A 72,089-nucleotide genomic window follows, 5' to 3' on the forward strand; every position below is an offset into this window, starting at 1 on the left:
ACTATGTGTCTAGAGACATGGATCCCCGACTGCAGATTTTACCTACACATCTATGGGCACAAGGCCCTACTGATGTTGGTTGCATGAATATTACACCATATCGAGTCACATTAAAGGCAGGAGTGGTGCTACCACGAATGCGACAATACAAGTTACCACCAGACGCTGTAGTGGCTTTACTACAAATCATTGACGAGCTCATTGCCCAAGGAGTAGTTGTGGAAACAGACTCCAATGTATGTAATTCACCGATAATTCTGATTCTTAAACGAACGGATCCAAAGGCCCCGCCAGTATATCGATTGGTTATTGATCTGCGCGAATTAAACAAGTGCATTGTGCCACAATTTCCTGTGGTCCCAGATATCTCGTCATTACTGACAGCCATTGATTCCGAAGCAACATTCTTTACTGTAATTGATCTCAAGAATGCCTTTTTCAGCGTCCCAATAGATCCGGAAAGCCAATATTTGTTCGGATTTAGTTTAAATGGACGTAGCTTTAAATTCTCACGCGCACCTCAAGGATTTACAGAAAGCCCCAGCATCTATAGCCAAGCACTGAAACGAGAACTTGACAGTATCCACATGCCAGTTAACACTGCACTGCTTCAATACGTCGATGATCTGCTGATCACCGCGAGAAGCGAACCTGAATGTGAGAAAGCATCACTGACAGTTTTACAATTTCTAGCCGAAAAGGGGCACAAGGTGTCCCCTTCTAAGCTGCAATTCTGTGTCCAGCGAGTTGTTTATCTTGGACACTCGCTGTCCAAGGAGGGAAGGCAGCTTACACCCGACCGCATTCAGTTAATAGCTAACATGCCAATACCCAAGACACAAAAGGAGGTACGAGCTTTCATAGGCCTCACTTCATATTGTAGGCAGTGGATCCCTCAGTACGCATTTCTAGCAAAACCACTCATTCAGTTAACCACACAGGAGGCAGCCACATCGACTATTCTCCCTTGGACTCAAGAACATACACAAGCTTTTGAAAGCCTAAAGAAAGCTTTATGCCAAGCACCTGTTTTAGCAACACCATGTTACAGAAAACAGTTTACACTCTTTGTTACAGAACGCGAAGGTACTGCCTTATCAGTACTCACACAGGATCAAGCAGGAGCACACAAACCATGTGCTTATTTTTCTAGTACATTAGATCCCGTAGCTCAGGCTTTGCCTGCATGCCTGAAATCAGTGGCAGCGACAGCTTTAGCAATCAGACAAAGCGATGCCATAGTGTTAGGACATCCATTGACAGTTCAAGTACCACACGCAGTAGAGGTTCTTGTAAATAGAACACAAACACAACACTTGACTATAGCGCGACTTACAGGGTACGAACTTACATTGTTTCAGCCACATATAGAAATCAGACGCTGTAACACATTGAATCCTGCCACACTTTTGCCAGTAACCGGAACAGACCCACTAGCTCATGACTGTATTGAAGTTATTACTATAACGACAAAACCCAGACAAGACCTGACAGATGTTCCATTGTCCGATCCAGACCTGACGTTGTATGTAGATGGTTCATGTATGAGAACAAGTGCAGGAGAATTAGTGGCCGCTTACGCAGTCACAACAGATACTGAAGTCATTGAAACTAATCGTATAAATACTTTGTCAGCTCAAGCCGCAGAGCTCATCGCTCTGACACAAGCCTGTATTCAAGCCACGAATAAAAAGGTCAACATATACACTGATTCACGTTATGCATTCGGAGTTGTACACGACTTCGGCGTACTGTGGCGAGAGAGAGGTTATTTAACTTCCCACGGTGCCCACATTCAGAACGGACCCCTCATTCATGCCTTATTAGATGCAATACATCTACCCACTGCAATATCAATTATGAAATGTAAGGCTCATACGAAGATTACTGATATCATTTCCCAAGGCAATGATCTAGCCGACAGAACAGCTAAACAGACGGCTCAAACTCAAACCCCCGACATGACAAAGACAATAGTTCCGACACCGACACATTGTATGACAGTTAAAGATCCTACTCTTGACGTGATTGACATACAGACACATGCTACACCAGACGAAATAAAGAAATGGACTGAATTAGGAGGGATTCAAACGGACCAAGGATGGATGATGAAGGAAAAGTCTGTATGGTTCCTTCCTGATTCAATGGTCCAAGTTATAATTAACACTATACATAGTCCAGCACATCTAGGAGAGAAAGCTATGCTAGACAGCATTCAACACATTTGGTTCAATAAACATTTACGAGCAGCAGCCAAACAAAAGGTCCGTACCTGTATGATCTGTTGCCAGTTTAACCCAGGAAAAAGCGTTCCCGTAGAACAGGGTGGATTTCATCCTCCTAATAATCCTTTTGAAGTACTCCAGATGGACTATATCCAGATGGAACGATGTCGAGGATTCAAATATGTTCTCGTAGTTGTCTGCGCTCTGTCCCGTTGGACAGAGGCGTACCCGGTTTCAGATTACACTGCCCCGACTACTGCCAAACAGTTGGTTCGAGAATTCTTCCCACGATACGGTTTACCACGTGTTGTTCACTCAGATAACGGCCAGCCGTTCTCATCCGAATTAATGAAACATGTTTCACTTCTGCTAGGATATCAGTGGAAATTCCACTGTGTCCGACACCCCGAGGCAGCAGGTCTCGTAGAAAGACATAATCAGATACTGAAAATCAGACTGTCCAAAATATGCAGAGAGAAGGGTGTCGACTGGATAGTAGCATTACCAGTTGCACTCTTTTACATGAGAATGGTAGCACACTCTCGAACAGGGCTATCCCCGTATGAGGTGATCTTCGGCAGACCACCAAATATGTGGGGGACGCCCATACCACGTAAAATAACTGATATTGACTGTAATATGCTGACAGATTACTTGGCTTCCTTGATGTCTGCACTACAATCTTGTCGTTCACAGGTTGCTGCAGCATTTCCCGACAACACTGAGGTGAAACCCCATGACGTAGTTCCGGGTGATTTCGTGTTTGTGAAAAATTTCGACCGAAAGACCCCGCTGGAGCCCAGGTGGAAGACACCCAAGTTGGTCCTGCTGACCACAAGGACAGCCGTGAAGATCGAGGGCCGCAAGGGCTGGATTCATTCAAGTCATATCAAGAAATTTCATGGACTATCCTCGGATATAGACATTGTGCCCTGCACTCCCTCACAGACTGATTCAAAACTTCCTTTGGTTGAAAAGACTGAAACCGAACTTTACAAACTAAAGCTTAGGCCCAACAAGTCGAGCAATTTGATTGTTTAAGTCCTCTCCAAGGTGAAGCGGTTGAATTGTCTCTGACATGTATCCCTTGGACCTGAGTAGAGAAAATACCCGGAAAATGTTGAAACGACAGGCGTATTGTAAATCACTGCGTAGCCACTGCATAGTGACATTATTAATTCTGTTTTTATCAAGTCTTTTAATAATTTTTACAAGTATGTTGTTGCACATATATTACCCTATTTCTAGACATGTTTATAATGTTGCTGCTGAACATTCTTTTAGTGACTTACCTCCACATGAATTGTCTTATAGACTTGCGCTGCGCAATAACACTTTCATTAGTATGTTACATCATTCCCATCAGACTAGTAATGCCACTAATTGTTGGGTGTGTGGCCGACTCCCTCCCTATCAGAATTATGAAGGAGTCCTGCCTTTTTTTCCACATCCATTTACACACAATGGCTCCTGTGGAGCATGGTTTAGTTTAATCAATTCCATAGACTCAGACACAGCAGTTTACCAAGATCATTGGGTATGGGGAAACCTGAACCTAGTTTTACTCAAGGTCTGCTACCCTGACAAGGAGGGTCGCCCCAAAAGAACAGGAACTGATCTAGAAAATGAAGTATATGGATTAGGTAGTTTTACACCTAATCTCATGATTCTAAATGTCGTATCCGAAATTGAACTAGTCTTACCCACCATGTCAGTATTCCCAGCGAAGGGTGAATTATGTGTAAGAAAAGTTGGTTCCATACATATGGGCCATAGTAAATGCACCACTACAGTAGAATTCAGTGATCAAGGCAAATCTTCATTTAGAGCTTCTCGCCATTCCTACTTTGTATGTGGTCAGACTGCATATATGCGTTTACCTCTAGATTGGGATGGTACCTGCTACATTGCATTCCTTTTGCCACCTGTTTTCCTAGCTCCTCCTGATTATTACAGAAATATTCATTTAGTACACAACAGAGAGCGGAGAGATCTCCCCATTGTCGATTACACTGAGACGGCATGGGACAAGTATGTAGATTTTAATAAAGGCATCTTTCCCTACATAGGTACCGTTACTAATAGTAAGCTGATACGTAGATTAACTAGAACCCTTGAAGCAGTAGTGAATGAGACTATTTCCGCCTTAGGCAATTTAACAGAAGAGCAGTCTGCTATGCGGATTGTTGTGCTTCAAAATCGTCTTGTCCTTGACGTCATCCTGGCTGATAGGGGCGGAGCTTGTAGGGTCATCGGATCAAGCTGCTGCGTATTCATACCAGAAAATTCGCCATCTGTATATAAAGCCATCACTCGCCTTCATAAGATTGTAAGCCAGATACACCAGAACCCAGGCACTTGGACTTGGTCCAGTTGGTTTTGGAATGTGATATCAGCCTGGGGATGGAGAGTTTTATCCTTCCTAGGTATTGGCCTTCTCCTACTATTCAGTTGCTGTCTATGTCTACAATGTGGACCAGCGATCTGTGGTCTGTGTGCCACATCGTGTATTCCACCACCAAGATTTCATTCGTCACGGAAGAAGAAAGAAGAACAAATGATGCTATATGAACAGATCAATGGATTAATGAAGATTGATATCTCTTGAAGGGCAAGTAGGGACAAGGAGGGAATGTGGAAATATGGATTTTTCTGGTCAGTTATGTCCCCTATCTTGGACCCCAACGGTTCTATGTGCATATCACAAGTACATGTATGTTCCCTCCAGTTCCAGTTATGAAGACGCAAATACATGTGCGTCCAACGTCAACATGTCCTCTGTCAGATCCGCCATGAATAGGCCGGATATTCCATTCCTAAATATGAAAGGCCACCGGCTTTATATGGTTCACTTATGCCATTTTACAGTCCAGGCAAGTAGGCCCTGATTCTGTCATCAAAACTCTTCTTGCTTTCTGTCTCTGAAAGCTCCAGTCTGAGCCTGCATCTGTGACCATGAACTTTGTCTCATTCTCTGCGCGGCTCACGAAGCCTGACATCAGCCTATTCTCTGCCAAGAACTGTATTTCACCTTCGAATTATCTGCTTCCCCCTCAGCCGATGCATTCCTGCCTAGTAGTTTAAGTAAACATTCTTCCAGTTACCGAGAAAAAGGCCCGGCTTCTCTGCCCTTATGCAAGTAATTCATAGCCCTGTTACCATGGAATATTCCTACCCCCTCGCATTCAGTGTAGACACTTAGACGCTTGTACACGCACGCACAGTCAGTATAGAATAGATTCTGTCCGAGAGTCCCTCTTTCTTGGATAACATAGTTCTTTAAACATAGGATGTTAGATATGATTTGGGATTAGGTTGACTTGACCCCCCAGACTTTTTGTCTCCACATGTAGAGCTAAATGTCAAGTCCCCTTCACCCCCTAGTTGCACGTCAATCACACGTCATACTGCTGCGCGCGCATCTAGGCCAAGTATTATCTTATAGATCCACCTATATATGACATCATAACCAATTATGTTCCTTTTTACTCCTTATTACACCCATTTTCTGGTTACGCAGACAAATCGTCATTTTCCTTATCAATTGTTACGCCTACTGCATTCGCTTCATTGTAATGTAAGTACTATAAAAGTTACTTCTTGTCAATAAAGTATGTACTTCACTTCCTGAACCCCCGTGGTGATGGAACTTGGAGCAACCGATTATAATCGATCACTGGAATAAAGCCCATTCCGAAACTCTAATATCACGGATTCTGCCTCTCATTTTACTGAGCTATTTTATAATGTTTCTGTATCAAATTCAGTCCCGGTAAAGGAATTTTATTTACCACAGTTAGCTGGACTTTTCACTCGTACAAAACCATAGAAATTCCCCCGTTATAGTTAGTTCAGCTAACTATAACTCGCGCGCCCGCAATGCACTGCTGATGACGTCACATATTACATCACTCATGACATGGTCAGTGACATCACTCATGACATCACTGATGACATCACTGATGACATCATCCTTGTGATAGAGTGGCAGACCTCCTCTCCCCCTAATATAACCTTTGATACACACATTCAAAAATAGAAAATAAAATTTTCAAAACAATCGACATACCAATACCAGTTACAACAACCTATTCAGTAATTGTAAGATCCACATCCACTCATTCACCAACAGTCCTATACAGTCACTCATACATGTACTCACTCATCATATGTACACATGCAACTATACATCCCGTTACACAACGCCACTCATCCATAAAGTTACTCACACACATAGTCACTCATGCTAATAAAGAATCAAACATCTGTTTACCTGCATATTCAGTTATACACACACCACCACACTTACTTCTACAGAAACTTACACATACTTAGTCTTTTAAACAATCAATTATAGAAACACATACTTATTCATTCAGGAACTCTTCCAATCTCTCACTCTCACATATACTCACTTATATACACCAATAGTCACATATACTAGTTTAAAACATATGTAGGTACTCATAGAGACACTATTGAGACAGTCATTCACTCACTAACACACCCATGCACACACTCATCCACCCATACAGTCCTGCACACATGCTGTCTTCAACACATACAAACAGTGAGTCACTCATTCATGCACCTATGCACTACGTTATACCCCCCACCGAACCATACAGACATCAGACACTTATACTGATACTCAAAAAACCAACTAATAACTAGGCCTGGGCTAAAATTTCATTCCGTTCACTGAAATTGCGATAATTTGACAATTTCGCGTTCCGCGGAAAGCGCGAAAATGTCAAAATTTCCGCATTCCGCAGCTTGGCGATAATTTGTTTCTTGCTTGCGCTGTAAAATAATACATTCTCGCGCAAGCGCGATCGCCTTACCTGAATCCCTGCATTCGCCGACAAGTTTTCTTGATCTGGTCGCGTTCTCCATGAGATGTTGTATTGTTTTTAGCCATTTGCCAGTTCGCGCCCGCAGTGACGTCATGCGTCGCGCGATCACGTCTTTCTTCTCGCGATCATGCACCGCGAGACAACTGAAAACAAGATGGCCGCGCCCGCGAGCAACCACATGGGTAAGTTGGCGAGCCGCAATATTTCCGCGTGTTTGGGATAACTTTTAACATTTTTGCGATAATTTGCAAAAGTGGATTTCGCAAATTCCACCCACCCCTACTAATAACCTATATAGACACTCATGTAGCTACTCACCAACCCATGCAGCCACTTATACACAAAGTGAGAGACTGATACAGATATTTACATATTTAAACATTACTCACTAAGCCATGTATTCACTAAGATAGACTTAATCAGTCAGTTATACAATCAATTTTTCAAAAACAAATCATCCATTTAGACACTTATATAACTATTTATTCTTCCATCGACCTTGAGATATACATTTATAAAACATATGTAATTTTCAGAAAAACACACATTCACTGGATGATATCATCAGTGATGTCATCAGTGATGTCATTTGAGATGTCATCAGTGATGTCATGAGTGATGTCACTGACCATGTCATGAGTGATGTAATATGTGACGTCATCAGCAGTGCATTGCGGGCGCGCGAGTTATAGTTAGCTGAACTAACTATAACAGGGGAATTTCTATGGTTTTGTACGAGTGAAAAGTCCAGCTAACTATAACGCCCCTGAAACCTATGGTTTTTTCAGTGATATATATATATATATATATATATATATATATATATATATATATATTGACAGAGAGGCAATTTTAAAGCAAATTGACGATATAAATCTGGATATTGGGAGCACACGAACAACAGGATATTATTACCAAGGGTCGAGGTGAGATTGATGCAAGACTTCAAAAATATAAAGAATCAATAAAGGCAAGGAAAATATTCAAATTCGCCAGGGACAAAGCAGATTATGAGTCGGGAAGGATATTCACTTTTGCACGCAAGTTTGACAATGTCAAAAGACAAGCTCTAACATCTAAAGTAACTGCACCCTCCACCATTACTGTGCGTCCCCCTGGTGATATAGAATTAGACTCTGACCCCAGTTCAATGGCAAGCAGTGTATGTTCATCAGATAGCGGGTCCACTACAGGATTGATGCCCATTCCTACTGATATTACCCCATCTGAAGAACTTGGTTTTTTAGTAGAAGATCGCCGCCACACGCTGCAGCAAACTACTCAATCCAGGAAAGAACCAAACGAAGAAATGAGAGTAGAAAACAAAGACGGAAAGCCAAAAGGAGGAAACAACAGGGGAAAATGGAGAAACACAAAGAAGAGGAACTGAATAATGACGCATCTAGGGATAATACTGTCATCAACCTGACAAACATGGAACTTACCAAATCCGAGATTGCTATATTATCCAAAGGACTGTCATTTTGCCCGAGAAGTCGTTTTAGATATGTTCAAACTAGAATCGACGTTTTCAAATTTATAAGAAAACTAAAACTACTGAAACACTTCAAGCTAAGTAAAGCTCCCAGTACTGCTGCCAAAATTATGACTTCTGACAAGGCTGGATCTCGATTGACTGCCGGTGATGTAATGCATTTGAAAACCATCCATGCTCTTGCAGAAAACTCATAGGATTCGGCATATTCGACTCAACAACAACTTGTAGATTTAGGCACCACAGGCAATCACCAGCTGTCAGCCCATTTCGTCCTAAATCTACATTTATCCCACTTATGCCTAAGGATGCACTGGATGTATTCAGTGACTGTGTCACCCAAGACCTCAAAACACTTAACAAAAAGCTTCAAAAGACAGTAAAACATCAGAACTACCAAGAGCGACAATATTCCTCCCTAATCAAGAAATTACGAAATAACAATGAAATCATTGTAACAAGAGCAGATAAGGGGGGTAATGTTGTCCTGTGGTCTAGAAAAGACTATCTACAAGAGGCCTATCGCCATTTGAATAATGAATCATGTTATAGAAAGGCAACATTCATGGACATCAAAAATTTAAAAGAATCCATCCATATTGAACTCGGTCAATGGAAGAGGGACGGATTATTGAACAAAAATGAATACAGTTTCTTAAAAATAGAATTTCCAACTACTGCAGTTCTTTATTTCATTCCTAAGGTGCATAAACAACAAGATCCCATCCCTGGGAGACCCATCATCTCAGCTCAAAAAAGTTTATGTGAGAACATATCTAAATATGTTGATTTTTTCTTGAGGGGTTTTGTGGAAGAACTTCCATCCTACATCAAGGACACGGGTCATTTTCTGGCTAACATATCTGAGACTGTGTGGCAAGAAGGTTATTGTTTTATTGTCATGGATATTTGTTCTCTCTACACAAGCATACGGCACAATGATGGTTTACAAGCAGTCACATTTTATTTAGAGAAAAGAGAGATCATTTTTTATCAACATAATAGTATGCTACTACGTATGATAGAATTATGCCTATGTAACAACTATTTTATGTTCAACCAAGAAGTGTTTCAGCAACTACAAGGTGTGGCTATGGGGGCATGCTTTTCCCCCAGTTACGCATGTTTACACGTGGGCTGGTGGGAGGAGCATGTCCTCAGAGGCACACATGACGAATTATATCAGACTCATGTCGTACGCTGGTGGAGATTCATCGACGACATTTGTATAATTTGGAAAGGGTCAATTGAATCGGCAGATGAATTTGTGAAACTGATTAATATAAATGATATGAATTTGCAATTCACGGCCCATATTAGTACTAAACACGTTGAATTTCTTGATGTTGAACTATATATCCATGAAAACAACATACAGACTAAGATACACCGCAAAACCACAGCGGGCAATTCAGTGCTCCATGCGCAGAGCTCCCATCCACATCATTTACTTAAAAGTATACCATATGGTGAGTTCCTACGCATTAAGCGCATTTGTAGTACTGATTATGATTGTCAAAATTGTCAAAATGACTCATTTAAAAGATTTTTAGCTCGCGGTTATACTAGAGTTGATTTGGAAACAGCACTAGTGAAAGCTAACAATACTAACCGCGCTGATTGTCTAAAATCAGTAACCAGAACTACCACCAAGAAATCCACCCCAACTAATGAGAGTGAGAGCAGCGAACCTGGTTGCATCAGATTCATTACAACCTTTAGTAATCAAGACAAGGAATTGAGAAAACTGATCTACAAAAACTGGCCCATAGTGAAAACTGACCTGACTATGTCCCAATTAGTACCTGAGCTACCGCAAATCACATTCAGGAGAGCACCCTCAATGAGGGATGCCATAGTTAGGACTAGCCCAGAGGCTACTAATAAGAGCACATGGTTATCTAATCGTAAGGGGTTCTTTAAATGCAGTTCTTGCCGAGCGTGCAAGTTTGGCATAAACACTTATGAAGTCATGAGTGCGTTTGATCTAACCCCTACTGCTCTTAAAGGTTTTTTCACGTGTAAAACTGACCATGCAGTTTATGTGCTTGAATGCTCATGCAACTTAAAATATGTTGGAAGCACGAAACTACAGGCATCAGTCAGAATTTTACAGCATTTAAGGGCCATTGTTAATTCGGATTCAAGCTACCCGGTTGCCCGACATTTTAAATTAGTCCACAAGAACAACTTGAATGACTTAAAGTATTTTGTTATCGATGCAGTGCCTAAAATGATCAGAGGAGGGAATAGAGAGAAGCGCCTTAGGCAATTGGAAACTCAATATATTCTTTTATTAGATACAAAGATGCCTAATGGCCTAAATACAGGGGAGGATATGCATACTTTCCTTTGAAAAGAACTTCAGATTGTACAACGAATACTTTATCCTTTGTATGCTAGGAAAACTTTGCTAACAACCCCAAACTCTGTTTATTTCTGCACTGCACATTGTTTTACACAATACATATTCTTTTATAATACTTTTCCACAATACTATTTACCTTTGGGGTACAGTTTGAATCCTCATCCTTGATCCTGACATTGTGTTGAGATGATATGTTCTGAATTGCTATTAGAGAAACTATTTAATGGACAGCCCTAACATGTGAGGAGATTTTAATTATAGTGTAATTTGTCCAGTTTAGTCGAGTATCCTTCCTTGATCTCTCCTATTTTTTTTTGCTGCTATACTATCAAGCTACTTGCAATTTGCACATGTGTTGCTTATTTCTGCGCTAATGCACTTGCACTTTATCTTTAATACTGCTATCTCTACGAGACATCATTAGTAGTAAGGCTATTGAGGCCAGAGATATACATAATGCTTAGATCATGCAATTGTCTAGTAAATGATATATGCCACACTTGTTTATATATGCCCTGATGCACTTGCACTTTATCTATGATATGTCTATATAATATTTGGATTAACGCATTTGCACTTTAGATATTTGAACTGGTTTTATTGGTTGTGTGCATAAAATTCATATATTTATATATTTATATATCTATTTATATTCTCATGTGCACATTAATGCCAGTATGCAATCTGCAGCTTTAATTCAATCAAAGGGAAAAAGAGAGGACAAATAACATACTTCTAGACTATTAGTACTATAGGATGATCCACACTAAAAGAAATTTATTTATGTATAATATAAGGGTATATAAGAGTAGGTTGAAGAGGGTGATCCGCATGAAAAGACTTTATCCATTTAGGATTTTAACAATGTGATATGTTGATCCTTTTTGATTGACCCATATAAATGATAATTAAAATGAGATATATGAGCTTAACATTTCACGTCAGGGTGAATTTTAGTTGAACAACCACTATGGTTGAATGAGATATGTTTCTGACATTCAATATTTCTTCTATGTCTATACTCACCCAAAATGTGAATCTGAAAATTTATTGTCAAGTAAGCCACTAATTCATTGGTTTATATATGAGGGAGGAGTCAACATTTTACTATATATAGACTGTATGGATGATTTGGTGTCATGTGATCAAGGCCGTGGTAACGCGGCCGAAACGCGTCATACTGACTGACTAAGTAAATAAACCTGCTTTAAAATCTACCTCAGCGTGTGGTGGTCTGTACCTGCTCCAATTATCTGCTGGAATCTGGGAATTCTTCACGATATTCATTGCGGCAAAGTACGGCTGTCTTTGCTCACGGACCCTCCTGGCGAAACTGTGGCGGATTCCTGAAACGGCCGACATCGCGGACGCGATATCTTGTTTGACCCGGAAGGGATACGAAAGGATCCGGCCCCCCGCAACGAAGGAACGAGCAAGCAAGTGGAGATTGGTTTTCGGCGGTCTCTCCTGAACAGCGGATGCCCATAGGAGTCGGAGGATTCTGAAGGACTTTGCAGCGTTCAGTGAGGGTAAGCCGTGACAGACTTCACGGTGCTTTAGCTTTATATTTGGACATTTGCGGGTGCGAGGACAGCGCTGATTACAACATTGCAATACTCCTACGTATACTAGGTGGGACAGATTTGCAAACACAAGCAGGTTGAAAATTTAAAATGTCGTCAGTGGCGGACGCCATGAGAAACCGAGAGGTTGCCGCGGACACCCTCTTTGACAACCTCCCTAGCGATACCACCACATTAGGGGCTGCCAACATTATCAATCCAACTAGTACTACGGATGCTAAATCACTCCTCAAAAAATTAGAAAAACTTTTACGCACAGAACTTAACAAATGGTGGGAAAAACGCTCCTTGGAAAAATATAGAGAAGTGGGCAGAGTACCACGCGGACTAAGAATACTTATAGCTCCCTCCTTTGAGAACCCTAACCCCCAGATGCTCGAGGAATGGGCAACCAACAATCTTGAATCGTCTATGAATATGGTGAAAATACTAATAAAATATGCTGCTATTGACAGAGAGGCAATTTTAAAGCAAATTGACGATATAAATCTGATATTGGGAGCACACGAACAACAGGATATTATTACCAAGGGTCGAGGTGAAATTGATGCAAGACTTCAAAAATATGAAGAATCAATAAAGGCAAGGAAAATATTCAAATTCGCCAGGGACAAAGCAGATTATGAGTCGGGAAGGATATTCACTTTTGGACGCAAGTTTGACAATGTCAAAAGACAAGCTCTAACATCTAAAGTAACTGCACCCTCCACCATTACTGTGCGTCCCCCTGGTGATATAGAATTAGACTCTGACCCCAGTTCAATGGCAAGCAGTGTCTGTTCATCAGATAGCGGGTCCACTACAGGATTGATGCCCATTCCTACTGATATTACCCCATCTGAAGAACTTGTTTTTTTAGTAGAAGATCGCCGCCACACGCTGCGGCAAACTACTCAATCCAGGAAAGAACCAAACGAAGAAATGAGAGTAGAAAACAAAGACGGAAAGCCAAAAGGAGGAAACAACAGGGGAAAATGGAGAAACACAAAGAAGAGGAACTGAATAATGACGCATCTAGGGATAATACTGTCATCAACCTGACAAACATGGAACTTACCAAATCCGAGATTGCTATATTATCCAAAGGACTGTCATTTTGCCCGAGAAGTCGTTTTAGATATGTTCAAACTAGAATCGACGTTTTCAAATTTATAAGAAAACTAAAACTACTGAAACACTTCAAGCTAAGTAAAGCTCCCAGTACTGCTGCCAAAATTATGACTTCTGACAAGGCTGGATCTCGATTGACTGCCGGTGATGTAATGCATTTGAAAACCATCCATGCTCTTGCAGAAAACTCAGAGGATTCGGCATATTCGACTCAACAACAACTTGTAGATTTAGGCACCACAGGCAATTCACCAGCTGTCAGCCCATTTCGTCCTAAATCTACATTTATCCCACTTATGCCTAAGGATGCACTGGATGTATTCAGTGACTGTGTCACCCAAGACCTCAAAACACTTAACAAAAAGATTCAAAAGACAGTAAAACATCAGAACTACCAAGAGCGACAATATTCCTCCCTAATCAAGAAATTACGAAATAACAATGAAATCATTGTAACAAGAGCAGATAAGGGGGGTAATGTTGTCCTGTGGTCTAGAAAAGACTATCTACAAGAGGCCTATCGCCATTTGAATAATGAATCATGTTATAGAAAGGCAACATTCATGGACATCAAAAAGTTAAAAGAATCCATCCATATTGAACTCGGTCAATGGAAGAGGGACGGATTATTGAACAAAAATGAATACAGTTTCTTAAAAATAGAATTTCCAACTACTGCAGTTCTTTATTTCATTCCTAAGGTGCATAAACAACAAGAGCCCATTCCTGGGAGACCCATCATCTCAGCTCAAAAAAGTTTATGTGAGAACATATCTAAATATGTTGATTTTTTCTTGAGGGGTTTTGTGGAAGAACTTCCGTCCTACATCAAGGACACGGGTCATTTTCTGGCTAACATATCTGAGACTGTGTGGCAAGAAGGTTATTGTTTTATTGTCATGGATATTTGTTCTCTCTACACAAGCATACGGCACAATGATGGTTTACAAGCAGTCAAATTTTATTTAGAGAAAAGAGAGATCATTTTTTATCAACATAATTGTATGCTACTACGTATGATAGAATTATGCCTATGTAACAACTATTTTATGTTCAACCAAGAAGTGTTTCAGCAACTACAAGGTGTGGCTATGGGGGCATGCTTCTCCCCCAGTTACGCATGTTTACACGTGGGCTGGTGGGAGGAGCATGTCCTCAGAGGCACACATGACGAATTATATCAGACTCATGTCGTACGCTGGTGGAGATTCATCGACGACATTTGTATAATTTGGAAAGGGTCAATTGAATCGGCAGATGAATTTGTGAAACTGATTAATATAAATGATATGAATTTGCAATTCTCGGCCCATATTAGTACTAAACACGTTGAATTTCTTGATGTTGAACTATATATCCATGAAAACAACATACAGACTAAGATACACCACAAAACCACAGCGGGCAATTCAGTGCTCCATGCGCAGAGCTCCCATCCACATCATTTACTTAAAAGTATACCATATGGTGAGTTCCTACGCATTAAGCGCATTTGTAGTACTGATTATGATTGTCAAAATGACTCATTGAAAAGATTTTTAGCTCGCGGTTATACTAGAGTTGATTTGGAAACAGCACTAGTGAAAGCTAACAATACTAACCGCGCTGATTGTCTAAAATCAGTAACCAGAACTACCACCAAGAAATCCACCCCAACTAATGAGAGTGAGAGCAGCGAACCTGGTTGCATCAGATTCATTACAACCTTTAGTAATCAAGACAAGGAATTGAGAAAACTGATCTACAAAAACTGGCCCATAGTGAAAACTGACCTGACTATGTCCCAATTAGTACCTGAGCTACCGCAAATCACATTCAGGAGAGCACCCTCAATGAGGGATGCCATAGTTAGGACTAGCCCAGAGGCTACTAATAAGAGCACATGGTTATCTAATCGTAAGGGGTTCTTTAGAAACAGTTCTTGCCGAGCGTGCAAGTTTGGCATAAACACTTATGAAGTCATGGGTGCGTTTGATCTAACCCCTACTGCTCTTAAAGGTTTTTTCACGTGTAAAACTGACCATGCAGTTTATGTGCTTGAATGCTCGTGCAACTTAAAATATGTTGGAAGCACGAAACTACAGGCATCAGTCAGAATTTTACAGCATTTAAGGGCCATTGTTAATTCGGATTCAAGCTACCCGGTTGCCCGACATTTTAAATTAGTCCACAAGAACAACTTGAATGACTTAAAGTATTTTGTTATCGATGCAGTGCCTAAAATGATCAGAGGAGGGAATAGAGAGAAGCGCCTTAGGCAATTGGAAACTCAATATATTCTTTTATTAGATACAAAGATGCCTAATGGCCTAAATACAGGGGAGGATATGCATACTTTCCTTTGAAAAGAACTTCAGATTGTACAACGAATACTTTATCCTTTGTATGCTAGGAAAACTTTGCTAACAACCCCATTATTCAACTCTGTTTATTTCTGCACTGCACATTGTTTTACACAATACATATTCTTTTATAATACTTTTCCACAATACTATTTACCTTTGGGGTACAGTTTGAATCCTCATCCTTGATCCTGACATTGTGTTGAGATGATATGTTCTGAATTGCTATTATAGAAACTATTTAATGGACAGCCCTAACATGTGAGGAGATTTTAATTATAGTGTAATTTGTCCGGTTTAGTCTAGTATCCTTCCTTGATCTCTCCTATTTTTTTTTGCTGCTATACTATCAAGCTACTTGCAATTTGCACATGTGTTGCTTATTTTGCGCTAATGCACTTGCACTTTATCTTTAATACTGCTATCTCTACGAGACATCATTAGTAGTAAGGCTATTGAGGCCAGAGATATACATAATGCTTAGATCATGCAATTGTCTAGTAAATGATATATGCCACACTTGTTTATATATGCCCTGATGCACTTGCACTTTATCTATGATATGTCTATATAATATTTGGATTAACGCATTTGCACTTTAGATATTTAAACTGGTTTTATTGGTTGTGTGCATAAAATTCATATATTTATATATTTATATATCTATTTTTATATGTATTTATATTCTCATGTGCACATTAATGCCAGTATGCAATCTGCAGCTTTAATTCAATCAAAGGGAAAAAGAGAGGACAAATAACATACTTCTAGACTATTAGTACTATAGGATGATCCACACTAAAAGAAAGTTATTTATGTATAATATAAGGTTATATAAGAGTAGGTTGAAGAGGGTGATCCGCATGAAAAGACTTTATCCATTTAGGATTTTAACAATGTGATATGTTGATCCTTTTTGATTGACCCATATAAATGATAATTAAAATGAGATATATGAGCTTAACATTTCACGTCAGGGTGAATTTTAGTTGAACAACCACTATGGTTGAGTGAGATATGTTTCTGACATTCAATATTTCTTCTATGTCTATACTCACCCAAAATGTGAATCTGAAAATTTATTGTCAAGTAAGCCACTAATTCATTGGTTTATATATGAGGGAGGAGTCAACATTTTACAATATATACACTGTATGGATGATTTGGTGTCATGTGATCAAGGCCGTGGCAATGCGGCCGAAACGCGTCATACTGACTGACTAAGTAAATAAACCTGCTTTAAAATCTACCTCAGCGTGTGGTGGTCTGTACCTGCTCCAATTATCTGCTGGAATCTGGGACTTCTTCACGATAGATATATATATATATATATATATATATATATATATATATATATATATATATATATTATCTACTGGCGGTCGGCAGTAGATAGTTATAGTTACAACCTAGTTTCCATAGGAAATCTCAAAATTCTATTTTGAATAACTTTGGCGCCGGTTGACGAATCCTCACGAAATTTTCAAAACTAATGGGGCGCTCTGTTTAGCTCCTACCCTGAAAGTCTCGGGGTGATTCGTCAAGCGGGCGCCGAGAAAAAGGGGGGTCCCAAAACGCGTTTTCCCCATGCCTTTTTCCATAGGACCTTTAGACGCAGCTACAGCCCGAACGGCTGAACAGAATTACGTGAAATTTGGCAGAGAGGTAGCCATAAGGTCAAGGAAGTGCCTTTTGCAGGTCTGGTGTAAATCCGTTTAGTATTTCCTGAGAAAATAGCATTTAAAAGCATATCAATAGCTATACGCGCGCACCGTGCGCGCACAGTGCGCGCACCCTGCCGTGCGCGCACAGTGCGCGCACCCTGCCGTGCGCGAGCGCAATTCTGATTGGTTGTTAGTTGTCGGTAAACATTCAAATCGGTCGAAACCAGGAAGTGTCGGCCGCCATTTTGTCTCTCGCAGTCTGAGGGGGTGAAAAAAAAAGGTGGAGAACTTGAAAAGGGGGCAGAGTGGACAGTTCCTGACCCCCTAGCCTTGGTCAGGGGGTCACAGAAGGACCCCCAAGGGAAAAAAAACATTTTTTTTTAAAATTAAAAATCGCGAGGTGCGCGCACCCTGCGCGCACTGCGTCCCGTAGGCGCTCGGCGCGCGAAGCGCACCGAGTGCCCACAGAGCGCGCACGGTGTAAAACCTGAAAAAAAACCAAACATAAAAACATAACTTAGCATTTAAAAAAACGTACAAATTCACTGAAAAAACCATGGGTTTCACACACGTTATAGTTACGAATTAGCATTTAAAAAACCTGCAAATTCACTTAAAAAACCATAGGTTTCACACATGTTATAGTTAGCTGGACATTTCACTCGTAAAAAAACAATTAAATTCCCCCGTTATAGTTACTGCAGGCAACTATAACTCACGCGACCGCAATCCTCTGCTGATGACGTCAGATATTACATCACTGATGACATATGTGTCTTTCTGAAAAATAAATATTTGTAATATATGTATAGCTAAAGATTAATGGAAGAAGACATGGGTAAATAAGTGTCTAAATACAGTGATGTAATATCTGACGTCATCAGCAGAGGATTGCGGTCGCGTGAGTTATAGTTGCCTGCAGTAACTATAACGGGGGAATTTCATTGGTTTTTTACGAGTGAAATGTCCAGCTAACTACAACATGTGTGAAACCTATGGTTTTTTAAGTGAATATATATATATATATGTAGCAGTGAATCAGAATGTCAAAAGAAACAACAAGAGAGTAAAACAAGATTTCTGGAAAGAGGATACAAGATGAAGGTAGTGGATAGAGCCATAACAAAAACTAATGAAAAACCCAGAGGAGAGCTTTTAATTTACAGAAACAAATCCAAGAAATCAGTGGGATCACTGAATGAACCCATATGACTCATTATGTCATTCTCAAGCCAGGAAATACAGATCAGAGAAATAATGAGACATAGCTGGCCCATAATCACGGATGATCCAGTCATAGGGCATAGTTTAACTAAAAAAACAGCTATTTCGTATAGGAAAACTGCCTCTATGGGTAATGCTCTGGTCTGCAATAATCCGGAGGACCAGAACACTGGCTCTTGGTTGTCCGCTAGAAAAGGGTTTTTTAAATGCAGTAGTTGCAAGGCATGTAAGTTTGGTACTAACAAGACAGAATATTGTACAGCTTTTAATAATGTTCCCCGACTTATTACTCAGCATTTGACATGCAAGACTGAATACGTGGTCTATGTTTTAGAATGTAGCTGTAGTTTAAAATATATCGCGAGCACCAAACTTACGGTGCACAAGAGAATCCTACAGCATACAAGAGCGATTACCAATAACGACCCAAGCTACCCTATTGCTAGACATTTCAAAGAATGCAACCTCTCACATTTGCGGTATTATGTGGTAGACGCAATCCCATTGGACAAAAGAGGGGGCAACAGTGAACCTAAACTGAGGAGACTGGAAACACAATTTATATTAGAGCTAGACACCAAGCAGCCGGGGGGTCTAAATACAAGCGAGGATCTCTACACTTTTTTATGAAAATCACATATTTTATGAGAGTATGTTTTAATAATATTTCTTTAATAAAATATATATGATAAACAGAGCCAGTGAAAGAAAACCCTTTTCAAGTACAAAATCTTTTCTTGTTTCCAATCGTAAGCCAGCTATATTATAAACATTATAATCTTATAACTTTACTTTTCGCATGAAAATTAGATCTGTAGATGTATCCAAATTATGCGAATACCATTAAGGTATAAATAAGATTGTAAATACTGCAAAATTATTCATAGAATTTCTGCTGCATCGGTATTATACCAAAAATGCATGGAATGTTTACATAGCAATTTTATGGAATATTTCACCATTGATGGATTAATTTTTTTGATTGAGTTGTATTTTAAGATATATGTATTTATTTATATATTTATATATTTATATATTTATATGATTATTTAATTACATATTTACGTCTATGTTTACAACCATGGGAATCAATTGCATAATGAATCTATCAATCCCGTCATCTAAAATTACTTATTTGCACATGTTAATATTTGCACCCAACGGCCATACCTATATGGATATGTTTCCAATGTATAGATAAGACATCATGTCAGTATAAACGGAAAATATGGGTATGGACCATGGAAACTACAGGTTACACTTGCACTTTATATATTGGAAGGAATTTTCGGTTGTCCGTCTTTTGCATAAAAACGTGGATGTTGTTAGTTTCTATTTTATGGAACGAATCCACGCCGACTGGCACAGCGAGCCTAATTGCAAAGGGTCTTGCCTAGTGACTCCCGGGACCTACTACAGGACATTATCTGAGCATAAAAAGTACATCTGTCGCAAGAAATCAGTCAGGAAATTATTGAATTTGCCTCTAGGACTACATATCCCATCGCACTTAGCGGATTTCATTTGAACCAATAAAAATATGGCATGCATTTGAAAATATCAGAAGCATTGTCCTCGCCATTTCTTTGCCAACTGCCTTTGAGAAAGCGGCGAGATGCCGTGAAACACGTCAGGCATTATGAAAATTACTGGGACACACATGCAAGCTGAAATTTTAGCACCGGATGGTGAGGCGAACTGTCGAGTGATTCCCTGAGCTCCCTGGGCATTTGTTTAATCACATTCTACACGGCGCCCTGGCCGTGGGGGAACGCACCATCTCTGATACATGGAGAGGCCAAGGTCTGGAGCGAATCCACGCCGACTGGCACAGCGAGCCTAATTGAAAAGGGTCTTGCCTAGTGACTCCCGGGACCTACTAAAGGACATTATCTGAGCATAAAAAGTACATCTGGCGCAAGTAATCAGTCGGGAAATTATTGAATTCGCCTCTAGGACTACATGTCCCATCGCACTTAGCGGATTTCATTTGAACCAATAAAAATATGGCATGCATTTGAAAATATCAGAAGCATTGTCCTTGCCATTTCTTTGCCAACTGCCTTTGAGAAAGCGGCGAGATGCCGTGAAATGCGTCAGGCATTATGAAAATTACTGGGACACACATGCAAGCTGAAATTTTAGCACCGGATGGTGAGGCGAACTGTCGAGTGATTCCCTGATCTCCCTGGGCATTTGTTTAATCACATTCTACACGGCGCCCTGGCCGTGGGGGAATGCACCATCTCTGACACATGGAGAGGCCAAGGTCTGGAACGAATCCACGCTGACTGGCACAGCGAGCCTAATTGAAAAGGGTCTTGCCTAGTGACTCCCGGGACCTACTAAAGGATATTATCTGAGCATAAAAAGTACATCTGGCGCAAGAAATCAGTCAGGAAAATATTGAATTTGCCTCTAGGACTACATGTCCCATCGCACTTAGCGGATTTCATTTGAACCAATAAAAATATGGCATGCATTTGAAAATATCAGAAGCATTGTCCGCGCCATTTCTTTGCCAACTGCCTTTGAGAAAGCGGCGAGATGCCGTGAAACGCGTCAGGCATTATGAAAATTACTGGGACACACATGCAAGCTGAAATTTTAGCACCGGATGGTGAGGCGAACTGTCGAGTGATTCCCTGATCTCCCTGGGCATTTGTTTAATCACATTCTACACGGCGCCCTGGCCGTGGGGGAATGCACCATCTCTGACACATGGAGAGGCCAAGATCTGGAACTAATCCACGCCGACTGGCACAGCGAGCCTAATTGAAAAGGGTCTTGCCTAGTGACTCCCGGGACCTACTAAAGGATATTATCTGAGCATAAAAAGTACATCTGGCGCAAGAAATCAGTCAGGAAATTATTGAATTTGCCTCTAGGACTACATGTCCCATCGCACTTAGCGGATTTCATTTGAACCAATAAAAATATGGCATGCATTTGAAAATATCAGAAGCATTGTCCGCGCCATTTCTTTGCCAACTGCCTTTGAGAAAGCGGCGAGATGCCGTGAAACGCGTCAGGCATTATGAAAATTACTGGGACACACATGCAAGCTGAAATTTTAGCACCGGATGGTGAGGCGAACTGTCGAGTGATTCCCTGAGCTCCCTGGGCATTTGTTTAATCACATTCTACACGGCGCCCTGGCCGTGGGGGAACGCACCATCTCTGATACATGGAGAGGCCAAGGTCTGGAACGAATCCACGCCGACTGGCACAGCGAGCCTAATTGAAAAGGGTCTTGCCTAGTGACTCTCGGGACCTACTAAAGGACATTATCTGAGCATAAAAAGTACATCCGGCGCAAGAAATCAGTCAGGAAATTATTGAATTTGCCTCTAGGACTACATGTCCCATCGCACTTAGCGGATTTCATTTGAACCAATAAAAATATGGCATGCATTTGAAAATATCAGAAGCATTGTCCGCGCCATTTCTTTGCCAACTGCCTTTGAGAAAGCGGCGAGATGCCGTGAAACGCGTCAGTCATTATGAAAATTACTGGGACACACATGCAAGCTGAAATTTTAGCACCGGATGGTGAGGCGAACTGTCGAGTGATTCCCTGAGCTCCCTGGGCATTTGTTTAATCACATTCTACACGGCGCCCTGGCCGTGGGGGAACGCACCATCTCTGATACATGGAGAGGCCAAGGTCTGGAACGAATCCACGCCGACTGGCACAGCGAGCCTAATTGAAAAGGGTCTTGCCTAGTGACTCCCGGGACCTACTAAAGGACATTATCTGAGCATAAAAAGTACATCTGGCGCAAGAAATCAGTCAGGAAATTATTGAATTTGCCTCTAGGACTACATGTCCCATCGCACTTAGCGGATTTCATTTGAACCAATAAAAATATGGCATGCATTTGAAAATATCAGAAGCATTGTCCGCGCCATTTCTTTGCCAACTGCCTTTGAGAAAGCGGCGAGATGCCGTGAAACGCGTCAGGCATTATGAAAATAACTGGGACACACATGCAAGCTGAAATTTTAGCACCGGATGGTGTGGCGAACTGTCAAGTGATTCCCTGAGCTTCCTGGGCATTTGTTTAATCACATTCTACACGGCGCCCTGGCCGTGGGGGAACGCACCATCTCTGATACATGGAGAGGCCAAGGTCTGGAACGAATCCACGCCGACTGGCACAGCGAGCCTAATTGAAAAGGGTCTTGCCTAGTGACTCCCAGGACCTACTAAAGGATATTATCTGAGCATAAAAAGTACATCTGGCGCAAGAAATCAGTCAGGAAATTATTGAATTTGCTTCTAGGACTACATGTCCCATTGCACTTAGCGGATTTCATTTGAACCAATAAAAATATGGCATGCATTTGAAAATATCAGAAGCATTGTCCGCGCCATTTCTTTGCCAACTGCCTTTGAGAAAGCGGCGAAATACCGTGAAACGCGTCAGGCATTATGAAAATAACTGGGACACACATGCAAGCTGAAATTTTAGCATCGGATGGTGAGGCGAACTGTCGAGAGATTCCCTGAGCTCCCTGGGCATTTGTTTAATCATATATATATATATATATATATTCACTGAAAAAACCATAGGTTTCAGGGGTGTTATAGTTAGCTGGACTTTTCACTTGTACAAAACCATTGAAATTCCCCCGTTATAGTTAGTTCAGCTAACTATAACTCGGGCGCCCGCAATGCACTGCTGATGACGTCACATATTACATCACTCATGACATGGTCAGTGACATCACTCATGACATCACTGATGACATCTCAAATGGCATCACTGATGACATCACTGATTACATCATCCAGTGAATGTCTGTTTTTCTGAAAATTAAAAAATGTTTTATATATGTATATCTCAAGGTCGATGGAAGAATAAATGGGTATATAAGTGTCTAAATGGATGATTTGTTTTTGAAAAATTGATTGTGTAACTGACTGATTAAGTGTATCATAGTGAATACATGGCTTAGTGAGTAATGTTTAAATATGTAAATATCTGTATCAGTCTCTCACTTTGTGTATAAGTGGCTGCATGGGTTGGTGAGTAGCTACATGGGTGTCTATATAGGTTATTAGTTGGTTTTTTGAGTATCAGTCTGAGTGTCTGCATGGTTCGGTGGGGGGTATTACGTAGTGCATAGGTGCATGAATGAGTGACTCACTGTTTGTATGTGTTGAAGACAGCATGTGTGCAGGACTGTATGGGTGGATGAGTGTGTGTATGGGTGTGTTAGTGAGTGAATGACTGTCTCAATAGTGTCTTCATGAGTAACTACATATGTTTTAAACTAGTATATGTGACTATTGGTGTATATAAGTGAGTATATGTGAGAGTGAGAGATTGAAAGAGTTCCTGTATGAATAAGTATGTTTCTATAAGTGATTGTTTAAAAGACTAAGTATGTGTAAGTTTCCGTAGAAGTAAGTGTGGTGGTGTGTGTATAACTGTATATGCAAGTAAATGTATGTTTGATTCTTTATTAGCATGAGTGACTATGTGTGTGAGTAACTCTATGGATGAGTGGCATTGTGTAACAGGATGTATAGGTGTATGAGTACATATGATGAGTGAGTACATGTATGAGTGACTGTATAGGACTGTTGGTGAATGAGTGGATGTGTATGTGGATCTTAGAATTACTGAAGAGGTTGTTGTAACTGGTATTGGTATGTCCATTGTTTTGAAAATTTTAGTCTCTATTTTTGAATGTGTGTTTCAAAGGTTATATTAGGGCGAGAGGAGGTCTGCCACTCTATCATAAGGATGATGTCATCAGTGATGTCATCAGTGATGTCATTTGAGATGTCATCAGTGATGTCATGAGTGATGTCACTGACCATGTCATGAGTGATGTAATATGTGACGTCATCAGCAGTGCATTGCGGGCGCGCGAGTTATAGTTAGCTGAACTAACAATAACGGGGAATTTCAATGGTATTGTACAAGTGAAAAGTCCAGCTAACTATAACACCCCTGAAACCTATGGTTTTTTCAGTGAATTTCTGAGGTTTTTTAAATGCTAATTCCTAACTATAACGTGCCTGAAACCTATGGTTTTTTCTGTGGATTTCAAAGGTTTTTTAAATGCTAATTTCTAACTATGCCTACAGAGATAGGACATGTGAAGAAAGAAGAAAAAATGCACAGAAAGAAAAAAAAGAAGTGCAGAAAGAAGCAACAGAAGTCCTCAAAGACGAAGAAAAGTGCAGGAAGAAGGATAACGTGCAGAAAGAACAAAAAGAAGAGCAGAAAGAATCCTTGTTGCAAAATCATCCTGTACCCTCAACTTTTTCAGACGGATACTGGTGGTAACTGAGTCGGACTAACCAGTCCTAGAGCCAGTGCTATGTTAAAAGACACTTAGAATACAGTGAAAACACCTACATACACTAGGGAACATTATGCATTGGGGTCCCCCTGTGATTAGCATGACCTCCTCTGTAAGCCCCTAGTATATAATAGGGCAGGGGGATTAAAACTACCTCTTAAAACAGGCCACAGGGCGTTTTTGCACACGTTAACTCAGGCCCCGTCCCCTCCCTTCACCACTGTGTAAACACGCCCTGTGTCCGTTTTTAGTTGGGAGATTAAGTTCATTTCAATCCTGAGGGTCCCTAGGGTCCAACTAGCCCACTAGGTACCTCCAGTAAGTGCCACAGAGCTGCGTTGCAGAGAGGTGTAAAAAGTGGCACAGCCTGGACCACCTCTCTGCAATGCAGCTCAGTGGCGCTTACTGGAAGCACTTGGTGGGCTAGTTAGCCCCCAGGGGCCCTCAGTATTGAAGGGAAATTATATCCCCAATTTAAAACGTGCCATAGTGCGTGTTTGCACACGTCACCTCAGGCCCCGTCCCCTCCCTTCACCACTGTGTAAACGCGCCCTGTGGCTGTTCTAAGTTGAGAGATTAAGTCCCCTTGAATCCTAAGGGTCCCTAGGGTCAAACTAGACCACTAGGTACCTCCATTAAGCGCCACAGAGCTGCGTTGCAGAGAGGTGTAAAAAGGGGCTTGGCCTCAGAACACCTGTCTGCAGCGCAGCTCCCTGGCGCATACTGGAGATGCCTGTTGGGCTAGTTGGCCCTCAGGGACCCTCAGTATTGAAGAGGAATTAATTCCCCAACTTACAACTCGCCAGGGGGCGCGTTTGCAGAGTGCTGCAAGGAGGGGGCGTGGCCTCCGGCACGATGCCAGTCTTTTATTTATTTTAATTTTTTAAGAAGGGGGGCTGTGTGGTTCCCCTTCTTATTCTAATTTATTGGCCCTGATGACCCCATCCCCCAGGGTCTGTCTCCTAATTATATTTTTTTACCCCAATCCCCAGGGCCGGCCACTGTTTTTTATTATTTTAAAAAAATATATATTTATAGACACACCTAGGACATGCTGGACAAACCGTACGTACCTATCACCATGACGATTTGAGTGATATTCATTAAAAGGCGACTATGCATGCAATGAATGTATTTACACCACTAGTGAAGCTCTGACATGTCTGATGCCCTACCGTGCCTAATCCCGGTAGACACCCTTGTCGTTTATTTATACAAACATGGGTAGCTATTGACGGGCACATTTAATACACATGCACACCAAGCCATTCAAAGGGGATTCGACAAAAATTCGACCAAAACTATGTAAGAAACCCCCCTCACGGTTAATAAAACACACATCCACTGCCAGATGTGTAATACTTTTTATTTTACTCTCTGGAAAGGGGACGAACATCACTTGAGAGTCACAGCGCGCTCCTGGCAGAGCCCAATGCTGTGTTACACCCACCATTGCCTGCCGAGTGCCACACACCTCTGTGTTGTATTCCACCAGCTAGTGCATATGGTATGACACTCTCTAGCCCATGTGCACTGTAACACCACCCCGTGAATATGTCATGCCACACTTGTCTTCGCACGGGTTATATTGCCCCATTTAACGTGCCTTCCTCGATGCCTATGTTATAACGCACAGTGCTATGCCATACATATTACAATCTGGGATCCATATCTTTGTTTCAGTGCATATGCAACGTTACACTCCCCAGCACATATTTTATATTACAACTTTAGAGACTAGTTAGGTTACACAACACTGCCGTGTGCATATTACACTCCAAGCCGCACATCGCATAGCACGCGCTAGTGCCTGTGCTATCTCGCGCTCTCCAATGAATCTGTCATTGCGCACAGTGTATTGCATATTATATTTCATGCACGGTTCATCTTATATCACACTTTTTGGTGCATAGTTTATACCATATACTATATCTAGTTTTCATTTTCAATCGTGCTCTCAGGACCGTGTTCTATATAACACTGTGTTCACCTACCCTTTTCACTGGCATTACATTTTGTGATAGGGGGTGGAGGGTCAGGGGGTGTTTCTGCCAAGTGAGCCCGGAGTCACAGTCACAAACGTCCTCTTCTTCCTGAATAAAAGTGAGATTATGCTGCATACTTGTTCATATTTTAAGTAGTTCGCACAGACACACGTTTTAAAAACAATAACGTTCCTAATACCCGCCTTCTCTGAACAGTTAGCTTGCTGCCCCATCCCCCTCCTCCCTATCCTCTGTTGTGTGAATCCATGGACTAGCCTCCTCCCTCCTGCCATGCATGGTCTGATGTGCTGCCACTGCCCTCAATTTAGTATGATGTACCAGTCCCCTCCTCCTGCCCTCCATTGCCCAATTCTATGCCCCATCATTGACCTCCTGCTTAAACTCTGTGCTTTGCTTGCTGCCCCTATTCTCCTTCCCCCTGCCCTCCGATGTCTTTGTGCATGCCCCTGCTCCATCCTTTTTGCCCACCATGTTCCATGGACCTGCCACTCCTATCTACTCTGAGTGTTCTGTTGAGCTGCCACTCCCCTCCCACCTGCCTAGCATTGTCAGATGACTGTAACCTGTCCCTGCCACCTCCACCCTGCCTGTCCACATGCCATGCCCCTATCCTCTTCCTCCTGTCCTACATGGTCCATTGTACTGCCACACCCTTCTGCCCTCCCTGGTCTGTTGTGCTGCAACTGCTCCTCCTGCCTGCCCCATGCGGTCTGTTGTGAGGCCCCTTCCCCTGAACTTTCAGGTCTGTGCACAGGTCCTGACCCTCCCTTCTATCCTCCATCGTCCTTTGTGCATGCCCCTGCACCCTCCTTCTTGCCCATCATAGCCATTGTGCTGCCACTAACCCTCCCACTTGCCATGCATGGTCTTCTGTGCTGCCATGGCCCCTCCCACCTTCCCTGTGTGGTCAGTTAGCTTCCCCTGACCCCCTCCCACCTTCCCTCCATGGTCTGTGTGTATGCCATCACAGTCTCACTGTTGCTCTTCATGGTGTGTCTTGCTTCTAGTGCCCATCCTGCCTGACCTCCATGGCTATCTTGCTGCTCCTGCCCTGCCCCCTTGCCCCCAGCCCTCTGTTTACATGTGCAGACCCCTACTCCCTCCCTCCTGGCTTGTCTGTTCCATTGTAATGCCCCTGATCCGTCCCTCCTGCCCTTTATGGTCTGTTATGCTGCAGCTTTCTCTCCTGTCTGTCCATTATGGTCAGCTAGCTACCATTGCCTCTTGCCCCTCTGTTATCTGTTGTCCATGTGCATGGTCCTGTCTCCTCCCTCTTGCTTTCTATGGATTGTTGTGCTGCACTCCCGTCCCGCATGCCCTGTGTGGTGTATTGTGCTGCTGCAAACCCTGATGCCTGCCCTGCAGGGTCAGTTTGGTGCACCTCTCCATGTCCCTCCTGTCCTCTTTTATCGAAGTCCATGTCCCTACCCCATTTCCTTCCTTGATCCAATGTACCATACTTGAGAACATTTTGAACTTGGTAAGAGGGAGATTTTGAAAAGAAACTGGGGTATTGATTTTCCCCTTTGAGTTACATTGAAAAAGAGGAGATGGTAGACAGGAGACAGATCAAATAAAGCCCATTTGAGCTTAAAAACATTGGACGTTTCCTGGCTGAATCGGGTCTGTTGGCATGTATGGTTGTACTACCATTGCCTCTTCCTTCTGCCCACAATGGTCTATTACATTGCCACAGCCTCTCTTGCAAGTCCTGTATTGTTGGTTTGTTGCCCCTGCCCCCCTTTCCACTGCCCTCCATAGTCTGTTGTGCTGCCACGGCCCTTCCTGCCTGCTCAGTGTGGTTAAATTGTTGCCTTTGCACCTTCCTACCTGCCTTCAATTTTCAGAGTCCGTGCCCCTGGCCTCTGCCTCTCAACAGTATCCTAATGAACAACTAGATTGCTAACATTCTATATTTATTACAAAAGTGTGGAACGCCTGACGTCATCTTGATGTAATCAAAACTGTAATACCTAGAGCATTTCCTTTAGAAATTACATATATGAGAGGGTCTTAGTGGCATCAATATTATGGTTAGTGCTCTAAAAGACTAAAATAAGGACATATTTTCTGAGTTTTCAAATAGCGACAAAGCACTTTTAAATTATTTGTTATCTTTATGTTTTTTTATCCAGTTGACCACTTGATTAAATGTTGCACTTAAGGGAGAGGATATGGTGTTACTTCCAGAACTGCAGACTTTGCAACTGGGGAACCAGGTTGGAGTTTCTGCTTCAGCTCGACATTCTGTGATTCTGGTCAAATCACTTAGTCTCCCCATGTCTACAACCAAAATGAATTTGTTCTTGTGTGATGTAACCAATGCTCATGTAAAGCACTCCAATACCTGACAAGTCTGCACTATATAACACTGCAAAAACACAAAATAATAAGTGTTTTGCACACTTCTGTCATTGGGCTATATTTGGGCTACATCTGGGTGATTTTGGGCTACATTTGGGCTCTTTTGTTTCCGGTGGCCATCTTGGGAGATGTATTTGTTATGAAGTTTCCTAATTTCCTCATGTACTGCAGTCTCCTCAGTAGGAAATGCTTTCAGTTTTTTACTTTGATTCCATCATGAAGGTATTCAGATATGTCACACATTTGCCATAAATTCTGAAAGTTAGCACTCTAGTTGCTCATTAGATCACTGTAGTAAAACTACTGTTCACCATGGAAGTCTGCTCCTGGTATTAAAAGTGCATGTTTCAGTCTGAATGTCAGAATTTTTTAATGAAATAGAAGAGGATTTAAGAAGTCACTCAAAATGTGCCCTCATTTTCTTTCTTCAGCATTAATCATAATTTCTATGGCAAAATGAACCCCCTCATTGTGTTCCTTTTTAAATTAAATGTTTTAAGTGTTACCAGTTTATTCCAATCAAGATGGCTTCAGGTGTACCATACTTTTGTCATAATGAAGACAGTAAGCGCTCTAGTTGTTTTTAAGAACACTCTGGGACATTCTGTCATTGGGCTATACTTGGGCTACATCTGGGTGATATTTGGGCTACATTTGGGCTCTTTTGTCTCTGGTGGCCATCTTGGGAGACTTATTTGTTATGAAGTTTCCTAATTTCCTCATTTACTGCAGCCTCCTCAGTAGGAAATACTTTCAGCTTTTTACTTTGATTCCATCAAGAAGGCATTCAGATGTGTCAAACATTTGCCATAAATTCAGAATGTTAGCACTCTTTTTGCTCATTAGATCACTGTAGTAAAGCTACTGCTCACCAGGGAAAACTGCTGCTGGTATTGAAAGTGCATGTTTCAGTCTGCTTGTCAGAACTTTTTTAATGAAATAAAAGTGGATTTAAGAAGTCAAAATGTGCCCTAGTTTCTCTTTCTGCAGCACTAATCATACTTGTTATGGAAAAATGAACCCCCTCATTTTGTTCCTTTTTAAATTAAATGGTTTAAGAGTTACCACTTTAATCCAAGCAAGATGGCTTCAGGTGTGCCATACGTTTATCATAAATAGGACTGTTAGCGCTCTAGTTGTTCTTTGGAAAACTCTGGGAAGCTGCAGTAGAACACAAAGGAATCAACTGACAGTCTCTGCCCTTGTTGGATGTACATGTTTTACTGAGAATGTCAGACTTCATTCTCACATGACTGAGAAAGATAATGTGAATTTACAGAAAATATGCTCTCAGTTTAGCTTATAGATCACCTTCCAAACCTCTGTGGGAAAAGCATGAGAAAATAGTTTTCTCTCAATCATGATATCCCAGCAGAAAGCTTTTTTACATGGTGAAATCACCTTAGAACATACCAGAATTCCTAAAATGAGTATGGTACCATCAACAAATGATTTATAATGTAACTAAAGTCTTAAAACCTTCTATTAACTGCAATGCTTTTTAATGAGGTGCTATCATGCATATTGGTCCCAAGATGGCTGCCAACACGTCTTGGATGAAGTGCTGACAGCCAATCAGATCTCAGGATGAGATGTGTGGTTAGGCTCCGCCCACATATATATATTTGATTTTCTCAGGAACTACTGAACAGATTGACACCAGACCTGCAAAAGGCACTTCCCTGAGCTGAGGACTACCTCTCTGCCAAATTTCAAGTAATTCTGTTCAGCCGTTCGGGCTGTACCTTGGACTAAAGGTCCCTATGGAAAATTGCATGTGGAAAACGTGTTTTGGGACCCCCCTTTTTTCTCAGCCCCCGCTTGACGAATCTCCCCGAGACTTTTAGGGTAGGAGCGGAGCGGAGCGCCCCACCTATTTTGAAAATTTCGCGAGGATTCGTCAACCGGCGCCAAAGTTATTCCAAATAGAATGTTGCGGATTTCCTATGGAAACACGGTCCTAACTATAACTATCTACTGGCGACCGCCAGTAGATAATATATATTATCTACTGGCGGTCGCCAGTAGATAGTTATAGTTACAACCTAGTTTCCATCGGAAATCTCCAAATTCTATTTTGAATAACTTTGGCGCCGGTTGACGAATCCTCGCGAAATTTTCAAAACAAATGGGGCGCTCCGTTCAGCTCCTACCCTGAAAGTCTCGGGGTGATTCGTCAAACGGGGCCTGAGAAAAAGGGGGGTCCCAAAACGCGTTTTCCCCATGCATTTTTCCATAGGACCTTTAGTCGCAGCTACAGCCCGAACGGCTGAACAGAAGTACGTGAAATTTGGCAGAGAGGTAGCCATAAGGTCAAGGAAGTGCCTTTTGCAGGTCTGGTGTAAATCTGTTCAGTATTTCCTGAGAAAATATCATTTAAAAGCATATCAATATCTATACGCGCGCACCGTGCGCGCACCGTGTGCGCCCCCTGCCGTGCGCGAGCGCAATTCTGATTGGTTGTTAGATGTCAGTAAACATTCGAATCGGTCGAAACCAGGAAGTGTCGGCCGCCATTTTGTCTCTCGCAGTCTGAGGGGGTGAAAAAAAAGGTGGAGAACGTGAAAAGGGGGCAGAGTGGACAGTTCCTGACCCCCTAGCCTTGGTCAGGGGGTCACAGAAGGACCCCCAAGGGAGAAAAAATAAAAAAAATTTAAATGAAAATCGCGAGGTGCGCGCACAGCACGCACTGCGAACCGAGGGTGCTCGGTGCGCGAAGCGCACCGTGCACCCACAGTGCACGCATGGTGCACGCACGGTGAAAAACCTGAAAAAAAAAATGTAATAACTACATAACTTAGCATTTAAAAAAACGTACAAATTCACTGAAAAAACCATAGGTTTCACACACGTTATAGTTACAAATTAGCATTTAAAAAACCTTGCAAATTCACTTAAAAAACCATAGGTTTCACACATGTTATTGTTAGCTGGACATTTCACTCGTAAAAAACCAATGAAATTCCCCCGTTATAATTAGTGCAGGCAACTATAACTCACGCGACCGCAATCCTCTGCTGATGACGTCAGATATTACATCACTGATGACATATGTGTCTTTATGAAAAATAAATATTTGTAATATATGTATAGCTAAAGATTAATGGAAGAAGACATGGGTAAATAAGTGTCTAAATACAGTGATGTAATATCTGACGTCATCATTTTCTCCCTACCCTGCTTAGACAGGGTAGGGAGAAAAGGGGAGGTATTGCCATACTTTAACGCTCATAATTGAATTTTCGAATTGAGCCTATTCAACAACTTCCAGCTGAGGCTATGCTTTTTAATATTAAAGAAAAAAACACCCTACTTCTCTATTGGCCACCTGGGCCTAGGCCCTCTTTTACTCACTCACTCCAGACATTTCTAGAATCCTGTCTTGACCCCCTTGCGTTCACAAATCTGGGTGATTTTAACTTTCACCTGGAATCTAATAATAATGGTGACACAGCCATACTGCTGGATACTCTTGCAGCATATGGTCTAACTCAAAGTATCTCTCAATCAATGCACGTGGCCGGTCACATTTTGGATGGCATCTTCACAAGTAATCCTAAAATCACACTGGATAAAATTCTCCCATTACCTTGAACAGATCATAAAGCCAACAACTTTCAAGTACCAATTACACTGAGTAACAGGTCCCATCCAAACAGGCCAGCATTCGTTAAATCGCGCCCCTGGCACAGAATTCAGAAAATAGAGCTAGAAGAGGCCCTTGACAGACACCCACCCATGCAGGCCTTAGATAGAAATCTGGCTGCAAACAAATTCGATGAATGGATTAGATCAGCAGTAAATCAGTTGGCCCCGGAGAACACCACAAAACTGAGAAGAAGCCAGAGTTCAGCTCCCTGGTATGGCGCAGACCTGAAAAACATTAAGTCCAAATGTAGACAAGCTGAGCGATTACGGAGGGTCGACTACAGCAGGGAATGCAAAATGGCCTATAACCTAGTGCTAGGGGAATACAAGAAAGCAATCAAAAAAGCAAAACCTGACTACTTCACAGCTAAAATCGGTGCAGCAATAAATTCCTCTAAAGAGCTTTTCAAGACTGTCAAGGTTCTATCTATCTATCTAAATGGCAGCAGGACAATCTCTTTACACCAGATTAAATTTCTGCTACAAGATTGCAAACTTCTTTCAAACCAAAGTTCCATCGATTTAGGATGATCTCCTCAAAACAGCACCCAACCCGACTGTAACTAGCTATCTAACTATCGATTAGAACCTCCCACCCCAGCAAACTGACTAGGTTCTCGACATTAACTGCAGAGAGCGTGAATAACCTGCTACTTCTGACCAAGTCCGGCTCGCCAAATGATCCATGTCCTCCTGCCACTTTACATCTGGTCTCTGACAAGATCAGTGCACAGCTAGCCCCACTTTTAAATGAGGTAATCATTTCAGGGACCTTCCCTCTGCCCTGGAAAAAGGCATGCATCAGGCCTATCTTGAAAAAACCCGCCTTGGACCCCACTGAGTTAGAGAATTACAGTCCAATATCATGTTTACGAATAATGGACAAAATCTTAGAAAAATCGGTAAATATTGAGCTTGTCCACTACCTCAACTCCAATAACCTCTTAGACTCCACCCAACATGGCTTTAGACCATGCCACTCCACAGAGTCTGCCCTGATTTTGGCCACTGAGGAGATTCGTAAGTAACTGGATGGGGGGAGAGCCAGAGAGCAGAGGGTATATTGGGACAATCTCACATCAGAGAAATTCTACCTCCCATGTGGGGTGCCACAAGGTTCGGCTTTATCGTCGACCTTGTTTAACATCTATGTCACCCCTTTGGCCAAGCTAATCAGACAGCATGGTTTCACGTTAGTCTCAAACGCTGACGATACCCAGATAGTCATATCTATAGCACAGAGGGTTGAAATCACAGCTGTTAGCTTCCACAACTGCCTGAAGAATATCATGAGCTGGATGAACCAAAACTTCCTCAAGTTCAATACGGATAAAATGGTGGTCATGGAGTTTGGGAAGGGTCCACCCTTATGGAATCCTGCATGGTAGCCAATTGACGCAGGTAACTGCCCTCCTCTGTCTACCAAGGCGAGGAACTTGGGAGTGATTTTTGATAACCAGTTAAACTTTGCAGAACAGATTAATCGCATGACATCCTCCTGCTTTTTTCTACTAAAGACTCTAGGCAAGATCTTGCCTTTTATCCCTCTGGAGCTTAGGAAAACAGTCATTTGTGTGCTAATCCTCTCAAAAATGAACTACGGCAATGCTTTACCCTACCCTCGGGCACTGACAAGTATCAATTGGCCAAACTGCAGTGTGACTATTACTCAACATCCCTAAGTATCATTCTATTTCTGCTGGCATCAGGCTACTCCACTGGCTCCCGACACAGCAATGCGTAGAATTTAAGGCTCTTTGCCTGGTACACAAGGCATTGTATGGTGGGGGAGCCTTAGCCATGCAGAATCTATTTTTATGGTACTCTCCGAAATGGAATCTCAGATCAGCCAACACTGGTTTGATCCATGTTCCTAAAATTCGGAAAGCAAGATGGGGAGGCAGGAACCCATCCCATCTAGCCGCTTGACTATGGAATAGGCTGCCGACCACCATCAGGTTGCAACCAAATAGGCTCCAGTTTAGGTAAATGATAAAGACTTGGCTATTTCCCCCAAATAAGCCCAGGGTTTGCCTAACAGCACTTGTCACACTCCTCAGTGCCAAGACGCCTCGCCACTCGCGTGCTTTATAAATGTTCTACTTACTTACTTACTTACACACTCACACAACTACTCACAAACCCACTCACTGATACATACAACCACTAACACACAGTCATACACTCATACAACCACTCACACATCCACTCACTCACACATACAGCTTATAACAGAGCTACTCAGTCACCCATACAGCCATGTGCACACCCATTTACTCACCCACATTATCATTTACATACATATTCACACATCTATACAAGTACTCACACATCAACTCACTTACCTATACAGCCACTCACATAGACACCTAGGGTGCAATACAACTACTTACACAACCACTCACTAACCTACACACCCACTCTAAGAAGCACTAACTCACCTATACACCCAATTACACACCCAGTCGCTCACTCATGGAACCACTCACACAGCCACTCAGTCACCTATACAGCCACTCATACACCCACTCACTCACCCATAGAACCACTCACATAGCCATTCAGTCACCGATACAGCCACTCGCACACACACATACACTCACCCACCTATACAGCTACTCACACAGCCACTCCCCCACCTGTACAGCAATTCACACACCCACTCACCCGGCCATACAACCACTTACACAGTCAGTCACCCTCCCATACAACCGCTCACATGCCCACTCACTTACCAATACAGCCACTCGCTCACCCATACAGCTATTCACACCCCCACATATTCACCTATATAGCTATTCACACACCCATAGAGCCACTCAGACAGCCACTCACAGACAGATTCAGACAGTCTCACAGCCACTCAGATGACTAAGTATTACCCTTACACTTATTGGATGATGTCATCAGTATGACCTCACATACTACATCACTCATGACATGATCAGTGACATCACTCCTGGCATCACTGATGACATCATCCAGTAAGTAAAAGTTCTTCATATACCTTTCTGAGACTTAAAGATATATACTAAGATACAGCATAAGTTAAATTACTATTTGTTCTATACTACTAATGAGTGATACTGTTTTTAATATGTCATCTGAGTGGCTTTGTGAATGTATTAGTTTGTGAGTGGGTGTCTGAGTGGCTGTATGGTTGCATGAGTGGGTGTGAAAACGGCTGTATGTATTGATTTGTTGTTGGGTGTGTGAATGGCTGTATAGGTCTGTCAGTGGATATGTGAGTGACTGGATGGGTCTGTGAATGGGTTTGAGAGTGCTTTTCTGGGTGTGTGAGTCATTGTATGGGTATATGAATGGTTGTATGGATATGTGAGAGGTTGTATAGGTGTATGAGTAGGTGTCTGAGTAGCTGTGTGGGTATGTGAGTGATTGTATGGGTGTGTGCATGATTGTATAGTCAAATGAGTAGGTGTGAGTGGTTGTATGGGTATGTGAGAGGATGTGTGAGTGGTTGTAACTTGTTTTGAACATGTGAGTGGGTGTCTGAGTGCTTGTATGGGTTTGTGAGAGGTTTTATGGTGTGTATGTGGGTGGGCAAGTGCTTGTGTGAGTGGTTGCATGGGTGTGAGTGGGTGTGTGAGTCATTGCATGAATCTATGAGTGGGTGTGTGAGTGGTTATGTGGGTGTATATGTGGGTGTATGAGTGGTTGTGTGGGTATGTGAATGGGTAGATTAGTGGTTGTGTGGGTGTATGAGTGGTTCTATTGATGAAGTCATCATTTGAGATGTCATGAGTGATGTCACTGACCATGTCATGAGTGATGTACAATGTGAGATCATAAGCAGTGCATTGTGGGGGCATAAGTTATAGAATGCTGAGGTAAATGTAACTGCTGAAATTCACTGGTTTTGTATGAGTGAAATCTGAGCCTAAGTATAATGACCCTGCTTATGGCTTTAAATAATACATCACTTATGACATGGTCAGGGACATCACTGATGACATCTCAAAAAATGTATCCATTCAGAGACTCAGACACCCACTCACAGACCCACTCAGAGAGTGAGGCACCCATTCACAGACCTACTCATGCACTTACTCACAGACCCATTGATATTCTGACACACATATTCACAGTCCCACTCAGACACTCACACACCCATTCAGATACATTCAGATACTCACACACTCACTCACAGACTTACTCATATTCTCATGCACTCACTCACAGATCCATACAGATACTCAGGCACTCACTCATAGGCCAATTGATATTCTGATGCACTCACTCACAGACCCACTCAGGTACCCAGTCACATACACACTCACACACTAATTAACTTATTCAGACTGACTCAGACACTCACACATCCACTGAGAGACTCATAGGGAGACTTATGCACCCACCCCTAGACCCGCACATAGATGCACTTAGACACTCATGCACCTACTCACAGACCCACTCAGACAATCATGTGTCCAGTCAGAGATCCACTCAGATGCACTCACTCACAGACCCACTCAGACACTCACACACCCAGTCAAAGACCTATTCAGAGACTCATGCATCTTGTCCAAGTCCCAATCAGAGACACAGAAACACACTCACAGATTCCCTCAGACACTGACACACCCAGTCAGACCTACTCACACACTCACTCACAGACCTACTCAGGTTGTCATGCAGTCATTCATAGAGACACATACACTCACTCACAGAGCCACTGATATTCTAATGTACTCAATCAGAGACCCACTCATGTTGTAATGCACTCAAGCACAGAACCATACAGACATTCACACACTCAATCACAGACCCATTGATAGTCTGGTGCACTCACTCTCAGACCCACTCAGGCACCCAATCACAAGACAACTCAGATGCTGATGCACCCACTCACAGAGCCACACAGACACTCATGCACTCATTCACAGACCCACCCATGTTCTCATACACTGACTAACAGACCTATTGATATTCAGATGCACTCACTCACAGACCCACTCAGATGCTGATACATCTAATCACAGACCCACTCAGACACTCATGCACTCACTCACATACTTTCTAATGTTCTCATGCAATCACTCACAGACCCATTTATATTCTAATCCACTCACTCACAGATCCACTCAGATGTTGATGCACCTACTCACAGTCTCATGTGCTCACTCACAGACCCATACAGACACTCACATACTCACTTATAGATCCATTGAAATTGTGATGCACTCACTCGCAGACCCACTCAGACACTCATGCAGTCAAGTACACATTCACTTAGAGTCATGCCTACTCACAGACTCATGGACCCACTCACAGCCCCACTCAGACACTCATGCATCCACTCACAGGCCTACTCTGAGACTCATACACTCATTTGCAGATCTCACTCTGAGATTCATGCAACCACTCACAGACCCATTCAGACAGTTATGCACCCTCTCACAGGCCCAATCAGACAATCGTGCACCCACTGACAGGCCCACTCAGACTCTCATGCTCCCACTTACAGACTCACTTGGAAACTCATATACCCACTCACAAACCCACTCAGAGACTCATGCACCCACTTACAGACCCACTAAGACAGTCATGCACCCACTCACAGACCCACTCAGAGACTCATGTACCCACTTACAGACCCACTCCTACACTCAGACACACATTGACAGACCCACTCAGTCCATGACCCACCCACTCATAGACCCACTCAGAGACTCATTCAGCCACTCACAGACCCACATAGAGAGTCATGCACTCATTCACTAATATACTCAGACACATTCTCATAGACATAGTCAAACTCACGCACACCCTCTTTAGATCTTCCAAGACAGTTATGCACCTACTGACAGACCCATTCAAACTCTGATACACACACACTCACAGACATATTCAGAGAGTTATGCATGTTTTTATAGAGCTATCTAGCTAGTGATGTACCTAGTGTGATGCACAGAATTTGTTATTTATAGTAATGAAGTTTGAATGTGCTGGTGTCTATTGAATATCTGCTTTTGTTTGGCGTATTTGTGACTAGGTCACGAATATCACCATGTCTTTGTGAATATTTTAAGAAAGAGTGGAAAAATATATATTTTTAAAGAAAATGAACAATATTTTGGGCAATAGGGCCGCTCTGAGAAGAGCCTCTGTGTTCATTGTAGATATGTGACAGCTACACATAAGAACAGGTGCAGAGTTACAGGTTGCAGAGAAACACCCTGTTGCCTTCGTCTGTGAAGTGAACTCCATCACTTCTATAGAGTCCATGCTTTTAAAACGCAGGTTGTTGTTGTAGATAGAGCTTATGTTATGGTCTATGAGGAATGCATAAACCGTTTTATTAACATGTTTCCTGGCTTTGTCAATCTGTGGGCACGAATGCTTTGAACACTTCCATTTCTGTATTTGGTGTATGTTGAAGAACTCCAGGACAACGTAAAGGAAATGTGTCATCAATTGTGCAAAGGCATCCTTCATTAGAATTTCCAGTCCTTCCCCAGTGAGTGTGCCTAGGTCAACGCCACAACAGTGCACAATCATGAGGTCAGGGAATTAGAAATCCACAATGCTTTTAACTGAAGGCAGCAATTGATGCCACTTCAACCCTCTCTGGCCAATTCAAGTAATGACCACATTAGGCAAACCCAAGTCTCTGTCAATACCACTGTTTCTAGCAGCCTTTATGGCCCAATAGACATAGCTGTGGCCAACAATCCACACTCCAACCATTTTGAAGAGAAGCAGCAGCAGCAGACTAGAGAATGCTGGAGCTGGATGAGGCAGTTTTCAAACTGAAAGGCAGTTCAAATGGAGGTGTGCCCCTGGTTTAAAAAAACATATTTGATTTGATTCTGTGAATATGGAGGTGAATACAATTAGGTAGTATCTTGAAAGCTTAAGTAATTAGAATAATGATTGGCTGTGATAAAAATAAAAAAGCGTAATGCAGACTTGGATATGCTTTTTATTTTGTACAGTAAACCACACCTGCTGCAGCTCATTTTGAAACTGGTATGATCCTTCTAGAATGTGCTGCAAACTTGTGACCTACTTGTTCTAGTGGGTTCCAGTGGAGTCTGTGCTAGGAGTGTATTGGGGTATGGTGTTAAAGAGAGAGTTATCTGCTTAAAGAAATTGCAGGTCTTTGCAGTCATTATTGTGTAACAAGGATTATTTTTCCTACTGGGGGCTTGATGATAAAGAGTGCAGTACTCTTAAAGTCATAAAATGACAACTCTCAATATGTCCCTTTTTTCCACAAACTTTTTGCAATGATCACAAATATGTACAGATGCCCTTCCATATTGGGCTTCTTTATAAAAGTACATGAAAGGGTTGACAGATACTAATTATTCAGAAGTGGACTTACAAAACGAAAAATATGAAAGGGATGTTTTTATTTGCTGCCTTCTGCACAATCAGAGAGTGCAAAGTTGAAAAGGTTGCCATTAATGGTTGCTTTGTATGAGAGTGGTATACCATTCTTATGCTTAGTTTTCACAATGCCTGAAAGTATGGATCTATGTGATAAAAGCATAACAGAACACTTGATCAATTAACTCAATTTTCTGGTATGTAAATTAAATTTAATTTGGAGAAAAAAATGATTGAAATCGTGTATATGTATGTGAGAATGTTAAAAGACCGTAGGAAATGTTTTTGAAAAAACATTCAAACTATGTGTGATGATCTATGAGTGCTAGTGGGAATGGTTTTATATATTTATTAGAAGGTGAGTAAGATGCTTTATGAGTGTATGAGCATGTAACCATTTGTGTGATGTGCAGACTAGGTGTGTGAGCCATTTATTCACAATGTTTTGCCCTGGAAATGTATATTGTACATGTGCTGTTTTATTGCTCGCAACGACTTATTGGGAGGGCAAGTGTGGCTGCCTTTTAGCAGGCGGCCGCACCAAGTGAGACCCCCTGGCTACCTGCAGAGTCGGCCTGTTAGATCAGGTCTGACCAGAGTCTGCAGTAGCCTCGCGTGCCCTGCTTGCCAAAATAAATAATTAAATAAATAAAAATAAAAATCTTTTGGCAAAAACTCCATTCAGCCTAGCCTAGCTCAGGAGCACCAATTTTATCGGATGACAAGGGGCCAACAAGGGGCCAAATAAGGGACATTTGGTGCACTTAGCCTCCAACAATCCCAGCTACTTCAGTATCTGAGTTGCGTCAACTAACCTGCACGAAATAAGGCCTCAGACAACATTCTCTGTACCTCTACCACACTACAGAAGCAATTAATTTCCTGTTGTGCTGTATCTAGGCAGGCCCCGTGGGCTCATTAGTGAGAACCAGTGAGAGCTCCCGGAACATCTGGTGCAGAGTATTATCTAATCAATTAAATAAAAAATAAAAAACTTCCCTAAGGAATTGGCTATCGGCGCGACTCCCTCCCCCTACAGTAAGAGTTTCTCAAGCTTTTCAAACATGAAAACGGGGCGGGAGAGGAAAACACCATCAAATTCCTTAAAAAGCTCGCAAAGGCAAAACTCATCCCCAATAGTTCAGAAGCATCAATCGACCGGGGCTCAACAGCTCCCATAAATTTACCGATAAATCACCCTCAATAAGGGATTACTTTAGGAACCTAGTGCCACTGGCTGCCCTGAAGAAAAACCCTAGTCCAAGGGCACTGATCCAGGCTTTTCCATTAACAAAAGCAGTAGCAACTCCGAACAAAATTTTAATCCAGGCTTCGATCCATGCGGCAGTCAATGAAGGCGAAACCTGCTCGCAGCCATTTTGCACAGCAACCATGGAACCAAACAACTCGGACACTTCAGTAATCCCAGAAAATAGTCGACCATCTCAAGTCCCAGGACAGTCTCCTCTGAATCAACAGTTAGTTCAAACTGAGCATGCTCCAACCCAAGATTCAACCCCCAAAGATGCTAGTTTCTCAACAGTCCAGCCTGCACAGTTCCCAAGCCAGTCATTTTCATCACCACCAAGACTCTCCGGAGTACCCTACAGGCAAACAATAAATTCCAGTGTAATGACTCCCCAAGCTGTGTCTCATTCCTACTCTCAACTTAAAAATCCAGAACCAAAAAGCCAATCAGAAATGGCCAATTCAGGCGTCAACATGGGTAATCAAGAGGGGCCAGGAGAAAATTTTACACTTACTCCCCTAGATCTCTCATTTTTTTCCAATGATCAATCAAAACGAGAAGCTCACGAAACCTCACCAGCTGTAGATCAAAATGATCTCTGGATTCAGTTACTACAGACCCTTCAAACCTCGGCAGCCGCTTTAACCTACCACTCTGACAAAATGGACATGCAGGTGCACCTCTTGAACACGCTAGCGGTGTATACCGCTGGTACAGATCAGAAATTAGAGGCACTAAATCTGCTCATTACAAAAGCTCAATCCCAAGCTAAACTGGTTCAATCGGTATGCTGCTGCTCCCTCATCATTGATTCCTTATCAACCCTTCCACAATTTCTTTCCTCCGTGATAACAGAAATCAAGAATTTACCATTGGCAGGGTCATCAGTCTCACTAACTCCGTCTTGTAATACAGTCAAGGGCCCAACTACCATGGAAGACCAGTCTCTACCAATCCCCCCGCATTTTACGGCATTAGAAGACAACAAAGTAACCCCCATTACTTCAGCTGAAGAACATAACAAACACCGGTTGTCCAAAAGGGCAAAAAAAGATTACGGAAGAGTCGAAACAAACATACAAATGAAATTAAAACACAAAACTCCAGAGGTCTGGTCGATATCACCTTAGACCAAGCACGAGAGCAGCAGCTCACTTCAGGCGCAAACCTGCAACAGAATTCTGTATCACAAGCCCAGACCCCCCATAAAGATCCTAGGCAACAAAATATCTATCAAGAGAGAGGGTCTCAAGGACGTGTGACGCTTTCACAGCATCCAATGCAAGCAGAACTCGATCCTGGGACATCACCAACACCTCCCCCTGCACCAGTTATATCGCTATTGGGAATTGAAAATCAGCCAACGCAGTTGTTAGACCTCATCGCCAATAGCCCATTATTAGAGGAGTATAACCCTCACACCCTGCAACGCATAGTTACCCAGCTCGTCTATCAAAACCTTTAAAAAAGTTCTAGTAGCCATCCGCAAGCAACTTCGAGCAGAAGATTTCCTGCTCAGTCACCAACCATCAACCAACGCAAGCTGTTTTTACCATGCGCTGTCACACGCACAACCACACAGGTCCCCATCGAAAATTCAACGAAAACAAAGCCCTCAATGGATGACAAAGCTCTTAAGCAGCCAAATACAAAAGCAGACACCACACTTCTGCTAACTCCGGAGTACGTCTCAAGAGGCCCCCACAATATCTTAAACCACGGAAACATATTAAGACTCTTTAAATCCATCCCGGACTTGAGCATCGTGCAGTCCAACGACATAATTGCCATCCAATTCATTTCATCATCAGGCACCTATGCGCATAGTTACCCAGCTCGTCTATCAAAACCTTTAAAAAAGTTCTAGTAGCCATCCGCAAGCAACTTCGAGCAGAAGATTTCCTGCTCAGTCACCAACCATCAACCAACGCAAGCTGTTTTTACCATGCGCTGTCACACGCACAACCACACAGGTCCCCATCGAAAATTCAACGAAAACAAAGCCCTCAATGGATGACAAAGCTCTTAAGCAGCCAAATACAAATGCAGACACCACACTTCTGCTAACTCCGGAGTACGTCTCAAGAGGCCCCCACAATATCTTAAACCACGGAAACATATTAAGACTCTTTAAATCCATCCCGGACTTGAGCATCGTGCAGTCCAACGACATAATTGCCATCCAATTCATTTCATCATCAGGCACCTATGCGGGCGAAACAACCCAACTATTATTGGCTACTCCAGCAATTCGAGAATTGGTTCAGTCAAAAACAGACCAATTTAAAAATTGGGGCAATATAATATCGTCATTTAGTGCCCGTTGCTATCCATCAATTTTGGAGACCAATCAGGACCAGATACCCAGCGCAAGTCCGGCTCCCTTTTCAGTATTAAAAACAGCTAGAAGTCATTCACCGTAAGCAATACAGAAGTACAAATCCTGTCAGCAAAACTCGGCAACAGTAGATTGGTCCTGGCTCCCAGGGGCCCTAGTTAGAAGCAAGAATGATTGAAATATTTCTGATCTAAGCGTATCAATATGCTCGTGGAACATCAACGGCCTAGAACAAAAAATTCATTCAGCCGCTACTAATGGCTTCCTTAAGGAGCACGATATCATTCTACTGCAGGAAATCTGGGCAGTTGACAATACACCCATAGAAGGCTATCTCGAATTTGCATCGTTTGCAACAAGACCGTCTAAGTTTGGTAGGCCAAGCGGCGGCCTAGCTATTTACGTGTCAACCAAATTATCTCAGCAAACTAAACAGTTAAAATTTAAGGAAGACTGGCTCACTGGAATACTAATGGGAAGTGGACAGACCGAAAGCCAGTTACTTCTTCTCAACGTTTATATATCCCCGCGGACCTCAGAGAAAAAGTTAAAATTGGATAGTCTGACTAATAACGTATGTAATTTGCTTAGCGAGTACGGCAGTATACCAAGTATAATCACAGGCGATTTCAACATAAACCTTTACAGTAATCCCATCGAGGATCCTGAGCCTACTCTGCAAATGGTTCCATCAAACCTAGTCTCACAGTCAATTCCCACTGACAATAGACCATCCAAATTGGGGGAGTACGCAGTTACCCAGCTCAGCAGCATTGGTTACACCATCCTGAATGGTCGTTTCCCTATGGATAAACCTCCAGCCTGGACACGATCTGATGGCCGAACTTTCTCTTTCCTGGATTTTTCTCTAGGGAGAATAGAAATTCTCCCACTGATTGAGAACTACTACATTACACCACAAGACGATAGCGACCATCGGCCTCAAATAACAACAATACTCGCGAAAACACCACGCCACCAGGATCTAGCTTATACCAATGGAGGCACATACACAGAGAATTTAAAACGATTGAAATGGTCAGTCGATGGCCCCATCTTTGATGGAAAAAGCAGAGCACTGCTAAATCAACAACTAGACATTGACTCCACAGCTATTAGTAGCTGGGCAAATTTTACCAACCAATTGTTATATGCAGTGCCCGCAAACTGGGAAACTTGGCAGCAGGTATCTCAATCATACATTTCATCAGCAACAAAGAAGCTAAAGCTTCACAGAAATCGAGCCCTTCGGCAATCAAGGAAGAGCCCAGACAACAAAACAACATTTTTCAATTATAAGCAAGCTCAAGCTGCCTTTAAGTCCACCGTATGCAGGGAAAAACGAGAAGCCTCTGACCAATTTTGGCTGAAGCTCTTCCATGAAAGCAGGAAATCAAATTCAAAGCAATTCTGGTACATGGTGAACAGGAGTCAGTGAAGCGGAAATGGCCAAGGAAATGCACACATCAGTGCTGACGAATGGATCTACTTCTTATCCTCTCACTTTAAGATCATTTATTACAAAAATAACTGCCTCACTTCGCTAAGCATAAACAACTCAATGATATTTTCACCGGAGGCCGCGAATCAAACACGACCGTGGCTAAGACTTTTACCCATTAGCATACCCGAAGAGCCCGTTCACAGAAGTAGGAACAACATTAACTTACTCACTGAAAAGCCAACAGTGACACCTGAAGGAATAAAGTACAGGATCCTATGCTCTATAAAGAAAGCCAGGTCTGATGGCGTGCCAGGTTCAAATGGTCTCCCTCAGGCAATGTTCAAAACGGAACCCGAATTTTGGTCAGAGCACCTGACCCCACTGTTTTTGGAATGTCGATCAAACTACGAAGTCCCTGACTCCTGGAGAGGTGCAATTATCCACCCCATTTACAAAAGTGGGAAGAGAAACAACCCTAGTAATTATCGAATGATAGCCCTCCTTGACGTGGAGTCTAAATACTAAGCTAGTATGCTATTGGAAGATCTCCTGACCTGGACAAATGAAACAAAGCGCCTCCCATTCAATCAAACAGGTTTCGTGGCCAAATCTGGAACAACAACCAACCTACTGACATTATCTGTTCTAATAGAGAAAGCTACCATCCAACAAACTCAACTGCATTGTTGCTTTGTGGACTTCAAAGCAGCCTTCGATCATGTACATCAGGACCTATTGTGGCAAAAATTAAAAGGCTGGGGAGTTCCCCAATCCTTGCTACTAGCAATAGTTCAACTCCACTCTAAAACGTGGATAAGAATCAAGCTGGGCGAAGGCTCCCATGTTTCCAGGAAGATTGAGACCAGCAGTGGAGTAAAACAAGGTTGCGTGCTGGCCCCACTCCTTTTTAACCTGTTCATATCGGACCTTTCGCCAATCCTTGACAGCATCAATTGTCATCCCCCTCAATTAGATGGAGTACGAATCAGCAACCTCCTATACGCCGACGACTTGGTGCTGCTCAGCCACACGAAGGTGGGCTTACAGAGGCTACTAGATGAATTGCTCCCCTACACTGAAAACAACCTCTTAGAGCTAAACTTATCAAAAACAAAAACAATCACCTTTGGGAAACCCAAGAAGTCGCACGGAGGGTGGCACTTTAACAATGTAAACACTGACCCACCACCTCACTATAAGTATCTAGGAATATTTTTAGACTCCAGAAGCTCATTTTCTAAGCAAAAAGAAGCACTGAGGACCAAAGCTCTGGCTTTAGAGGCAGCAGCAACAAAACTGTCAAAAAAACTATTAGGTCCCAGCTTTATCCCACTGTTAAAAGTGATGAAGGCAAAAATATCTAATTCCCTGACATATGGTCAAGAGATCATGAAGGGAATCACAAACACTCTTCTAAATAAACTGATAACTAAACATTTTAAACGTGCATTCCATCTTCCGAATTCAGCATCACCGGCACAAGTTCGCCTGGAATTTGGCTTACTCGACCATCACGGCGTAGAGGCGGGGGCATTTATAAAGTTTTGTAACAGACTGCGTCAAGCCCGGGAAGTCTCACTGGAGACCAGACTCTGGCAAGAAATTCAGAAAAGTCATGCCACCTACAAATTTCGGCTCCAGCTGGAGCACAGCTTACAATTACTTGGTATTAAGGAGTTTTGGGGAACAAACCCCCCCCAGACCGCATTAAAGCTAGTTATCAAGAAGAGCGTCAGGTTGTGGTCCTTTCACACAGACAGGGCAATACTGTCAAAAAGGAAACACGCCTGGGCAGTAATCACTAACTTTAACCCAGGAGTAGAATCCCGTCATCTATCAAGCACCACAGCACTTTAAGTAAAATGAAAGTTCATGGCACTGAGGTTGGGTGAATGGCCTTTCTTGAAAAATCTTCCAGAATGGCGCCGGAAAGACAGCCACACCCAATGCAGGCTGTGTGGTTACCATACCGAGGGGTTGGAACACATAGTCTGCTTATGCCCAACAATGCTCGCTTTTAGACACTTGCGGGAAGAATGGATAAGACTTGGAATTCGATCTTGCCGCCAAGCCATAATAGCAGCTTTTAAGCCGTATAACACAAAGCTGAATATCGGGCTAACAAAATTTGTAACTAAAGTATTAAGCCAGTTGGAAGTTACCAGGGCCGCCAACCCTGTCCTATTAGAGCTGAGGGAAACTCCATCATTGGGCACACCAACGCCTTGTCAGCTGTCAACAAATTGTTGATTCGTACCTGGTTCACAAGACTTTTAGCAGTAGTTAAGAAGTCAAGTCGAGTTTTAACCAAAATGTTATTCCAACAATTTTTAAGAAATGTATCCATTTTATGAACACGATGCATGCTATTATATTGTAAGGTTTTAATTTTCAACAATAACGTTTTTACCCTTTAGAGATTGAAATGGTGTATGTGTATGTGAGAATGTTAAAAGACAGTAGGAAATGTTTTTGAAAAAACATTCAAACTACTTGTGATGATCTATGAGTGGTAGTGTGAATGGTTTTATATATTTGTTAAAAGGTGAGAGGGATGCTTTATGAGTGTATGAGCATGTAACCGTTTGTGTGATGTGCAGACTAGGTGTGTGAGACATTTATTCACAATGTGTTGCCCTGGAAATGTATATTCTACATGTGCTGTTTTATTGCTTGCTCTTATTGCTAGTAAAGAAAACTGCACATTAAGGGTTAAACTTAACAATGTATTAGAAGATGTGGAAAGTTTACATGTTTATATATGATGTGCTGCTGACAAAGAATGCCTTACTTTGAATTCTGGGACTTGTAGTTCTGTTTATTGTATTTTAAAAGAGGAGTACAAGACTCAGAGTTGAAAGGAAAGGGGAAAAAAATGAACTGTAGGTGTAGATGATGCATGAACCTGTGAAACTTGCCAGCTATGTATTAGATACCCTTTAGGGTAGGTGTTGGTAAATTATAGGGCAGGTTTGTATGTGCTTAGCTGGCAACTTATGCTCTTAAAACTAATATTGGGTCTGATGTATAGTATGAGAGTCATAGGCATAGTTATACATGCAGTGTTTAAACATAGAGCAGGCCTACTATGTCTCACCCTGTCTGTGTGCTCTCACTGTCAGCTTCACCTAACATGTAAAAGCTATGTCACAAGCCTCCAACTCATGTTTTAGTACACAAAGTCACATCTGAAATACACTGGAGGTATGCGCTAAAGCATGGTGGTTTGTGCTTAAAAGATGAGAGATGTACTTTTGAGTTTTATAAGTTACTTGTGCACTTGCAGGCCCCTATGCCAAGTACTACACAGAGTATGCCACAATTAAAGCAATCCCTCACACAGGCACTGAGGTATTTATTCATCCACTTACATACACTTTAAGAGAGCCTTAGAGGTACTAAAACAGACAGTCAGACACCAGTAAAATTACTTTAACATCTCATGGCAGTGCTACAGGTGTACTCCTACGCTCACTCAGATATGTAGGTAGTGACGTAATCTCATCATCTATCCAGTCAGGTAGCCCGTTAAACATGGGTTGGGCCTACTACTGCAGACCCTGTATGTGCACTCTCATTGCCAGCTTCCCTTGGCATGTAATAGATGTTTCTCAAGTGTCAAACCCACATTTTAGTACACATAACTCACCTCTGAGATACGCTGTTGGTATGCCATAAAGAATGGTGCTCTGCTTAAAAGATTGAGAGGTGTCCTTTTGAGTTCAATAAGTTACTCATGCATTTCCAGCCTCCCATGCCAAATACTACATAGATGCAAAAACAACAGTTGATGGACAGAATGCAGAACAATATCATACATTCACCCCAGTACAGAGATCTGGGCCTCAATCCATCGTTTCTTTGCTCACCATGCCATTCCAGTTTGAACCCAACCATATGCAAATTATTCTTGACCCTGTGCCTCATGGGAACAGTCCAGCCCGACCTACCAAGCTAGGTCCTCCCTGGACTGGAAACAAGCATCCTAGGACCGCTTTCGGGGTTTCACCCCTCTTCAGCCAGGATAGCTTGATTCCAGAGGCATGGAGAGCACGGGACCCATGTCTGGGCATACCCGTCCCACTCGGGATGACAAATACAAAAACAACAGTTGATGGACAGAATGCAGAATAATGTCATACATTCATCCCAGTACAGAGATCTTGGCCTAAATCCATCGTTTTTTTGCTCACCATGTCATTCCAGTTTGTACCCAGCCATATGCAAATCAGTCTTGACCCTGTGCCTCATGGGAACAGTCCAGCCCGAACTGCCAAGCCAGGTCCTCCCTGGACTGGAAACAAGCATCCTAGGACCGGTTTCAGGGTTTCACCCCTCTTCAGCCAGGATAGCTTGATTCCGGTGGCATGGAGAGCACGGCACCCACGTCTGGGCATACCCGTCCCACTCGGGGTGAAAAATGCAAAAACAACAGTTGATGGACAGAATGCAGAACAATGTCATACATTCACTCCAGTACAGAATTCTGAGCCTAAATCCATCGTTTTTGTGCTCACCATGCCATTCCAGTTTGAACCCAGCCATATGCAAATCAGTCTTGACCCTGTGCCTCATGGGAACAGTCCAGCCCGAACTGCCAAGCCAGGTCCTCCCTGGACTGGGAACAAGCATCCTAGGACCGGTTTCGGGGTTTCACCACTCTTCAGCCAGGATAGCTTGATTCCAGTGGCATGGAGAGCACGGGACCCACGTCTGGGCATACCCGTCCCAATCGGGGTGACAAATGCAAAAACAACAGTTGATGGACAGAATGCGAACAATGTCATACATTCACCCCAGTACAGAGATCTCTGCCTAAATCCATCTTTACTACTGCAGACCCTGTATGTGCACTCTCATTGCCAGCTTCCCTTGGCATGTAATAGCTGTTTCTCAAGTGTCAATCCCACATTTTAGTACACATAACTCACCTCTGAGATACGCTGTTGGTATTGCATACAGAATGGTGCTTTGTGCTTAAAAGATTGAGAAGTGTCCTTTTGAGTTCAATAAGTTACTCATGCATTTCCAGCCTCCTATACCAAATACTACATAGAGGCACCCACCCATAAATCAGCTGTCATACATGTCCACAAAATAATATAATTACTATCACACAGTCAGATTCACTCACATATTCAGAAACAACTTATGTATGCAGTTGTATCAAAGGCATTTGCAAACTCACCTACATACCTCTCTATTCCCTAACAAAGCCACAGAGGTATTCGTTCAGCCGCTTACATACACATTTAGAGAGCAACAAAGGTACTAAAACAGATGGTCACATACCAGCACTTTTACTTAAATATCCCCTGGCACTGCTACAGGTTAACTCCTACACTAAACTCCTACACTTACTTAGATATGTAGGCAAATAGTCATTCACTCCAGACATATAGTCCTTTAAACAAGGTGACTCTGCACACTCTCACTGCCAGCTTAACCTGGCATCTAAAAGCTGTTTTTCAAGTCTTAAATCAATGTTTTAGTACACATAACTCCCCTCTAAGATATGATGGAAGTATGGCATAAAGCACTTAAATTAATGGGAGATGTCCTTTTGAGTTTTAGTAACTTGCTCATTCACTTGCAATCCTCTATGCCAAGCACTACATAGAGTATCTCACCCATTAAGGAACTGACATGCATGTTTCCAAAGCATAGAACCTGTCCCTCACCTAGTCACAGAGCGACAGAAGCATTCTGCATTCACTCACATACTCAGAAATTATTTATGCAGCCCTATGAAAGGCAGTTTCTGAGACCCCTATATACCCCTCTAATCCCTAACACAGACAATGAGGTTTTCTTCTACCACTTACATAGATATTTAGAGACCTATAGAGGTACTAAAACAGACAGTCACATACCGGCACATTTGCCCAAAACATCTCATGGCAGTGATGTAGGTGGACTAGTACACTCACTCAGAAATTTAGGTAAGTAGTGACACAACCTCATCTTTCACTCCAGACAAATAGTCCTTCAAATATCGGTGAGACCTACTAGTGCAGACCCTCTCTGTTCAGTCTCACTGCCAGCTTCACTTGGCATGTAAAAGCTGTTTGTCAAGTCTTAGATCTATGTTTTAGTATGCATAACTCACCTCGGAAATATTCTGGATGTATGCCTTAAAGTAATGTGATTTCTGCTTAAAAAAGTAAGAGATTTCCTTTCGACTTTTAGTAATGTACTCATACACTTGAAGAGCCCTATGCCAAGTACATAGATGATACCACCCATAAAGCAGCTGACCAGCCGCGGTTGGTAGTAGGAGTAACTGCAGGGCGGTGACGTGGGGAGGGGGAGGGGCAGTGTGGGGGGTAGTAAACTATGGATTACGGAGGTTTACAAGTAAGTTAACATATACATTAATAAAACGAATTTTGTTGCGTGCACTGCATCGTATTTGGAGATGCAGTGCAAGCAATGAAATTCATTTTATTAATTTATATGTTAACTTACCTGTAAACCTCCGTAATCCATAGTTTACTACCCCCCACCCTGCCCCTCCCCCTCCCCACGTCACCGCCCTGCAGTTACTCCTACCACTGACTGCGGCTGGAGCTGACATACATGTTCCCAAAGGATTGAGCCTTTCTCTTGTATATTCTCAGAGCGACAGATGCACTTCTACATTTGCTCACATACTCAGAAACTATCTATGTATGTAGCAGTATGAAAGGAAGTTGCACAGCCACCTACATACTCCTCTAATCCCTAACTCAGGTTGTGAGGTATTCATTCAGCTACTTATTTATATAGTTAGAGAGCTATAGAACTAGTAAACAGAGAGTGGCATACTGGCATACTTATTATACATCTCATTGCACTCTTACAGTAGCTGCTAGGTATGATAACTGGCCTGTAAAAATACTAGCAACCAAGTACAGATAAGCCAGACTTTATTCAGACGTCCCTAGATTTCACCAGTGTAGTTCTTATATATTTAATCTACTATTTGAAAGTGACTTGTATGGGCTATCTTATGAAGTAAATCACATTCTCAAAACAGGAGTGGATTTGAAAAATCTCTCAGAAAGGGAATTTGTTGACAAAGTTCAAGGAAAAGACGAAAACCTGGAATACATCTTGATTAATTTGATGGCGTATCAATATGGTACCAATGAGTATTGGTATTGTTGTCATGGTGAGCTAAAATGTATGTTGAGAAACCTAGGAGCACCTACTTGGTTTTTAACACTCAATTGTGCTGAATATGCATGGGATGACCTGCTTTAATTCTTGTGATAAGCTAACGCAAACATAAAAGACATTAGTCTGAAGACATCAGACAAACTTTGCTCATTGAACCCTTCAAACGTTTGTAGATATTTTAATGACAGTTTTCACGCAATGGTGGCTTCCATCCGCAACAAAACTAATCCTCCTCTTGGAGAGGCGAGTGATTTCTTTTGGCGCAAACAATACCAAGCTAGAGGTGCTTCACATATTCACATGCTGTTATGGGTAAAAGATGCCCCGAAATTTGAAACAGACACTGATGACTATGTATTGTCTTTTATACAACAGTATGCAACATGCGCCATCCCAAAAGACATTGCTGACAAGGGCTTGAGACTGCATGTTCTATGATCTCATAATCAGAGTTGTGGGAAATACTACTCGTAAATGCCCTTTAACCCCTTCGCTGCTAGGCCTTTTCCCCTCCTGTGCTAAGCCCTTTTTGGGCTATTTGAGGTAGTGCGCGCTTAGGCCCCTGTAACTTTTTGACCACATTAGGTATCCACGCCAAATTTGCGTCCTTTTCTTCCAACATCTTGGGGATTCTAAAGGTACCCAGGGTTTGTGGATTCTCCTAGAGGGTTCCCAGAAATTAGTCAAAATACAGCAATTTTTTTTTTTTTTTGTGAAAAATGTGAAAAATGGGCTGCAAATGAAAGCTTCTGGGTTTTTCTCTGCAAATGGTATCAAAAAAGGGTTTGTGGGGCTGAAATCACAATTTCTCCAGCTTTTAGGGAATGACAGACTTTTGTTAGAAAACCAACATTTTTTACACAGTTTTGGCATTTTTCTGGGACATACCCTATTTTTGCTATTTTTTGTGCTTTCAACCTCCTTCCAGTTAACGGTAGAAAAGGGTAACAAAACAATAATGGATCCTGGAAAGCTATACATTTTTGAAAAGTAGACAAAATTCTGAATTCAGCAAGGGGTCATTTGCGTAGATCCATCAAGGTTTCTTTATAGAAATTTACAGGCAAATATATGAGAAATTAAAAATTTGTTGAAAAAAGCAGCCTCTTGAGTCAACGTTTTTACCTGTAACTTCTTCGAATTATGACATCTCTTTGAAAGCAATGTACCGTTACATCCGGTAGACCTTCCTGGTTGTGTGGACATATAGGACTTGTAGGTTCATCAAGAGCCCAACGAACCCAGAGTAGAAAAATGAGCAGCATTTTGTAATGTTTTTTTTTTTTGGTCCGGGTATATAGCAATTATTGTGGGAAAATGTATACTTGGAAAAATCGGTATGAAAGTCACCTATGTATTTCTGAAATGGGAACAAATTACAGAGTTCAGAAACAGTGCATATTTGCACATTTTCGAAATTGGGAATACTCATATTTGCATGACAATTATTGGTCATTTTTCAAAATGACTTTTTTTTTACACAATGTCTTTCATTTGGAAGGGAGAAATGCATCAAAAATCAACAGGTAATAACAGTAGCTTTACAAATTTGAACTACCCTAAGTCTCCCGAGAAAAATGGTACCTCACTTGTGTGGGTAGGCATAGTGCCCACGACAGGAAGTGGCTCAAAACCTAAGGTGAACACACCACATTTTCACACTGAAAATTTACACTTTTTTTGCAAAGAGTCTAGCTGTAGTTTTTGAACCCTAGCCCTGCCGGCACCTAGGGAAACCTAGCAAACCTATACATTTTTGAAAACTAGACACCCAGGGGAATCCAGGATGGGGTGACTTGACTGCCTCCCACCATGGTCTGTTACCCAGAATCCCTTGCAAACGTAAAAAATTGAAAAAAAAACCACATTTTCCCCACATTTCTGTGATGCAAAGTTCTGGAATCTGCGTGGATCCACAAATTTCCACCCACCCCGCGTTCCCCAAAGTCCTACGAGAAAAATGGTACCTCACTTGTGCGGGTCGGCCTAGTGCCCGCGACAGGAAACGGCGCAAAACGCAACGTGGTTTTGGAGTGAAAAATGACCCTTTTTTTGGCAAAGTGACTAGCTGTAGATTTTGTACCCTAGCCCTGCCGGCACCTAGGGAAACCTAGCAAACCTATACATTTCTGAAAACTAGACACCCAGGGGAATCCAGGATGGGGTGACTTGACTGCCTCCCACCATGGTCTGTTACCCAGAATCCCTTGCAAACGTAAAAAATTGAAAAAAAAACCACATTTTCCCCACATTTCTGTGATGCAAAGTTCTGGAATCTGCGTGGATCCACAAATTTCCACCCACCCCGCGTTCCCCAAAGTCCTACGAGAAAAATGGTACCTCACTTGTGCGGGTCGGCCTAGTGCCCGCGACAGGAAACGGCGCAAAACGCAACGTGGTTTTGGAGTGAAAAATGACCCTTTTTTTGGCAAAGTGACTAGCTGTAGATTTTGTACCCTAGCCCTGCCGGCACCTAGGGAAACCTAGCAAACCTATACATTTCTGAAAACTAGACACCCAGGGGAATCCAGGATGGGGTGACTTGACTGCCTCCCACCATGGTCTGTTACCCAGAATCCCTTGCAAACGTAAAAAATTGAAAAAAAAACCACATTTTCCCCACATTTCTGTGATGCAAAGTTCTGGAATCTGCGTGGATCCACAAATTTCCACCCACCCCGCGTTCCCCAAAGTCCTACGAGAAAAATGGTACCTCACTTGTGCGGGTCGGCCTAGTGCCCGCGACAGGAAACGGCGCAAAACGCAACGTGGTTTTGGAGTGAAAAATGACCCTTTTTTTGGCAAAGTGACTAGCTGTAGATTTTGTACCCTAGCCCTGCCGGCACCTAGGGAAACCTAGCAAACCTATACATTTCTGAAAACTAGACACCCAGGGGAATCCAGGATGGGGTGACTTGACTGCCTCCCACCATGGTCTGTTACCCAGAATCCCTTGCAAACGTAAAAAATTGACAAAAAAAACACATTTTCCCCACATTTCTGTGATGGAAAGTTCTGGAATCTGCGTGGATCCACAAATTTCCACCCACCCCGCGTTCCCCAAAGTCCTACGAGAAAAATGGTACCTCACTTGTGCGGGTCGGCCTAGTGCCCGCGACAGGAAACGGCGCAAAACGCAACATGGTTTTGGAGTGAAAAATGACCCTTTTTTTGGCAAAGTGACTAGCTGTAGATTTTGTACCCTAGCCCTGCCGGCACCTAGGGAAACCTAGCAAACCTATACATTTCTGAAAACTAGACACCCAGGGGAATCCAGGATGGGGTGACTTGACTGCCTCCCACCATGGTCTGTTACCCAGAATCCCTTGCAAACGTAAAAAATTGACAAAAAAAACACATTTTCCCCACATTTCTGTGATGGAAAGTTCTGGAATCTGTGTGGATCCACAAATTTCCACCCACCCCGCGTTCCCCAAAGTCCTACGAGAAAAATGGTACCTCACTTGTGCGGGTCGGCCTAGTGCCCGCGACAGGAAACGGCGCAAAACGCAACATGGTTTTGGAGTGAAAAATGACCCTTTTTTTGGCAAAGTGACTAGCTGTAGATTTTGTACCCTAGCCCTGCCGGCACCTAGGGAAACCTAGCAAACCTATACATTTCTGAAAACTAGACACCCAGGGGAATCCAGGATGGGGTGACTTGACTGCCTCCCACCATGGTCTGTTACCCAGAATCCCTTGCAAACGTAAAAAATTGACAAAAAAAACACATTTTCCCCACATTTCTGTGATGGAAAGTTCTGGAATCTGCGTGGATCCACAAATTTCCACCCACCCCGCGTTCCCCAAAGTCCTACGAGAAAAATGGTACCTCACTTGTGCGGGTCGGCCTAGTGCCCGCGACAGGAAACGGCGCAAAACGCAACGTGGTTTTGGAGTGAAAAATGACCCTTTTTTTGGCAAAGTGACTAGCTGTAGATTTTGTACCCTAGCCCTGCCGGCACCTAGGGAAACCTAGCAAACCTATACATTTCTGAAAACTAGACACCCAGGGGAATCCAGGATGGGGTGACTTGACTGCCTCCCACCATGGTCTGTTACCCAGAATCCCTTGCAAACGTAAAAAATTGACAAAAAAAACACATTTTCCCCACATTTCTGTGATGGAAAGTTCTGGAATCTGCGTGGATCCACAAATTTCCACCCACCCCGCGTTCCCCAAAGTCCTACGAGAAAAATGGTACCTCACTTGTGCGGGTCGGCCTAGTGCCCGCGACAGGAAACGGCGCAAAACGCAACATGGTTTTGGAGTGAAAAATGACCCTTTTTTTGGCAAAGTGACTAGCTGTAGATTTTGTACCCTAGCCCTGCCGGCACCTAGGGAAACCTAGCAAACCTATACATTTCTGAAAACTAGACACCCAGGGGAATCCAGGATGGGGTGACTTGACTGCCTCCCACCATGGTCTGTTACCCAGAATCCCTTGCAAACATAAAAAATTGACAAAAAAAACACATTTTCCCCACATTTCTGTGATGGAAAGTTCTGGAATCTGCGTGGATCCACAAATTTCCACCCACCCCGCGTTCCCCAAAGTCCTACGAGAAAAATGGTACCTCACTTGTGCGGGTCGGCCTAGTGCCCGCGACAGGAAACGGCGCAAAACGCAACATGGTTTTGGAGTGAAAAATGACCCTTTTTTTGGCAAAGTGACTAGCTGTAGATTTTGTACCCTAGCCCTGCCGGCACCTAGGGAAACCTAGCAAACCTATACATTTCTGAAAACTAGACACCCAGGGGAATCCAGGATGGGGTGACTTGACTGCCTCCCACCATGGTCTGTTACCCAGAATCCCTTGCAAACGTAAAAAATTGACAAAAAAAACACATTTTCCCCACATTTCTGTGATGGAAAGTTCTGGAATCTGCGTGGATCCACAAATTTCCACCCACCCCGCGTTCCCCAAAGTCCTACGAGAAAAATGGTACCTCACTTGTGCGGGTCGGCCTAGTGCCCGCGACAGGAAACGGCGCAAAACGCAACGTGGTTTTGGAGTGAAAAATGACCCTTTTTTTGGCAAAGTGACTAGCTGTAGATTTTGTACCCTAGCCCTGCCGGCACCTAGGGAAACCTAGCAAACCTATACATTTCTGAAAACTAGACACCCAGGGGAATCCAGGATGGGGTGACTTGACTGCCTCCCACCATGGTCTGTTACCCAGAATCCCTTGCAAACGTAAAAAATTGACAAAAAAAACACATTTTCCCCACATTTCTGTGATGGAAAGTTCTGGAATCTGCGTGGATCCACAAATTTCCACCCACCCCGCGTTCCCCAAAGTCCTACGAGAAAAATGGTACCTCACTTGTGCGGGTCGGCCTAGTGCCCGCGACAGGAAACGGCGCAAAACGCAACGTGGTTTTGGAGTGAAAAATGACCCTTTTTTTGGCAAAGTGACTAGCTGTAGATTTTGTACCCTAGCCCTGCCGGCACCTAGGGAAACCTAGCAAACCTATACATTTCTGAAAACTAGACACCCAGGGGAATCCAGGATGGGGTGACTTGACTGCCTCCCACCATGGTCTGTTACCCAGAATCCCTTGCAAACGTAAAAAATTGACAAAAAAAACACATTTTCCCCACATTTCTGTGATGGAAAGTTCTGGAATCTGCGTGGATCCACAAATTTCCACCCACCCCGCGTTCCCCAAAGTCCTACGAGAAAAATGGTACCTCACTTGTGCGGGTCGGCCTAGTGCCCGCGACAGGAAACGGCGCAAAACGCAACGTGGTTTTGGAGTGAAAAATGACCCTTTTTTTGGCAAAGTGACTAGCTGTAGATTTTGTACCCTAGCCCTGCCGGCACCTAGGGAAACCTAGCAAACCTATACATTTCTGAAAACTAGACACCCAGGGGAATCCAGGATGGGGTGACTTGACTGCCTCCCACCATGGTCTGTTACCCAGAATCCCTTGCAAACGTAAAAAATTGACAAAAAAAACACATTTTCCCCACATTTCTGTGATGGAAAGTTCTGGAATCTGCGTGGATCCACAAATTTCCACCCACCCCGCGTTCCCCAAAGTCCTACGAGAAAAATGGTACCTCACTTGTGCGGGTCGGCCTAGTGCCCGCGACAGGAAACGGCGCAAAACGCAACGTGGTTTTGGAGTGAAAAATGACCCTTTTTTTTGGCAAAGTGACTAGCTGTAGATTTTGTACCCTAGCCCTGCCGGCACCTAGGGAAACCTAGCAAACCTATACATTTCTGAAAACTAGACACCCAGGGGAATCCAGGATGGGGTGACTTGACTGCCTCCCACCATGGTCTGTTACCCAGAATCCCTTGCAAACGTAAAAAATTGACAAAAAAAACACATTTTCCCCACATTTCTGTGATGGAAAGTTCTGGAATCTGCGTGGATCCACAAATTTCCACCCACCCCGCGTTCCCCAAAGTCCTACGAGAAAAATGGTACCTCACTTGTGCGGGTCGGCCTAGTGCCCGCGACAGGAAACGGCGCAAAACGCAACGTGGTTTTGGAGTGAAAAATGACCCTTTTTTTGGCAAAGTGACTAGCTGTAGATTTTGTACCCTAGCCCTGCCGGCACCTAGGGAAACCTACCAAACCTATACATTTCTGAAAACTAGACACCCGGCGGTTTCCAGGGAGGTATGGCTTGCGTGGATCCCCCAACGTTTCCTTACCCAGAATCCCCTGCAAACCTCAATTTTTGCTCAAAAAATCACTTTTTTAACACATTTTGGGGTGGGAAAGTAGTGGCATCACCGGGCTCACACAAATTTACCACCACCCAGCGTTCCCCCAGGTCTCCCGGTAAAAATGGTGCCTCACTTGTGTGGGAGGCCCAAGTACCCGCGGCAGGCAAGGGCCCCAAAGGTAGTGAGGCCACCTCAAGATGGCCTATCGCCAAACCACCTGGTTTTGCAAGGGGGGTCACTTTGGTTTTTGGCCCGGTGCGCGGCGGCCATCTAGGGAAACCTACCAAACCCAGGCATTTTTGAAAACTAGACACCCGGCGGCTTCCAGGGAGGTATGGCTTGCGTGGATCCCCCAACGTTTCCTTACCCAGAATCCCCTGCAAACCTCAATTTTTGCTCAAAAAATCACTTTTTTCACACATTTTGGGGTGGGAAAGTAGTGGCATCACCGGGCTCACACAAATTTACCACCACCCAGCGTTCCCCCAGGTCTCCCGGTAAAAATGGTGCCTCACTTGTGTGGGAGGCCCAAGTACCCGCGGCAGGCAAGGGCCCCAAACGTAGTGAGGCCACCTCAAGATGGCCTATCGCCAAACCACCTGGTTTTGCAAGGGGGGTCACTTTGGTTTTTGGCCCGGTGCGCGGCGGCCATCTAGGGAAACCTACCAAACCCAGGCATTTTTGAAAACTAGACACCCGGCGGCTTCCAGGGAGGTATGGCTTGCGTGGATCCCCCAACGTTTCCTTACCCAGAATCCCCTGCAAACCTCAATTTTTGCTCAAAAAATCACTTTTTTCACACATTTTGGGGTGGGAAAGTAGTGGCATCACCGGGCTCACACAAATTTACCACCACCCAGCGTTCCCCCAGGTCTCCCGGTAAAAATGGTGCCTCACTTGTGTGGGAGGCCCAAGTACCCGCGGCAGGCAAGGGCCCCAAACGTAGTGAGGCCACCTCAAGATGGCCTATCGCCAAACCACCTGGTTTTGCAAGGGGGGTCACTTTGGTTTTTGGCCCGGTGCGCGGCGGCCATCTAGGGAAACCTACCAAACCCAGGCATTTTTGAAAACTAGACACCCGGCGGCTTCCAGGGAGGTATGGCTTGCGTGGATCCCCCAACGTTTCCTTACCCAGAATCCCCTGCAAACCTCAATTTTTGCTCAAAAAATCACTTTTTTCACACATTTTGGGGTGGGAAAGTAGTGGCATCACCGGGCTCACACAAATTTACCACCACCCAGCGTTCCCCCAGGTCTCCCGGTAAAAATGGTGCCTCACTTGTGTGGGAGGCCCAAGTACCCGCGGCAGGCAAGGGCCCCAAACGTAGTGAGGCCACCTCAAGATGGCCTATCGCCAAACCACCTGGTTTTGCAAGGGGGGTCACTTTGGTTTTTGGCCCGGTGCGCGGCGGCCATCTAGGGAAACCTACCAAACCCAGGCATTTTTGAAAACTAGACACCCGGCGGCTTCCAGGGAGGTATGGCTTGCGTGGATCCCCCAACGTTTCCTTACCCAGAATCCCCTGCAAACCTCAATTTTTGCTCAAAAAATCACTTTTTTCACACATTTTGGGGTGGGAAAGTAGTGGCATCACCGGGCTCACACAAATTTACCACCACCCAGCGTTCCCCCAGGTCTCCCGGTAAAAATGGTGCCTCACTTGTGTGGGAGGCCCAAGTACCCGCGGCAGGCAAGGGCCCCAAACGTAGTGAGGCCACCTCAAGATGGCCTATCGCCAAACCACCTGGTTTTGCAAGGGGGGTCACTTTGGTTTTTGGCCCGGTGCGCGGCGGCCATCTAGGGAAACCTACCAAACCCAGGCATTTTTGAAAACTAGACACCCGGCGGCTTCCAGGGAGGTATGGCTTGCGTGGATCCCCCAACGTTTCCTTACCCAGAATCCCCTGCAAACCTCAATTTTTGCTCAAAAAATCACATTTTTAACACATTTGGGGGTGGGAAAGTAGTGGCATCACCGGGCTCACACAAATTTACCACCACCCAGCGTTCCCCCAGGTCTCCCGGTAAAAATGGTGCCTCACTTGTGTGGGAGGCCCAAGTACCCGCGGCAGGCAAGGGCCCCAAACGTAGTGAGGCCACCCCAAGATGGCCTATCGCCAAACCACCTGGTTTTGCAAGGGGGGTCACTTTGGTTTTTGGCCCGGTGCGCGGCGGCCATCTAGGGAAACCTACCAAACCCAGGCATTTTTGAAAACTAGACACCCGGCGGCTTCCAGGGAGGTATGGCTTGCGTGGATCCCCCAACGTTTCCTTACCCAGAATCCCCTGCAAACCTCAATTTTTGCTCAAAAAATCACTTTTTTCACACATTTTGGGGTGGGAAAGTAGTGGCATCACCGGGCTCACACAAATTTACCACCACCCAGCGTTCCCCCAGGTCTCCCGGTAAAAATGGTGCCTCACTTGTGTGGGAGGCCCAAGTACCCGCGGCAGGCAAGGGCCCCAAACGTAGTGAGGCCACCTCAAGATGGCCTATCGCCAAACCACCTGGTTTTGCAAGGGGGGTCACTTTGGTTTTTGGCCCGGTGCGCGGCGGCCATCTAGGGAAACCTACCAAACCCAGGCATTTTTGAAAACTAGACACCCGGCGGCTTCCAGGGAGGTATGGCTTGCGTGGATCCCCCAACGTTTCCTTACCCAGAATCCCCTGCAAACCTCAATTTTTGCTCAAAAAATCACATTTTTAACACATTTGGGGGTGGGAAAGTAGTGGCATCACCGGGCTCACACAAATTTACCACCACCCAGCGTTCCCCCAGGTCTCCCGGTAAAAATGGTGCCTCACATGTGTGGGAGGCCCAAGTACCCGCGGCAGGCAAGGGCCCCAAACGTAGTGAGGCCACCTCAAGATGGCCTATCGCCAAACCACCTGGTTTTGCAAGGGGGGTCACTTTGGTTTTTGGCCCGGTGCGCGGCGGCCATCTAGGGAAACCTACCAAACCCAGGCATTTTTGAAAACTAGACACCCGGCGGCTTCCAGGGAGGTATGGCTTGCGTGGATCCCCCAACGTTTCCTTACCCAGAATCCCCTGCAAACCTCAATTTTTGCTCAAAAAATCACATTTTTAACACATTTGGGGGTGGGAAAGTAGTGGCATCACCGGGCTCACACAAATTTACCACCACCCAGCGTTCCCCCAGGTCTCCCGGTAAAAATGGTGCCTCACTTGTGTGGGAGGCCCAAGTACCCGCGGCAGGCAAGGGCCCCAAACGTAGTGAGGCAACATCAACATTGCCTATCCCAAAGGTCGCCTCACTACGTTTGGGGCCCTTGCCTGCCGCGGGTACTTGGGCCTCCCACACAAGTGAGGCACCATTTTTACCGGGAGACCTGGGGGAACGCTGGGTGGTGGTAAATTTGTGTGAGCCCGGTGATGCCACTACTTTCCCACCCCAAAATGTGTGAAAAAAGTGATTTTTTGAGCAAAAATTGAGGTTTGCAGGGGATTCTGGGTAAGGAAACGTTGGGGGATCCACGCAAGCCATACCTCCCTGGAAGCCGCCGGGTGTCTAGTTTTCAAAAATGCCTGGGTTTGGTAGGTTTCCCTAGATGGCCGCCGCGCACCGGGCCAAAAACCAAAGTGACCCCCCTTGCAAAACCAGGTGGTTTGGCGATAGGCCATCTTGAGGTGGCCTCACTACGTTTGGGGCCCTTGCCTGCCGCGGGTACTTGGGCCTCCCACACAAGTGAGGCACCATTTTTACCGGGAGACCTGGGGGAACGCTGGGTGGTGGTAAATTTGTGTGAGCCCGGTGATGCCACTACTTTCCCACCCCAAAATGTGTGAAAAAAGTGATTTTTTGAGCAAAAATTGAGGTTTGCAGGGGATTCTGGGTAAGGAAACGTTGGGGGATCCACGCAAGCCATACCTCCCTGGAAGCCGCCGGGTGTCTAGTTTTCAAAAATGCCTGGGTTTGGTAGGTTTCCCTAGATGGCCGCCGCGCACCGGGCCAAAAACCAAAGTGACCCCCCTTGCAAAACCAGGTGGTTTGGCGATAGGCCATCTTGAGGTGGCCTCACTACCTTTGGGGCCCTTGCCTGCCGCGGGTACTTGGGCCTCCCACACAAGTGAGGCACCATTTTTACCGGGAGACCTGGGGGAACGCTGGGTGGTGGTAAATTTGTGTGAGCCCGGTGATGCCACTACTTTCCCACCCCAAAATGTGTGAAAAAAGTGATTTTTTGAGCAAAAATTGAGGTTTGCAGGGGATTCTGGGTAAGGAAACGTTGGGGGATCCACGCAAGCCATACCTCCCTGGAAGCCGCCGGGTGTCTAGTTTTCAAAAATGCCTGGGTTTGGTAGGTTTCCCTAGATGGCCGCCGCGCACCGGGCCAAAAACCAAAGTGACCCCCCTTGCAAAACCAGGTGGTTTGGCGATAGGCCATCTTGAGGTGGCCTCACTACCTTTGGGGCCCTTGCCTGCCGCGGGTACTTGGGCCTCCCACACAAGTGAGGCACCATTTTTACCGGGAGACCTGGGGGAACGCTGGGTGGTGGTAAATTTGTGTGAGCCCGGTGATGCCACTACTTTCCCACCCCAAAATGTGTGAAAAAAGTGATTTTTTGAGCAAAAATTGAGGTTTGCAGGGGATTCTGGGTAAGGAAACGTTGGGGGATCCACGCAAGCCATACCTCCCTGGAAGCCGCCGGGTGTCTAGTTTTCAAAAATGCCTGGGTTTGGTAGGTTTCCCTAGATGGCCGCCGCGCACCGGGCCAAAAACCAAAGTGACCCCCCTTGCAAAACCAGGTGGTTTGGCGATAGGCCATCTTGAGGTGGCCTCACTACGTTTGGGGCCCTTGCCTGCCGCGGGTACTTGGGCCTCCCACACAAGTGAGGCACCATTTTTACCGGGAGACCTGGGGGAACGCTGGGTGGTGGTAAATTTGTGTGAGCCCGGTGATGCCACTACTTTCCCACCCCAAAATGTGTGAAAAAAGTGATTTTTTGAGCAAAAATTGAGGTTTGCAGGGGATTCTGGGTAAGGAAACGTTGGGGGATCCACGCAAGCCATACCTCCCTGGAAGCCGCCGGGTGTCTAGTTTTCAAAAATGCCTGGGTTTGGTAGGTTTCCCTAGATGGCCGCCGCGCACCGGGCCAAAAACCAAAGTGACCCCCCTTGCAAAACCAGGTGGTTTGGCGATAGGCCATCTTGAGGTGGCCTCACTACGTTTGGGGCCCTTGCCTGCCGCGGGTACTTGGGCCTCCCACACAAGTGAGGCACCATTTTTACCGGGAGACCTGGGGGAACGCTGGGTGGTGGTAAATTTGTGTGAGCCCGGTGATGCCACTACTTTCCCACCCCAAAATGTGTGAAAAAAGTGATTTTTTGAGCAAAAATTGAGGTTTGCAGGGGATTCTGGGTAAGGAAACGTTGGGGGATCCACGCAAGCCATACCTCCCTGGAAGCCGCCGGGTGTCTAGTTTTCAAAAATGCCTGGGTTTGGTAGGTTTCCCTAGATGGCCGCCGCGCACCGGGCCAAAAACCAAAGTGACCCCCCTTGCAAAACCAGGTGGTTTGGCGATAGGCCATCTTGAGGTGGCCTCACTACGTTTGGGGCCCTTGCCTGCCGCGGGTACTTGGGCCTCCCACACAAGTGAGGCACCATTTTTACCGGGAGACCTGGGGGAACGCTGGGTGGTGGTAAATTTGTGTGAGCCCGGTGATGCCACTACTTTCCCACCCCAAAATGTGTGAAAAAAGTGATTTTTTGAGCAAAAATTGAGGTTTGCAGGGGATTCTGGGTAAGGAAACGTTGGGGGATCCACGCAAGCCATACCTCCCTGGAAGCCGCCGGGTGTCTAGTTTTCAAAAATGCCTGGGTTTGGTAGGTTTCCCTAGATGGCCGCCGCGCACCGGGCCAAAAACCAAAGTGACCCCCCTTGCAAAACCAGGTGGTTTGGCGATAGGCCATCTTGAGGTGGCCTCACTACCTTTGGGGCCCTTGCCTGCCGCGGGTACTTGGGCCTCCCACACAAGTGAGGCACCATTTTTACCGGGAGACCTGGGGGAACGCTGGGTGGTGGTAAATTTGTGTGAGCCCGGTGATGCCACTACTTTCCCACCCCAAAATGTGTGAAAAAAGTGATTTTTTGAGCAAAAATTGAGGTTTGCAGGGGATTCTGGGTAAGGAAACATTGGGGGATCCACGCAAGCCATACCTCCCTGGAAGCCGCCGGGTGTCTAGTTTTCAAAAATGCCTGGGTTTGGTAGGTTTCCCTAGATGGCCGCCGCGCACCGGGCCAAAAACCAAAGTGACCCCCCTTGCAAAACCAGGTGGTTTGGCGATAGGCCATCTTGAGGTGGCCTCACTACCTTTGGGGCCCTTGCCTGCCGCGGGTACTTGGGCCTCCCACACAAGTGAGGCACCATTTTTACCGGGAGACCTGGGGGAACGCTGGGTGGTGGTAAATTTGTGTGAGCCCGGTGATGCCACTACTTTCCCACCCCAAAATGTGTGAAAAAAGTGATTTTTTGGGCAAAAATTGAGGTTTGCAGGGGATTCTGGGTAAGGAAACGTTGGGGGATCCACGCAAGCCATACCTCCCTGGAAGCCGCCGGGTGTCTAGTTTTCAAAAATGCCTGGGTTTGGTAGGTTTCCCTAGATGGCCGCCGAGCCCTGGGCAAAAAACAAAAGTAACCCCCCTTGCATAACCAGATTACCTATTGTTACTACAGCGTGAGAATTTAGGAATAATACTGCAAAGAAAATGTGGCAGACAATTTGAGGTTTACAGGACAATGGGGATAAAAAATATTTTTCAAATCACTAGAGAGACATCACCATGAACTCCCAAAGGTTTTCGACAATATCTACAGTTGGTGGGTTATTCTTACATGGAAAGTGTACCTTGGCAGAGAAACAAAAAAAAAAGATTCCTGCACAACCATCTATTCCTCAAACACACACACATACTGGTTGGATTTGGCACGAGGGCAAGTCATGGTTCAGTGTATTAAATTTTATTAACAAGAGATTTCACAAATATGAAATGCACTGTCAATAATTAAATTCACAAAAATCCAAACCAATGACTTGCAGCTCGTGAGCTGTAAAGCCACGTCAAGGCACCAACCGCTTTACAGGCCATTCACACACCTTTCATACGTGATACAAACAAGACCATTCGCACCACCAGGTACAAAAGCAACACAGTACAAAAATCACCAAAAAGGGACAAGGTACACCCTGCTTCAAAAAAACAAATATTACTGCACAGTCATCTAACCCGCAAGCACACGCACATACTGGTTGGATTTGGCACGAGGGTGAGTGATGGTTCAGTAGATAAAATTGTATTACCAAGTGATTTCACAAAAAATGAAATGCACTGGTAATAATTGAAAGGGCAAGAAACTGAACCATTGACTCACAGCTCGTGAGCTGTAAAGCCACGACAAGGCACCAACCTCTTTACAGGCCATTCATACACCTTTCATACGTGTGAGACATACAAAACCATTCACACCGCCAGCCGCGGGCCCATCACATAACAAAACTCACACCGGCACACAGCGCCATTCAAGGGCCCATCACTTTCACACGCCCACAATCCAGACACAGCAACTACACAGGCAGAAGGATTGCGTGGAGTGGCACTCAGCTAGCAGTGTGTGTAGTGACCAGCAGAAAGTCACTACTCACACACAGCCAGCCAAGCACCGGTCGACACACACCGCTAGCCAAACGCCAGTCCACGCACACCGCTAGCCAAGCGCCAGTCCAGGCACACCACCATCCAATCGCCAGTCCAGGCACACCGGCAGCCAATCGCCAATCCACCTACACCGCCAGCCAAGCTCCAGTCCACGGACACCACCAGACAAGCACCATTCCACACACACCGCCAGCCAAGCTCCAGTCCACACACACCACCAGACAAGCTCCAGTCCACGGACACCACCAGCCAAGCTCCAGTCCACGGACACCACCAGCCAAACACCAGTCCGCACACACCACCAGTCCACACACACTGCCAGCCAAGAACCAGTCCACGCACAGCGCCAGCCAAGCACCATTCCACGCACACCACCAGCCAAGCACCATTCCACGCACACCGCCAGCCAAGCACCATTCCACGCACACCACCAGCCACGCACACCACCAGCCACGCACCAGTCCACGCACACCGCCAGTCCATGCACACCGCCAGTCCACGCACACCGTCAGCCAAGCACCATTCCACGCACACCACCAACCAAGTGCCAGTCCACACACACCAACAGCCAAGCGCAAGCCTACACACACCGCCATCACATTTTGGATTTTTTTAGAAAAAAATAAAAACACAAACAAATTGCAAATAGATACAAATTTTCTAACAGAAAATCAGCAACTAAATACATTGCACTAACACCAACCTTGAAACAGAATCAAATTATCCAAAGAATACAGACCAGCCAGTTCACTTTACCACTCAAGAATCCTCCCAAAAATTTTTTCGCGTGTGGTACGCTCTAAAACAAGCAGAGAGACACAGTGCAGGATGAGAGGGACAATCGGGGCAGTACATACGACACTCCTTCCGCGTACCTCTTCGCCAACAGACTCTACATCTCCTACTGGGAAAATCTTTTGCGGGTGTGGGAGGAATGTGATCTGGAAAGTGGCGTTCTTTCAATCTAGCAACATCCTCCACCAGTCCAACTCTAGGAACACTTGCCTGTTCCACTACAACAAGGCTGCCTATTACAGACTCCTGAAACTTAGCAAAAGTCATCTTTGACTCATGGCAAGAATCCTGGAACACAACAAAAGCATTAAACATTGCCAAGTGGAAAAGATGGATAGCCAACTTCTTGTACCAAATGTAAGCCTTACGAAGAGCAGTGTAAGGTTCCAACCTCTGATCTACTCTGTCAACACCACCCATGTACCTATTATAGTCTAAAACACATACAGGTTTGCGCGCTTCAGCGACCTGACCCCAAACAGTCACAGGTGCAGTGCTTTCATCATGGATGGAAGTCAGCATGTAGACATCTCTCCTGTCTGTAAACTTCACAGCAAGAAGCTCCTGGCAACGCAACGCACTGCACTGTCCCCGCACAAGCTTTTGACAAACAAGTTCTTTCGGAAAACCTTTACGGTTACAGCGGACTGTGCCACAAGCAAAAGTGTCCACTTTGGCCAATTCCCTGAACAACCGTACACCAGTGTAGAAGTTATCTACATATAAATGGTGGCCTTTGTTAAAAAATCCTCTTCCAAGTTCCCAAACAATTTTCTCAGTCACTCCAAAAGTGGACGGACAACCAGGGAGGTTAAACCTAGATTCCTTACCGGTGTACACCCTGAAATTGGAGACATATCCAGTCCTACTGTCACACAGCATATACAGCTTTATTCCATAGCGTGCCCTCTTACTAGGAATGTATTGCCTAAAAACCAAGCGGCCCTTGAACAACACCAAAGACTCATCCACTGCAATTTCTCTACCAGGGGCATAAATCTCAGAAAATCGATCAACAAAGTGATCAAGGACAGGCCTAATCTTAAAAAGACGGTCACAATCAGGGTGATCTCGTGGCAACGCTAAACCATTATCTACAAAGTGCATCATCCGAAGCAGAAGCAAATACCTGTCACGACTCATGACTGCCGGAAAAATAGACGTTGCCATCAAGGGACTGCTAGACCAATATGAAGCCAATGATGGCTTCCTTAGCAAGCCCATCAAAAAAGTTAAACCCAAGAACTTCTTCATCTCTTCAACATTTGTGGGAGTCCACCGGGTAGCTCTAGAGTGTGGCTTAAGACTGGCACTGTTGTCCCTCAAAAACTGTTCGGCATACAAATTAGTCTGCTCAACAATCTCTGCCAAAAACACATCGTCCATAAACAACTGAAAAAAATTTACAGGCAAAAAGTTCTCGGTATTCACTCTAGACCCTGGAACACCAGTAAACTCAGGAAATTCCGGCTGCACCATGCCAGGGGCAACCCAGAGGTCATCACTTTCAACGGGAAGACTTGCAGCCCCAGCCTGCAGCCCAGATGTCTCTTGCCGCACTACACCAACGGAAAGGCTTGCAGCCCCAGCCTGCAGCCCAGATGTCTCTTGCCGCACTACACCAACGGGAAGCCTTGCAGTCCCAGCCTGCAGCCCAGATGTCTCTTGCCGCACTACACCAACGGGAAGCCTTGCAGCCGCAGGCTGCAGCCCAGATGCCTCTTGCCGCACTATCGGCACATCAGTCTCCTCCTCTAACACAGGCACTTCATCCGCACTAAGAGTATCTTCATCATCCGATGACCCCATACGGAGAGAAAACTCACTGCCAGAATCTTCCCCTGCCCCCTCTCCCTCAGAAGCAGAGTCAGTCTCTGACCCAATATCAGAGGAAGACTCAAACAGCAAACCAACAACCTGCTGAGCAGTCATCCTGCGGCTAGCCATTATACCTACTAAGATGGAAGACTGCACAAACAAGTCAACAACAACCAACAATGTGCACACCAAGTAAGTAAAGAATTGTGTACCTTTATCACAAAGATCAATGTACTCAAAAACTATACAATCCAATTACAAGAGACAGCTGCACTCACCAGAAATAAACTCTGCAGTGACACAGCAAAGACCAACGATATCAAACTAGAAAGAAGAAAAAAAAACAAATTACTCACAAGACAACAAAATACACATCGAGCACCAATGCAAAAAGTTTTTGACACTCAAAAACCAAACATACTGCTATTATTACACCATTTGCAAAAAAAAAACAGGCAGAGAAATCAAACACATTTACATTGTACAAAAATAAGTCTCTTACCAAACTACACAAACAGCAGAACCACCAGCCACAAAACGGCAACGTGAAAAGAAGAAAAGCCTTCACCTAGAACAAAAAAGTAAACAAAAAAAAAACATTACAATTGGAAATCACAAAAAATATAACAATAAACATTCTAACATGCTATGTCACTACCCAAATGGTCAATCGGGTTGTGTGCCAGGTGGGGCAGAAAACAAATTGCACCCTGGAAGCGAGGGGTCACTTCTATTTTTATTTGAACTAATTCCCTGGGGTCTAGTGGGCTTTTCTGCCCCCCGTGGGAGCAGAAACGGCGAAAAAATAAAACCGATCCCCCGGGCAGAAAAGTCTTCAAAAAATTTAGGGGCCCAAGGAAGCGACCCTTGCCCAAGGGGTCGCTTCCTACAATAATATTTATATCCCTGGTGTCTAGTGGGCTTTTCTGCCCCCCCCCCCCCAGGAGCAGAAATGGCAAAAAAATAACACCGATCTGCCCCCAGAGGGGGCAGAAAAGTCTTCCAAATATTTAGGGGCCCTAGGAAGCGACCCTTGCCCAAGGGGTCGCTTCCTTCATAAATACTGATATCCCTAGTGTCTAGTGGGCTTTTCTGCCCCCCCTGGGAGCAGAAACGGCGAAAAAAAAACACCGATCTGCCCCCAGAGGGGGCAGAAAAGTCTTCAAATAATAAATGGCCCCAAGGAAGCGACCCTTACCCAAGGGGTCGCTTCCTACATAAATACTAATATCCCTGGTGTCTAGTGGGCTTTTCTGCCCCCCCCTGGGAGCAGAAACGGCGAAAAAAAAACACCGATCTGCCCCCAGAGGGGGCAGAAAAGTCTTCAGATATAAATTGGCCCCAAGGAAGCGACCCTTACCCAAGGGGTCGCTTCCAACATAAATACTAATATCCCTGGTGTCTAGTGGGCTTTTCTGCCCCCCCTGGGAGCAGAAACGGCGAAAAAAAAACACCGATCTGCCCCCAGAGGGGGCAGAAAAGTCTACAGAATAATAATTGGCCCCAGGAAGCGACCCTTACCCAAGGGGTCGCTTCCAACATAAATACTAATATCCCTGGTGTCTAGTGGGCTTTTCTGCCCCCCCTGGGAGCAGAAACGGTGAAAAAAAAACACCGATCTGCCCCCAGAGGGGGCAGAAAAGTCTACAGATAATAATTGGCCCCAGGAAGCGACCCTTACCCAAGGGGTCGCTTCCAAAATAAAAAAAAACACATCCCTGGTGTCTAGTGGGGCATCCCTGCTCCACGATCGCGACGCTGTGCGCGATCGTGGAGCAGGAATGCCCTGTATTGAGACATCAGGGGAGAGGAAATACTCTTTCCTCTCCCCCGACGCCTCAATACACTCTACAAGGCCCCCGCCACCCCACCGGAGCAAACACCACTCACCTTCCTCTATGGACGCCTGGAAGCAAATGGCTTCCAGGCGTCCGAGCACTTCCTGATGACGCCAGCGCGCGCTGTGCGCGCTGACGTCACCAGGAAGCGTGGGGGGGCTCGGGGGTGGCAGCGGAAACTCTTCCGCTGCCATCCCCGTCTGTGGGGGCACGATCGGTGCCCCAGGGGGGGAGCGCCAGCGCTTCCCCCAGGGGCTGTCCTCATGACGGAGCGGTTCCGTCATGAGCACAGCCCAACTGATGCTCATGACGGAACCGCTCCGTCATGAGCATCCAAGGGGTTAAGAATACCGAAAGTTGTAAAGTTAGACTTTTGTCTCAGTTTACCTTTGTGAATCGGGTCCACTGTTGTCAAAAGTACAGATCCAAAGGGAACTTTTACACAAGATGTTGTTTTGGATTCCTATGACCTGTCACCTCAGAAGGAAGACTAAACAGCTTTTTGTCTGCAGTC

This window comes from Triturus cristatus, chromosome 2_2, assembly GCF_964204655.1.
Source record: "Triturus cristatus chromosome 2_2, aTriCri1.1, whole genome shotgun sequence".
In the NCBI taxonomy this organism is placed as follows: Eukaryota; Metazoa; Chordata; class Amphibia; order Caudata; family Salamandridae; genus Triturus; species Triturus cristatus.